General features: G+C 54.8%; 6 protein-coding genes and 2 long non-coding RNA genes across 14 annotated transcripts in view; 4 read left to right on the forward strand and 4 right to left on the reverse strand.

Annotated features, from left to right (window-relative positions):
- The window catches only part of LOC111160549 (golgi associated olfactory signaling regulator), a 2,280-nt gene extending 2,058 nt beyond the window's left edge, over positions 1-222 (reverse strand). The window contains exon 1 of the mRNA XM_022523729.1: positions 1-222. This exon is cut by the window's left edge and continues 958 nt beyond it. Coding sequence (XP_022379437.1) covers positions 1-222 — 222 coding nt within the window.
- A 2,527-nt stretch (positions 223-2,749) lies between these two features.
- LOC111160598 (parathyroid hormone 2) lies at positions 2,750-3,565 on the forward strand. Its single transcript, XM_022523794.1, has 2 exons — positions 2,750-2,874; positions 3,391-3,565. Exons 1-2 carry the CDS (start codon positions 2,750-2,752, stop codon positions 3,563-3,565), a joined length of 300 nt encoding a protein of 99 aa, XP_022379502.1.
- Positions 3,566-7,751: 4,186 nt separating this feature from the next.
- LOC111160675 (coiled-coil domain containing 155) lies at positions 7,752-28,418 on the reverse strand. Of its 2 annotated transcripts, XM_022523944.1 has the most exons (19): positions 28,342-28,393; positions 24,774-24,878; positions 24,097-24,283; positions 23,563-23,627; positions 22,293-22,359; positions 21,872-22,033; positions 21,312-21,429; positions 20,924-20,974; positions 15,936-16,013; positions 15,623-15,679; positions 15,286-15,345; positions 14,583-14,647; positions 14,333-14,420; positions 13,892-14,014; positions 11,073-11,131; positions 9,205-9,250; positions 8,274-8,338; positions 8,071-8,187; positions 7,752-7,944 (listed from the first exon to the last, which is right to left on the reverse strand). In XM_022523944.1, exons 1-19 carry the CDS (start codon positions 28,382-28,384, stop codon positions 7,803-7,805), a joined length of 1,698 nt encoding a protein of 565 aa, XP_022379652.1. In that variant the 5' UTR covers positions 28,385-28,393; the 3' UTR covers positions 7,752-7,802. The 2 variants fall into 2 exon arrangements, with proteins under 2 accessions (XP_022379652.1, XP_022379650.1); XM_022523942.1 differs by having other exon boundaries at positions 7,752-8,190; positions 13,892-14,035; positions 28,342-28,418.
- On the forward strand, positions 9,082-11,678 carry LOC111160676. Of its 2 annotated transcripts, XR_002641500.1 has the most exons (5): positions 9,082-9,481; positions 9,571-9,961; positions 10,477-10,670; positions 11,105-11,149; positions 11,649-11,678. It is a non-coding gene; the product is annotated as an uncharacterized LOC111160676 (long non-coding RNA). The 2 variants fall into 2 exon arrangements; XR_002641499.1 differs by having other exon boundaries at positions 9,082-9,961.
- LOC111160677 lies at positions 16,423-17,543 on the forward strand. The gene is made up of 3 exons (XR_002641501.1): positions 16,423-16,928; positions 17,030-17,073; positions 17,228-17,543. It is a non-coding gene; the product is annotated as an uncharacterized LOC111160677 (long non-coding RNA).
- Positions 28,419-34,979: 6,561 nt separating the features above from the next.
- LOC111160604 (dickkopf like acrosomal protein 1) lies at positions 34,980-39,020 on the reverse strand. Of its 2 annotated transcripts, none has more exons than XM_022523802.1 (5): positions 38,871-39,020; positions 38,456-38,630; positions 37,785-37,925; positions 37,570-37,662; positions 34,980-35,377 (listed from the first exon to the last, which is right to left on the reverse strand). In XM_022523802.1, exons 1-5 carry the CDS (start codon positions 38,879-38,881, stop codon positions 35,066-35,068), a joined length of 732 nt encoding a protein of 243 aa, XP_022379510.1. In that variant the 5' UTR covers positions 38,882-39,020; the 3' UTR covers positions 34,980-35,065. The 2 variants fall into 2 exon arrangements, with proteins under 2 accessions (XP_022379510.1, XP_022379511.1); XM_022523803.1 differs by having other exon boundaries at positions 38,889-38,900.
- A 1,264-nt stretch (positions 39,021-40,284) lies between these two features.
- LOC111160601 (TEA domain transcription factor 2) lies at positions 40,285-55,019 on the forward strand. The gene is given in 14 exon segments (XM_022523797.1): positions 40,285-40,304; positions 42,010-42,247; positions 42,573-42,637; positions 43,130-43,192; positions 44,323-44,334; positions 44,558-44,665; positions 44,767-44,825; positions 47,766-47,808; positions 47,810-47,831; positions 48,888-49,036; positions 52,055-52,228; positions 52,783-52,944; positions 53,610-53,762; positions 54,444-55,019. Coding segments are annotated over 13 exon segments (1,356 nt in total). The 5' UTR covers positions 40,285-40,304; positions 42,010-42,015; the 3' UTR covers positions 54,558-55,019.
- On the reverse strand, positions 54,969-60,705 carry LOC111160602 (CD37 molecule). Of its 4 annotated transcripts, none has more exons than XM_022523800.1 (9): positions 60,616-60,632; positions 59,876-60,030; positions 59,675-59,747; positions 58,670-58,794; positions 58,491-58,565; positions 57,865-57,969; positions 57,020-57,256; positions 56,558-56,641; positions 54,969-55,561 (listed from the first exon to the last, which is right to left on the reverse strand). In XM_022523800.1, the coding sequence occupies exons 2-9, from the start codon at positions 59,942-59,944 to the stop codon at positions 55,484-55,486; spliced, it is 846 nt and encodes a 281-aa protein (XP_022379508.1). In that variant the 5' UTR covers positions 59,945-60,030; positions 60,616-60,632; the 3' UTR covers positions 54,969-55,483. The 4 variants fall into 4 exon arrangements, with proteins under 4 accessions (XP_022379508.1, XP_022379509.1, XP_022379507.1 ...); XM_022523801.1 differs by lacking the exon at positions 60,616-60,632 and adding an exon at positions 60,210-60,275 and having other exon boundaries at positions 59,876-59,950; XM_022523799.1 differs by having other exon boundaries at positions 54,969-56,641; positions 59,876-59,950; positions 60,616-60,705.
- Positions 60,706-61,669: the final 964 nt, after the last annotated feature.

Below are 61,669 nucleotides of genomic sequence, written 5' to 3' on the forward strand. Positions count from 1 at the left end.
TGCATGAGGTGATTTGGAGGGCTCGGGGTAAGCAGTCGCAGGGGAGTCTGGGTTAGGCAGGTCTCTAGTCGCATTCTCAGAAGCAGGAGGGGAGGTCTGAGAGGGGTGGCCCATCTCAGGGAAGTCGGAGCCTGTAAGTGGCGAGGCCGAAGGGTCGGCCTTGGAACCCAGCCGGGAGAGGAGGAAGACGAGGAAGAAGAGGATCGGGCTGAGGGATTTCATAGTTCTGGGAGACGCCTATAGCTGCGGAGGAGCGAGAAGAAAGGGGGTAAGGTTGGAAGCCTGCCGGGATCTCCGGCCCACTCCCAGAGGCCACGCCCACCCCGGAGACCACGCCCCGTCCCCCAGGTGGGCCGAGATCCCTCCCAGCTCGGCGCCCAGGAAAGGAGAGGAACCCAGCAGCAACTCCCTGAAGGCTCTGGGGCCGTAGCTGCCGTAGCTAAGGGAGACGGAGGCGCGGGGCTTCTTGGGAGTCGTAGTTAATTTCCTTATCTGTTTCCCTGAGGGGGTCCCAGGAAAATTGGGAAGGACCTCAGACCTCACCAAGGCCTCAGACTTCCTCTACTTCTATTTCAGAGGGTGTAGACCTCCAAGGGGACCTCCCTTCCTCTCCCATGGCTCCGCGGACACCTTCACCACACAGTTGTTTACACTAGAGGAGGCTCAGAAGGAATGGCTGCAGGCTGGGGGCCCGATAGGCCTGGATCTGAGGGAAGAGGGAGACACCTGGGACCTGGGAGAGAAAGCTGCTGGGGGTTCACCCCAGTTTCCAGAGGGTGGATGGGCATTGTGGGTCTAAATTCCTAGTTCCTTAGAGAGGAGAGCTCTGAAGTTTCAGATGCCTAGAATTTTGAGGGAGCAAGATTAGGGGTTCTGGATTACAGGGTAGAAAGGAGATAGGTGTCTTGAACTCCAGGGGACTGGAAACTCCGAGTCTTTGGCCCTCAGCAGACAGGGGTGTAGGGTTCTGGATGGGGCAGGACTCTGGTCACTCTGTTTGTTGAGGATGGCGCTGAGATCCCAGACTCTCAGGACTGGTCTGGGGCAGACACCTAGGTCTGTGCTCAGGTGGAGGGGGGGGGTGCCAGATAACTGAGTAGGACACGGTTACTTGGGGCCTGGGGTCTCTTACCTGCTTAGTGAGGTCCAAGATAATAGCAGATGAGCAGAGCTGGACGCAGAGATCGGTGAATGCTGCAGAATGGCTCCAGGAGGGGCAGCAGGAGGTAGGGTCCCAGGGGTGCAGGTGACGCACCTGACCCTGTCTCTGGGGATCCTGGGAGCCTGGCTACAGCCTTGTGCTCTTAAAGGGACAGAGATAAAGAATATCATCTCTGGAACGGGGAAGGGAGTTGGGATTGGATCATCTATCTGGTGGAGGGATATGGCCCAACCAAGCTATCTTTTTGAAACCAGATGTCCAGGGGTGCCTGGGTGGCTCAGTCGGTTAAGCATCTGCCTTTGGCTCGGATCATGATCCCAGGGCCCTGGGATCGAGCTCTGAGTCTTGCTTGTGCTGTCAAATAAATAAAACCTTAAAAATAAAATCAAAAAGAAAAAAAATTAAAGAAACCAGGGATCCAGGACATCTGCCATCTCCTACATGCAAACCCAAGTCTAGAACACTGGGTCTTACTTGAAGACCCAGGAGTCTGGGCCTCCAGCTGTCTCCCCGCAGATCCAGGAATCCAGGCTCCCAGGCCTCTCCTCTCTGGGGAAATAAGGGTCCAGGGTCCCATGTCTTGCCATCACGGACCGAGATTGCTACTGCCCTTTAGGACTTCTGAATCTTGGCTCACCTCCCCCCAGTGTGCAGAGAGCACCCTCTTAAGAGCCAGTGTGAGGGGACTGGGCCTTCACAATGCCCCCAAACTCCTCCCCAGGAAGGCTTAGCCTCATGCACAGGGTAGCCTGGGGGCCCTGGCCTGTCTTTCCCCTCTTTGCAGATTTGCCTGTCACTTCACCGGCCTTCACCCCACCCCCAGCCCCCATTACCTTTCGCCTTCTGCTGCCTTTCTCCCCCTCCATCTCAGACTCTATTTTTTTGGTTCTCTGCTGCCTGGATTTCTCTCTGGGCATCCCTGTGCTAGCTGGCTGTCTTTCTATCTCATGGCTTTCTCGGAGCCCCTTCCCTCCATCTCCAGCTGGCTCTTTGTCCGCCCCCCCACCCCCGTTCTTCTTTCCTTCCTCCTCTGTTGCTCCCTTTCTTCCCCTCTGTCACTCTGTCTTTGTCCTTCCCTCTTATGGTTACTTCATCTATGTGTCTCTGCTTCTCCCCATCAGTCCCTCAGTTGCTTTCCCTGTCTCTCTCTGTGTCTCTGGATTCTGCTCTGATGGTCCCTCTGCCGGTCTCTATTTTTATCCCTCTGACACACCTCCTGTGTCCACTTCTCTGTCTGTCTGTCTCTCCCCCTCCTGCTTCCCCTCAGGTCCCAGCTCCTGGTCCCAATTAGTTGGTGGCTGCCAAGGCAGAGGCAGGGCCCCCACTCCTGGCTCCTCATTACTGCTGGCGGCTCCTAATGAGCCTGGGGGGGGGCAGCTGACCCGGCGCCCCCAGCCCCCTGGTCTGCGTCACTGCCCGCTGCGGGGGCTGTGGAGGCGATATAAGGGGGCTGCTGCCTGGTTGTTCGAGCCCACTGCGCGGTAGCGGGCCCTGCAAACGGGCGCAGGAGGTGGGTGGGTGGTGGGATCCGGGGTTCTGGGCCAGGACGTGGGCCTCACTGAGCTCTTCCCTGTCTCTCCACAGGTGATGGAGACCCGCCAGGTGTCCAGGAGCCCCCGGGTGCGGCTGCTGCTGTTGCTGCTCCTGCTGCTTGTGCCCTGGGGCGACCACACAGCCTCAGGAGTCGCCCTGCCCCCAGCCGGGGTCCTCAGGTACGCGGGGCGCCCGGGACACCCAGAGACGGGCGGGGATTCAGACAGGTGGGACCAGACCCAAGGAGAAAGGGGCACAGAGCAGAGGAGAATGGAGAGGAGGAGGACCGAGAGGCGGACGGAGACCAGGGGTGGAGAGAGGTGGTGTGGACAGGGAATCAGCGCGAGGAAGAGGTACAAGAAGATTCTGAGAAAAGCGTTGAGAGATTTGAGAGGAGCCGAAGCCGCAGCGATTCGTTCCTTGAGCGAAGTTTACTGGGTTCTTAGTGTGCATCAGGCCTGGCTCTGAGCGCTGGGGGTGGACACAGGCATCGACTCCGTCTCTCCTCAGGGAGCTTCGAGCCCGGTGAATAGACAGAGACCCGTACAGAGGGAGGCAGGGGGACAGAGGACAGACGCCGAGCCATTTCACAGACAGTGCAGGGACAGGGCTTCGAATTAGACCGCGGGAGGTACAGGTGGCGGCGGGCGGGGGTCCGGGACCCGCGGTAACCGGCTCTTTTGGTCTCCTCGCAGCCTCCGTTCCCCCGGCCGGGCCTGGGCGGGAACCGCCACCCAGCTGTCGCGGCGGAGCCTGGCCCTAGCGGACGACGCGGCCTTCCGGGAGCGCGCGCGGCTGCTGGCCGCCCTCGAGCGCCGCCACTGGCTGAACTCGTACATGCACAAGCTGCTGGTGCTGGATGCGCCCTGAGCGCCGCGCCCGCCCGGATCGAATAAAGATCCCGCAGTGCGCTCTGGTCTGCGTCTCCTTCCTGCGCCCGGGGTGTGCGTGCGGGATACGCGGGCGGGGCTTGCGTCGCTACTCCGGTGTATCTCATCTCCTCAGTCCCCTCTCTCTTTTCTTCCCACCTCCTCCCCCACCAATCATCTTTCCCTTCCTCCACTCCTATTCTCTGTCTGCCCCCTGCTCTGGCCTCCCTCCATGCCCCAGCTCTGTCCCCTCCTCTCGCTCTGGGCTTCTGTCCCTCCCCACCCGCGTCTCTGCTCCCACCCCACTTGCGGGTCTCCGTCCTCCCCTCTGGGTTTCTTTCCCCTTCTCTTGTTCCCTGCAAACTACCAGGTCTCTGGTTTCCCTGAGTCCCAGTCCCCTTCTCTAGGTCTCTGTCCCTCTCTGGGTGTCTGTTCGCCATCTCTCTGAGTCTCTGCACTTCTGTCTCTTTTCACCCTCCCGGCTTCCTAATCCTCTGCCTCCTCTCTCTACTCTTCTTTCTGCCTCTTAAACTCTTCCTTCCATTCCTAATCGCTTTCCTTTTTCACTGCCTGATTCCCTCGGATCTTTTCTTTCTTCCGTCGTTTCCCTCTCTCCCTCTTCCAGCTCTTTCTCCGAAAGTCGCCTTTTCCGCTCTCTCCTCACTTCCCAACTTCGCCATGGGCGCAGTGGAAAGATGGGGCGGGGGTTGCCTCTGGGGCGAGATGAACCTACAATTCAAGACCAGGTTCCCCCAGACCTCGATGTGTGGTATTGGGAAGGGCTGCTTAACCTCTGAGCCTTTTTTCCCCTCATCTGAGGATTAACCGAGACACACCATGAGACAACTTCAACCCAGTGCCCGCGAAGCAAAACGCGTTTATTAGAAAAGGGTTTCTGCCCCTCTAGCAGCAGCCTCCAGAAGTTTGTTCAGGGTTTTGACTGCGCCCGTCCCAGGAGACCGCTGGGGCGGGAGGAGAGGACAGAGGGGACCAGGCGTCAGGCTCCCGGAGGCACAGGGCTGAGGCGCTGGTGAAGCGAAGCAGCAGCCAATCAGAATCCGTCTCCTTTTCTCTCTGTCTCGCTCACTGGCTGCTCCCGCCAGCCCTTCAGTCCCAAAGCTCAATGGTGACCATGGCAACCCGCTCCGAGGGGTACGCAGAGGGCTCCAAAGAGCGCGCCCTGGGCGCGGCTCGTGCGGATCGCGCGCTGATTCGTCTAGAGAAGAGGGCGGGGCTGGGCGCGTGGGCTCGCGGGAAGGGGGCGGGGCTGGCGCTGGGTGAGTGGCAAGCCGTCGTGTGGGTTGTCTGGGAGGCGGACCGCGCCCTAATTGGCCCTTAGGCTGTAGGGGTGGGCCTGCTTCTCTCACTCAGAAATACTGAATCATGAAGGAATAACTGTATTCCTCAACACCATCTGGAGTTGACCAAATTTCATAAGTAAGACTCTGAAAGTCAAGAGTAATTTCCCCAAGTTGCCGGCGCCAGTAAAGGACAAAAGGGTAACTGGAACGCAGATCTGTATGACTTCTAGTCTAGACCTTGCCATTACTCTCCTGGAGAAATGGGAGTAAAGTTAGGAGCAGTTACCATATGCCAGGCCCCCGTCTAAATCTTGCACTCCTCTTGGCTCTCTGAGCCAGGCTCACAACAACCTCGTGAGGAGCTTCATTGGCTTTTGGCCGGAGGGCCTGCTAGCTGGGTCTTTGCCTGAACTCCTCCCATATTTCCTCCCTAGATGTCTTCTGTATGTTCGAGGCTTTTCATAAAATGGCGCCTGGAAGCCCTTCCTCCTCCACTCCACTCACCTCTCCCCAGGAAATTTCAGCAATTCCCAACAGGCAGAACCCCATCTCCAGACTGTGGGCTCAAGCCTCAGAGCTCTGGCCACTTATTGGAACACTGACATTCACCCCATCTCATATGAGCTTGGTGTTCCCCCAAACCTACTCCTTCTCATGGGTTCCCATTTTGGAACCAGTCACTGGGTCAGATCGACGTGCTGTCCTTGCCCCTTCCTTCAGCACCCTCCTTCACAGCCATCAGTCTCTGGCTCTGTCCTTCCTGCCCTGCCTCTCTCTGCCCTTCCTCTTCTTCCCAGCCACATGCCCAGCTCAGCTCAAGCCTCATCCTCTCCCATCTGGACCAAGCCCCAGCCTTTTCCCCACCTCCTGCCTCCTTTCATATTCATCCCCCATGCAGGCTCAGAAGCTCTCTTCCCAATCCTCCTTGCCCTGATCCTCCTCTTTTCTTTTAATCCCAGCAGCATGGTGGTTTCTATGGCTCTCTGCCCACAGAGGTGCTTTCCCACCACCTGGTCTTCACACACACACACACACACACACACACACACACACTTCTCTCTGCCCATGACACCCTCCTTTGGTCCCTGCTCAATGTAACAAACTTTACTCATATTTCAAGACTGCACACAGATGTTACCTAATAGGGACAAAATCCCTATCCTTCCAGGACAGGTTAAGTGCATTTTCTGGGTTCCTATGGAACCTACAGCTACCTCTATCACTATCTGCCTTTATTTTTTTTTTTAAAGATTTTATTTATTTATTTGTCAGAGAGAGAGAGGGAGAGAGAGCAAGCACAGGCAGACAGAATGGCAGGCAGAGGCAGAGGGAGAAGCAGGCTCCCTGATGAGCAAGGAGCCCGATGTGGGACTCGATCCCAGGACGCTGGGATCATGACCTGAGCCGAAGGCAGCTGCTCAACCAACTGAGCCACCCAGGCGTCCCTGCCTTTATTTTTTTTTAAAGATTTTATTTTATTTATTTGACAGAGAGAAAGAGATCACATGTAGGCAGAGAAGCAGGCAGAGAGAGAGGGGGAAGCAGGCTCCCTGCTAAGCAGAGAGCCCCATGCAGGGCTCCATCTCAGGACCCTGAGATCATGAGATCATGACCTGAGCCGAAGGCAGAGACTCAACCCACTGAGCTACCCAGGCTCCCCCACCATCTGCCTTTAAATAGGGGTGACTCTGACCCTCCCTTGCTCAAAACTCTCCCAAGGAACCCTCTGTGGTGCTGAAATTGTTCATATCTTGACCCGGGTTTTGGTTTTGTGGTTGTTTGCATATGTGAAAACTCATGCACCTGATACTTAAGATTTGTCCATTTATCTGTATGGTTCCATTTCTAGTGTATGCACTGAAGCGAGCATATCCATTTATCTGTATGCAAGTTGTGTCTCAATTAAAGCATAAATAACAACAACAACAAAAGCAATAAAATCTCTGAAATCTCCCATCATCCTCAGGAGAAAACCAGGGCTCTTCAGCCTGGCATTGGAGGGCCTGTTTTTCTACAGCTTTATTTTCCTTTCTTTAACAAATAACTTAATGAATTTTTGAAAGATTTTATTTGAGAGAGAGCGAGCATACAAGCATGAGTGGGTGAGGGGCAGAGGGACAAGGAGACTCCCTCCTGAGTGGGGAGACCTTGCAGGGCTCCATCCCAGGACCCCGAGATCATGACCTGAGCCCAAGTCAGATGCTTAATGGACTGAGCCACCCAGACGTCCCCACGGCTTTATCTTCTAAGGTCTAATCACAGCACATGAATGAACAGTAAGTGATGAGTAAGCTAGTGGCACACTGGTCCATTTCCTGCCGATTGTTTGCCCTGCAGGGGACATCTGTGATGTGTGCCCGGCCCATGTGTCTCTTTCCCTCTTTCTGCCAGGAGAGGGGAGAGGAGCTCAGTCTCCCAGCCTCTCTTGCAGCTAGGAGGGGTCGTAACAAACACTTCTGGCCAATGAGACATGAACACAGGTCTGCTGCTGGCTCTGGGAAGGCCACGTCTTTTCTTTATAAAGAAAGGAAGGGACAAGTCCCCTTCTTCCGACAGATGTGATGTATGAAGCCACACCTGCCGGCTCCCGAGCAAGAGGGAAGGGCTGAGAGGATCACAGAGAATCATCGTTCCCTCATCCCCCAGGCTGTGGAGACTGAGCTGTGGGCTCATAGCTGCCCTCCTCCAGACTTGTTTTAGGAGGAAGATAAACCCCTAGTATTTAACCCATTGTTGGGTGTGTTTTGCTATTGCTCAGAAATGTAGTCACCAGTGTTACAAAACCAAAAAACTTCACATAAAAACTCAACACAGGGGTGCGGATCCTGGAGCACTGTATCTAGGGTCCCCGAACCGGAGCCCTCCCAGCTAACGGCACAACAATGGTAACAGTAGGATTCCCCGGGAATTCTCTGACTAGACCTTGCTCTGAGCGGCTCACACTGGGGGGGGCTGGAGGTAGCAGAGCTGGAGATGGGGCCAGGTGGGTGGCGGGGACTGGCCCAGCAGCAGGACGGACAGCAGCAGCAGCAGCAGCAGGCCCAGGACGGGGGCCGGGATCAGCGGCGGCCGAGTGATCCTGGTGGGAGGCAGCCCAGTGTTCAGAGAAGGCCCCAGGGCGGGGGGCTGCTGGGGCTGTCTCAACAGGGGGCAGTACCCCAGCGTGTGCCGGCCACCCTCATTCTGGAGATGCCTCGGGGCGCACCTGAGTGGCTCAGGCTGCAGGGAGGGCAGGCAGAGCTGGCCCCAGCCTGGTCTCCTGACTGGGACCAGCTCTCTGGGCACAGGCACCAATGCTTGCTGCGGCTCGGGCTCGGTGGGGCTGCTGGACAGAAAGGAGGGCGAGGCAATCACGCTGACCTTTTCCTCTGCCTCCAGGCCCCTTCCAGTCCCGGTGGGTCCTGTTACCTCTCAGGAGGGCTTTCCAGAACATCTCCAGGATGCGGGTCCCCCAGAGGGCTGGGGAGATTGGCCTGGAGGGACAAAGGAAACAAACTTGAGACTGGGTCCTGGATTGGGAGAGGCCCTTGGTTCAAGCCACTGGACAGAATTGACCACATGGAAGGGGGTGGAGTGCAGTGTGACACCCCACAGGGTTGGGTTCCCAGCTCTGATGCCAACAGCTCGGGAGAGATCATCCATCAAGTCAGCTGTGAGGAAACTGAGGTGGGGTCCCATCTCCGTGGAGGGAAGGGGGAGGTAGGCTTTGGGGTCAGGCTGCTCAGAGACCCCCTTTTGGAGGGTTTGGACCCCAAAGGGGCCCAGATGCCTGGCACACGTTCGGGCTCCCATATTCCTCCTACCCTGAGGACCCCGGGCTCCCTGCCTCTCCTCCCCGAGCTTCCCTCCCTATCCCTGCCTGAGAATGGCGACGGGCACCTGCACCATGCCTTGTGGCTTCGAGGAGCACAGCAGCTGGTGTGAGTGGTGCCAGGCGGGGGAGCTGTGACAGGCGCTGTGCCCCAGGGAGTTCTGGGGCTGGCTGGGGCGGGCCCAGCCCCTTCCTGTGCGTGGGCGCATGTGCGTGTGCATTTTCGCATTCCGGGGGTGTAGCCACGTCTGTGAGGCCTGAGGTTTAGCCTCCACAGCCCTTTGTGTGTGCTTGGGGGTTCCCCCGGGAACATTCTGGCCGCCCACTGGCCCGCAGGCCTCCCCCCACGGCGCTGTCCGCTCTCATTAGCTATAGCAAGGGCCTTGTTATCTCTCGGCCGAATGATTTTTCTGTCTGCTGGGGAGAAGAGGGGGTGTGGGTGAGGGCTGGGAAGAGCTGCCACTGTGTCACCCTCCTCAAGGCCCTGGAGTGGGTGGGGACTGGGAGGGGGTGCTGGGGACTGCCTACCATGATCTGGGGCGCTGCTTCTTCCTCTTCCTCTCTTCTGGGCAACCTGGGGGGCAACAGGGTCACTGCAAGCGTCTTGCTTCCACATGGCTCCCGTTCTCCCACTGTGGGGCTGGACGAGCCTTTAGAGCAGGGGTCTGAGTGGGGAGTGGGCATCACGGGTGGGCCTGGGGGTGTCCTGGATCCCCATGAGCAAGCTGCTGGGTGTAGGTCTGTTGTGCATATTTGGCAGGGGAATTGTCAACAAACTCTCAGGAGTGTGTGACCCCCAAAAAGGGTAAGAGGCTCTTTTGATTTTTTTCTTCCACTATCTGATGCTACAGCGGGGAGCTGAGGCTTCTGCTCTCTTACTCTCCCAAACACCAGAGACTCGGAGCGGAGACTCAGGGCAGCCACTTCGTGCCTGTGGGGTTGTGCCGCTTTCAGTGAGTGTCAGTCTTACTGGGTCTTCCTTTAGGACAGAGATTCCAGAAGCCAACTGTGTGAGCAAGTTCCCCCACAAATCATTTCTCTTCGGTGGGCAGGCCCTCAGCTTCTGCCCCTCTGAGGGTTGCAGCTGCCCGAGCCCGTGAAATACCCCTCTGGGACTCAGACCTCAAGCTGTGCGACGCAGACGCCTCTTGGAGACCTGGACGGCCATACCACAGGCTACCACCTTCACTGGGGAATAGGGGTCCAGCCCTCCAGCTGCCGCCACCTTGACACCCTCAGGACACAGCTGTGTCTTCAACTAGGACACAAACAGGCATCTCGGCTGGTAAGCCCCCAGCCTCTGCCCTGTCAGACACGCAGCTGTCTCATCTCCTGGGATGGCCGCTTGGGCCCCCGGGGGCTCCTCCCCCAGCACCTCTCAAGGTCCAAGCCCTCACCCTGGTCAGCTTTAGGGGCCATGGGTTTCACCTCCTCCGTTGCTTCCAGCTTCCAGCTTCCCAGTCTGTGGGTCATACTGCCCTGCTCCTGGGAAATTCCAATGTCCAGCCCCCACCCCCGCTGCTGCTCAGCCCCTTCTCCCTTCCCTTCCCTGGTGACGCAGGGTGGGGGGGGGGGCATATCTCCAGAGTCCCCCTCCTGCCCAATCTCAGCTTTCTCAGACAGGTCCAATTAGAGGCCAGTGGCAGGCGGCTCATTAGTTGTTGCAGCCCAGAGCCTGAAGCGGGGTGCAGCGGGAGGCATCACAGGAAACCACAGGTTTCCATAGGAGATAAACCACAGGCCCCAAGGCCAGGCCTGAGGAGGATAGGCCCAGACATCTCGTGCTTTATCTCTCCCCAGAGGCCTGCCGCTGAGCTTCCTAACAATCACAGGTCTGGGGCTCTGGACAGTAATGCTTACAGCACCCCATCACGGGATTTGAACCCAGGCTGTCTGATTCCGGAGTCGCCGACTGTCTCTTAACTACCTGGGTGTTCTCCCTGGGCCAGTCTGGGTTTCCTTCATCCCAGGATTCCTTGGAGGCCTTGGGAGAGGTATGTTCAGTGACAGTGACCCAGTGACTGAGCTGTCCCATCAGCCAGACAACTGTCTTCTTGTCTAAGAGTCTCCTATATGAGTACTGCTCCTATGGGACCCCATTCAAGCATCATGTCCCCAGGAAGCCTTCCCCCAGTTGGCTCGAAGTGCCAGATGTCCTCTCAGAACAGGATGGGTCAGAGTCTGTCTCCCTCTAGACCAGGAGATGCTGAAGGCAGGGCTGGGGTGGCTCATCCTGGTTCACAGGCCAAGGGTCACTTCGGGGGGAGGGAATGAATGAATGAAGGAGGGAATGAGGTGCAACTCCCCCCAGGGCTTTTCCAGTCATTGCACAATGTCCAAGAATGTGGTGTCACCCCAAGCTAGGGGGATGGCTCTGGAAGGAACAAGCTTCTTACCACATTGATCGCTCCTTCCTTCCTCCCTGAAGGTGTGCTAGCTCTCCCTGCAAGTGTCTCTGTGGGAAAAGGCAAGGGTAAGTCTCCTAGGCTGTGACCCCTGCAAGAATTACCCACCTGCTGCTAAAACCTGCCCTCCTCTTGGGCTCCCTCCCTGGGTCGGGGGGCCGAGCTCTACATCCCCCTCAGGCGTAGAAGCCAGACTCCTTTCTCCTCAGCACCCAGGACTCCAGGTCCCCCAAACCTCTCACACTCCCACGAGCTTCTCTTACTCATGTGGACCAAAAGGAAGCCCGGCATTTCCTTCCTGCATCCCCTTCTCCTCCCAGGTTCCTGGTCTGGGGGCAGCCCCCCGCCTGCCCGCCCAGTTGTTCTCTCTCAGGACCCAGATCCTAGTTTCTCCTCCTTCCCTGCGGCCTCAGTCGCCAACCTGACACTGTTTCCTAAATACATCCCTGAGCTCCAGGCTTGTGCACCCACTGACCCCAGGTAGCTCCCTGGCCGTCCCTCAGGATCCCATCTCACTAGGCTGCAAGGTAAGTTTTTTTTTTTTTTAAGATTTTATTTATTTGTCAGAGCGAGAATGAGCACGAGCAGGAGGAGGGGAAGAGGGAGAAGCAGACTCCCTGCTGAGCAGGTAGCCTGATGTGGGACTCGATCCCAGGACACTGGGATCGTGACCTGAGCTGAAGGCAGACGCCCAACCCACTAAGCCGCCCAGGTGTCCCTGCAAGGTAAGTTTGATGTCTCTCTGACTTCTCCCTTTCCAGCACCCCAGACCCCCAGCCCCATCTCTCCTACCCCACTTCTCTCTGCCCATCCCTCCTCCTCTATCCCAAGGCCCTGGCCTGCCTCAGGCTTTATCTTCTGGACCCTTGCCCCAGCCTCCTTCCTGGCCTCCCTGCCTCTAGTCAGTCCCCATGCTCTCCATATAGGCTCCCCACTCCCCCGCCCCCACCAGGGATCTTTCTAGAGGGATTTTTCTATATTGAGAGCTGACCACACCCACTCCCTACCCTCAGTCATCCTGGGACTCGTTGGAGAAAAGTACAATCTCTCTGCTTGATTTACAGGTAATTCCTGTTGTGATCGGGCCCCATGGCTCCCCAGCCTCCCGCCACTCCCTCTGCTGCCCAATCGTGTTCTATGCTTTCATGCCCCACATCCTCCTGTGTTTGCTTTCCCCTGCCAGGAAGGCTTCTCTCTCCTGACACCGCTCAACTTCTCTCTCTTCTCCGAAATAAACTCAAGTGTTGGTTTCCCAGTGACACCTCTCCAGTCTCCTACCCGACACAGGTCTTCCCTTTGCTGGGCTCCCTCAGGGCCTGGCCCCCACCTCTGCACACCCATCACTCTGCATGGGGATGGCCCATTCGCACGATCTTCCCACCAGGCCCCGAGCAGCTTTGCACCTTAATTCTAGGACCCAGAGCTGGTAGCACCCTGAGGCCTGGATCAGTGCTCCTTTAGATGGGGTGTCAAGAGCCCCCAGAGGAATTCACACCTCCTCAGAAGGATGTGACTCTGCCACCCACAGGCTACGTGACTGGGAACGTGTGACCTCTCTGAGCCTCAGTTTCCCATGGGTAACAGGATGAGGGGTGAGGATGCCTACCTTGCAGAGATACTGGGGAAGGTAAATGAAAAATCGGGGTGCATGGGTGGCTCAGTTGGTTAAGCTGTTAAGCATCTGACTCTTGGTTTCTCCTCAGGTCATGATCTCAGGGTGGTGAGATGAAGTCCCCTGTTGGCTCTGTGCTCAGTGTGGAGCCTGCTTGAGACTGTTTCTCCCTCTCCCTCTCCCCCAACTTGCGCTCACACGAGCTCTCTCGCTCTCTCAAATAAATAAACAAATCTTTAAAAAAGAAAACAAACAGCACAGGCATTGGAGGGAAATGCAAAAGCTTCTCTCAACCCAGGGAGAAAGTGAGCAAAGAAAGGAGTTTCTCCTTTCAGAATGGTGAACAGTATAATTCTGAAGCAGTCTTATTTTCTTTTTCTTTTTTTTTCTTTTTTAAGATTTTATTTATTTATTTCACAGAGAGAGATCACAAGTAGGCAGAGAGAGAGATAGAGGAGGAAGCAGGTTCTCTGCTGAGCAGAGAGCCCGGTGCGGGACTCGATCCCAGGACCCTGAGATCATGACCTGAGCCGAAGGCAGAGGCTTAACCCACTGAGCCACCCAGGCGCCCCTGAAGCAGTCTTATTTTCAAGACAACGCAGTTACAGACCTGTTAGCAATATTTCCTTAAAAAAAAAAAAGAAAAGCAGACAGACAGAGAGACTTCTGGCACTAATAGATTAAAATCTCACTTTTCTGTTGTGGACACTGAAGATGAGTTGTCTCGGTTGTTTAGAAGGATGTGGAAATACTGCTCAGGTAATTACAGAAGTCATAAAACAACCGCCATGGCTGAGTTCAAGATTTCCACATGGGCTTGCTAAGCTGTTCTTACGGTGCCTTCTATCCCCAAAGTAAAAGCTTAATGTATCTTTACGGTATCCGGAGGAACGACTCACTTCGTGACTTCCCCCGGCAGGACCATTGTAAACGCAGGGCTTCCTGACAGTGCTTTCTCAACGACAAAACTACCACTGTGCAGTTTGCATTTGCTTTGTTTGCTCTTGTCTACTCCCCTGGAGGGCCAGTCCCCAGAGGGCAGGGATGGTGTTCTGCCTGGCTCGGGCCTGTGTCCAGAAGGCCCTTGGTCAACATCTGCCCATGGAATGGGCAGCAAGCTCGTGGCACATGGGAGTCCCAGGCCCCTCTTCCAGCAACTGGACTCTAGTGGTTTCGGAGCCCCCCCACCCATGCTCACCAGTGTCCCAGCCGGGGCTTCAGGCAGAAACTCCACTTCCTCATCCGTCTCAATGATGACCTCCTCCCACTGCCACACTCCACACAGAGGGCTGGAGAGAGCAGCGGCTGCCACTTCTTGTTTCTGGGAGAGGAGAAGCTGTTTCTGAGGTCAGGAGGGCCAGGTGAAGGCAGAAGATGGGTCAGAGATGGGGATGGACACATGCTGAGGCATGGGGTAGGAGAAGCTGGGTCGGGGGCTGTGTGGCGGGGGTGAGGCTGGGCTGGGGAGCAGGTGGAGGCAAGACCTGGGAAGGGTTTGGCAGCAGGACCAAGGATTGGGGTAGGAATGAGGTAAAGGACTGAGATGGTCCTGGGGGGAGATGGGGTGGGTGAGAATCAGGGCTGCGTCAGAGCTGTGGCCGGCGGGGGGGTTGGGATGTTCCCGAGGAGCCAGGCCTACCTGCCGAATGGACTCGATCTCCACGCCCAGTGACGGGGGCAGCAGCCTGGTCCAGCCCACTCTTCTCGCCTGGGCCCCTTCCAGTAGCCTGGCCACATGGTCAAGAAGGGGCGGCTCTCTCTGCGCCTGCCCCTACAGGTCAGTCCACCCACTCTGAGGTGGCTGCTCTGCCCACCCTGTGGCTGGAGGTTGGGGGCCCCCTGCCTGCGGGCTCCCCTCCTGCCTCCTTTACCCCTGATGTTCCACTCACTCATCCGGCCCCTCATGGGTCTGACTCAGCTGCTCCTCCAGATGTGAGATTTCCAGCCTCAGTTCCTGCAAAGGAGGGAGTGGGGGACCCCTGTCTTTCTGTTCTTCTCTATCTCCCGGCCTTGGGCTCCTTTTACAGTCAATTCCACTCCCCTGACTTCTTTGGGCTCCTCCAGACATATATTGCCAAGGGACAAGAGGAAGAAAGCAGTGACAGAAACTTAGGAAGCCAAAGAGAGACAGAGAGCAGCAGGAACAGAGAAGGTAAGCCAGCAGCCCGGGAAACTAAGAACAAGAGACATGGACGGACACAGACTCACAGAGAGGCAAAGACATGCGAGGGGCAGGAGAAGCCTAATGATCAAGGACCAACGGAGGGTAGAATCACCCCTGGAGACAGACAGACTAAATCAAAGAAAGGCAGACACACAGAGAGATGGGCAGGGGAAATGCACTGACAAGACTCCCACAGAGAATGAAAATGGACCGGAGGTGGAGATACACAGGGTTCGCGCGCGTGCGCGCACGCGAGAGAGAGAGAGAGAGAGAGAGAGAGAGAGAGAGAAAGGAACAGAAGACAAGTGAAAAGGCCAGAGACACACACACCCCACAAGGCGGACAGGCGCAGAGAGAGGCAGTGAACGCAGAGATGGCAGAAGAGCAGGGCCAGGCAGCGGGCCGAGGGCGGGAAGGCTGCAGGCTACCTGGGTGGTCGTTCTGTACTCCTCCAATGTCTTGGCCAGACTCTCCGCATGGCGAGTGCGCTGGGGAAGCCCAAAGCCCAGTAAGACGAGGCCCAGCTCCGCCAAGATGCAGAGGCAGGGGTAGGGGAGACGGGCAGGGTGAGCTTGGGGGAGGAGCTATGGCCTGAGGGAGAGCATCAGGTTTCTAGCTCCTGCAGGGACAGGCTTGCCAGGCCAGGGGAACCCTCTGACCTCTCTGTGCTGCTTATCCAGGGCTAAGACCCAGGCAGGACTCCCAGACCTTGGGGCAGGAGCACATGGAAGGCAAATGTCCCCTCGCCACCCCCAGGCCCCTCACCTCCGAGAGGACAGCATCTCGTTGGCAAATGAGGCGTTCACACTCATAGAGCTGCCGCTGCCGAGGAAGGAGTCCATCCATCTGTCCGGCCTCCCAGGACAGGCCTCAGCGGGCGCTGCCCTCCCTAGCCCACCCAGCTCTCCCGAGCCCCACTCCTCAACCTCCCGTGATGTCTCTGGACATCAGCCACCCAGAGAGGGATTTCAGCCGAGCTGCCAGGAGCCCTGGGAGCCTGACGGCTTGATGAAGTCCCAGCTCTCACTCGGCTGGAGGGGCTGAAGTTGGTAGAAGTGACACTAGGAAGGGGTGGCACCTTCAAAGCCTCCTTCTCCGTGGCCAGCTCCTCACTCCTCCTTTTGACTCCATCCCGCTCCGCCAGCAGCTTCCCGTTCTGGAAGAAGGAAGGACCACTTCGGCCAACAGCAATGTTAGTGCCCTGATCACCTGACGGACAACTCGTGCTGAGCACGTTATGTATTTGGGCCCACTGAATCCCTCCACCCCGCCTACGAGATCTCAGCCGTGATTTCTCTGTCTGTCACGGGTGCTCATCTGAGGAGACAGGATCCACTCCACGGGGTTCATAACAGTATCTGCGAGCACGTCTGAGCACCTTGCCCGTGTTACCTCAGGTCTCCTCTCCCATCGTGCAGATAAAGGCAAGTGGGGCACAGAAAAGTTGAGCCCTGAGCCCCCAGGCCGTACAGGAGGTAATTCATTGCAAACACACGCTACTCTATGTTAATAAGCACAGAGCATTTAGAACAGTGCCTGGCACATACCAAATGTTCAGGAAATACAAAATATGTATTTTAAAGATACTTTCAAAACTTCACATTCTAAATATTTTCACACACATGTGAGTAAAAATACCAGTATAATGGACTCCCACTGCCCACCAGCTAGCTTCAATAATTATTTATATTTTCCTAGCTTCTTCCCTATTCTCCAAGTTTTTTTTTTTGTTGTTGTTGAACAGATGACTCTAAACCAAATGCCAGGTAGCCTGTGATTTCTGCCTAGAACGACTCTGGCATTTTAATTTCCTACTTAAGGAATTGTTTACTTTACCAAACTCACAACACCATGATCATGCTTAACAAAAGTAATAATTCCTTACTACAGTCTTATATCAAATTTGTGGATTTTTCTTTTCTTTTCTTTTTTTCCATTTTGGTTGTCTCACAAAGGTCTTTTCACATTTAGTTTGTTTGTAGGAGGATCCAAACAAGGTTGACTTTGGCTTTTGTTTGAAATGTCTCATTTCTTTTCCTCTGACAATGGTCGCCCACCCGTCCTAACCCAGGTACTTTTTGGGGCACGTCTTTTGGGGAATAAATCAAGTTATTTGTCCTGTAGAATTTGTGCATTCAGATTTGGCTTCCTGAGTTCTCATTCCCTCCACAGGACGTTCATCATATTTGTCCAACCTCTTCATTTCCTTGAAACTGGTGGGTAGATCCAGCACCCTGTCCAGGCTCCTGTTCAATTTTGGGGGGAGGAAGATTTCCTGGGTGCTGCTATGCATGTCACGTTGTGCCATTTGGGAAGAATGTCATGTCTGGTTGTTAATGTTTTCATTTGCTTCACCTTCTGATTTTACAGAGGAAATTGAAAAGTGGAGAGGCTAAGAAACTTGGCCAAGGTCACTTGGTGAGTGGACTCACCAAATTGGACTCTCTCTGGGGTGAGACGCAGCCCCGGGTGAGAATGGGGAACAGCTTCATCTCTGGCCTCAGGGAGCTCATCGCTAGAGGTGGGGACCGGTGCTGAAGCAGATGATAACTCAGGAGGCAGACTCTGATGAGGCCTAGGGCCTGGGCCCTGTGCAGCCTGGATGAGGGGCCTTCGGAAGTGGCAGGGCTGGGCCACCCCGAGTCCTCCAGGGGGAGAATTATCCGAGAAAACAAGGGGGCCAGGAAAGGGGCAGCCCATGCCAGCTGTGAAATGGGATCTGACAATAAAGTGGTCCCAAATCCAGTCGAGAGTTTCCAGGCACCAAAAACTTAGCAACTTGTGCTGACTTCGATGTGTAGCAGCCATGGGCAAAAGCATTTCAGGGCCGGGAGGCAGTTGGAGTTCCCTTGCCACGCCCCTCCTCCCCATGCCCCTGGGGACACCAGGGACAGTTCTGCCCTCTCTCCAGCTGGATGGGCTCCAAGTCCTCCATCAGCCCTCCCTCCTTCTTTTTCTCCGAGGGCCTGGGCTGCCAGGTGAAGGGCAGAGGAAGGACAGGCCAGGAATGCTGTGTCAACATCTGTCCACCTGGTGGGGATTTGGAGGCTGGATTCTGGGCTGTCCAGCAGGGAACCTGGTTACTCAGCCTCTCCTGCCTTCTTCTGCAGTAACCCGAGCCCTGCTCTGAAGATCCTCTGTAGGAAAGCCGAGTATCCTGAGTGTCCCCTACACCAGCATTATTCTCCTGTAACTTGAGAACTCCATCTATAGATGCTCTGTAGGCTGCTGTGGGCAGGGGAAAGGTAGGGAGGGAGGCAACCAAGAATAGCTCCGGTTTATCAAGCACCTAGGATGTCCCAGGAGCTGCTCAAGGCACTTGACCTGGCAGCCGGCCTTCTGCGCTGGGAGGAGGCAGAGATTGCTGGCTGCAATTCACCCTTCGGAGTCCTTCCGCTTTCGTTGGGGGTCCACTCTCCAGCAAGTGGCTCCTAGCCCCACTCCGGAGGGGTGAATAAGAGGAAGATTCGGGAGATCTCGGCAGATTCAGGAGAACTGACTGGTTAGCTAACCCAGCAGCCATTCTCGCCCCCTCTCACTGCTCATCTCCCACTCCAGAGGCAGAGGAAGGTCAAATATTCTCCCAGCATCCCTTGCAGCTGGGGATGTCATGTGATCCAATTCCTGCCAGCGTGATGGAAGAGAGGTATGCTGGGATAGTGGGTATAGTGGGGGTGCTTTTCCTTCTGACGAAAGGAGAGCCATAGGAGGGGCATTAGCTGGGCCCGCTTGCCCCTCTTTGTCCTGCTTTGAATAAGACCACAAGGGTGGAGCAGTTGCAGCCATCTGAGATCACGAGGCCATCGGCCAATGAAGAAGGCTGAGTCACCAAACCAACACGGAGAACTTCAAAGTCTCTTGTTAAGGAAGTGAGTGTCCTTTGGATTGAAGCCACCATTTCCTCAGCTCCTTCCTTGGAGCTGAAAGTGTTTTGGGCCATCCAGGATTGGAGTGCCCATACCAGGGAGTGGTTTGGCTATAATCACATAATGTCACTTTATATAAGAGGGAGGTTCTGCCATGGGACTTTAGGGAAAATCTCTTCTTGCTCTTTCTTTCTTTTTTTAAAAAATTTATTTATTAATTTGTCAGAGAGAGAGCACAAGCAGGGAGAGTGACAGGCAGAGGCAGAGAGAGAGGCAGGAGCCCTGCTGAGCAAGGAACCCAAAGTGAGACTCGATCCCAGGACCCTGGGTGGGATCATGACCTGCGCCAAAGGCAACAGCTTAACTGACTGAGCCACCCAGGTGTCCCATCTCCTTGTTCTTAAAGAGAGATGTTCTGGAAGAAAACAGTCACATCCTGCCTGAACCCCATGCCTCACACCGTGGCAGCCATCCCATGGTGAGATTCCCGTCGTCCCAGTGGACGGAATTTTCATGGAAGAGCCAGAGAACAATAGTGGAAAAATTTTGGATTTAAATGTAAAACCCAGGGGTGCCTGGGTGCCTCAGTTTGTTGGGCATCTGCCTTTGGCTTGGATCATGGTCCTGGGGTTCTGGGATGGAGTCCCACATTGGCCTCCTTGCTCTGCAGAGAGCCTGCTTCTCCCTCTCCCTCTGCCTGCTGATCCCCCTGCTTGTGCTCTCTTTCACTATCAAATAAATAAAATCTTTTTTTAAAAAAATAGTAAAAGCCATAACACAGATGTAGGACAAAGAGACTTGGGGGGATCGGGCAGAATCAGTATCATTGTCTGGACTGGGCAGAAATCCTTAGGGCAGGGGAGGGGTGGAGGAGGGTCAAAGAAGAGAGTAGAGGGAAAACAGGCCCTGCGCCAGCCCCAAACCCCGGGTTAGCTGCGAAGGGTGGAGAGGAAGGTTGCAGTTGAACCACACTCCCGCTGGGATGTCTGGGAATCTGAGAGGGAGCATTTCTCAGCTCAGTCTCAGAACCAGCAAGGCCTGTGAGTAACAGAATGGAGATGGCTGTATGTGGACTGGAGGCAGAGAGGCCCAACAAGGCCCCTTGTGGCCACAAAGTCTCAGGAAATCAGCTAAGCCTCCTTTATGGCCCTGGAAGGGTGTGGGAGGGGCTGAGGGAGTACCCCAGAGGCTCTCGTGTCTTGGGGGCTCCAGAGGGCCATGGGCAGCAGATGCAGTGAGAACTGGATGTCCAGAGACCAGGGCAATGCCAGCCTCCCAGGGGACGCCAGCGTGTGGTGGTGACTAAGGCTGAGGACCAGATGGGATGATGAGCGTCAATCTTGTGACCAGCAGAGAGAACAGACGTTGAGGGAGGACGGCAGCCTCCTGGAGCACTGAGATGCCGTGTGGGTCTTCAGCCACTTAGATGCCACCTTGCAGAGGGGTGGTGACGAGTTTCATCGATTGATGAGTTTCAGTTTCCATCTAAAAAGGACTAGGTGGGCCCAGATGTACTAAGATCATGTCCTCTGTGTCAGACAGAACGGGGCTCAAATCGGACATGTGGTTGAACTGGGCCATTGTGGACACTGCGCTAGGCCCCCGGCTGAGCACTGTCATTTGTTTCTAAGACGATCCTGCCGAACAGATAGTCTCCTCCCATTCTCAGAGAATAAAACAAAGGCTCGGGAAGGGGGAGTCACATGCCTGAAGGTGGCAGAGATGGGATGTGAACTCAGGACTGACTTCAAAGCCTGTGTTCTTTCCACCATAAAAAATGCTAACATATGAGCAACAGGGGTAAACTTTCAGCGAGCACTGCCCATGGGTCCTGCCTCGTGCCTAAGACTACAAGCATCTCCGTGTTTAAATCCCACACCACCCAACGAGGGAGGTTGTTATTTTAGCCACTGCTACAAGTGAAGTACAGAGAGGAGATGGGACTGACCCATGCTTACGTAGGCAACCCCAGCACGGGCCCAGGCAGTCCGCCCCATGCCCAACAGTTTTACCAACCAGGGCACACAGCGCTGTGACTTTCAGAGACACTCGTACATTGCTGGGATTCTGGAATCTCCCTCTACAGACTGTCAGGGTGTTTGGGTGCAGGCTGCTGGAGGTGTTTGGGGGCAGCAGGGGTAGGGCGGGAGATCCCTGGGACTGGGGGAGGGGTAGGGGTGGGCACTGGGCCTCAGCTCACCTCCTCCTGCAGAGTCTCCATCTCGGCCACCAAATGCTGCTGTTCCTTTTCCTGAAAGACCCCAGAGAGAGGACAAAGGCTTCTTTTTGGGCCTCCTTGCCTTCTCCCTTCTCCCACACCTGGGAACCCATCCTGCCTGGGTCTGGGTCATGGAGGAGCAAGGCTGGGAGAACAGGTCTGGGAGCCCTGATGGCTCCTGTTGTCCCCTCTGTCATGAGAGGGGTGGCAAATAGATCTGCACCCTGAGTCAGATCAAGCAGGACCTGGAGTCAGGGAGGAAGCAGGGGTAACCTCTGCCCCTTCCCATTCCACTGTCAGGCTCTGTTGCTCCGACTCCAAGAAAGGGGGAAGGAAGAAGGCACCTTTGTACCCCTTGCCCAGAACCCACCGTCTGCCGGGCCTGGGCCAGGAGGCTGCGATTCTGCTCCTCCAGGCCCTTGGCCAGAGTCTTCAGGTCCTCCAGCTCCTCGTCCACGGCCTTGGCCCACTGCAGGGCCTGCTGGGTGCTGAGGGGGGCCGCACGCGAGGGAAACAGAGACCAGAGAGACAGAGCCACTCAGAGAGTCAGAAGCAACAGAGAAATCCTGACAGGGACCTGGGGGGTCGGGGGTGGGGTGGGGCACGGAAACCCAGAGGGAAAAGCGGGGAAAGAACCTAGTACAGGACACAGAGACCCAGTTTCTACATAAAAAACTAAGGGGGTGGGACAGAAACCTGGCAAGAGCAGGAGATTAAAATAAAGGGAATGTGACAGATACGAGAAAGACCACAGGGCAGGCATAGGGGGCAGATATAGAGACACAGAGAAGAGTAGAGAGGGGAGTCTGAACCCAAGAGGCTGAGTGACAAGAGCCAGGGAAACACAAAAGAGAAAGAGGAAGAGCAGATGGGACAGCGCAGGGTGGAAGACAGGGCAGGAGGTGCAGGGAGAGCACGTGGAGATCCCACCTGCGAAGCTGCTTGCGCAGGGCTGCGATCTCCTCCCCGAGGCGCGTGGACCCCTCCTCGGCGGTCTCCAGGCTGCGCTGGAGCTTGGCGTTCTCCCTGGCCAGCCTGCGGTTGCTGAGCTCCAGGTCCTCCAGGCTGCTCAGCAGGTCGGCGGTGGCGGGCCTGGGGTCAGGGAGGGGCTGGTCACCGGCCACAGCTCCCACCCACTTCCCTTCCCAGGTGGGGGCGGCGGTGGTGGGGAAACGAGGCTCTTCTAGAGAATGAGGAACAGAGAAAGACTGCCCTGCTCTCCCAGGCCTAGCAGCACAGCCGCCCCGACAACCCATCCCTCACCCACCCCGCTAAGGACCCCGCCGAGGCCTATGGCAGGGAGGTTGGAGGGCATGGGCCGTGGGGAAGGTGTTGGGGGGTGCATAGGTACAGCTCAGCTCTGGGGTCTTCGCCTCCAAAGCTCTCCAGGTTGGCTGGCTCCTCAGCTTCTGGGCATCCTGGAGGGAGACGGACAGAGGGTGGTGGGCTCCTCGGTGACCTTAGGTGTCGGGGAGCCCCAGGACTTGGGCTTGGCCTCTATTAGCCTCACCCTCGCATTTGCCCTGGGTCATCTCATCTGCTCCTGGGGCTACGATTATATCCACCGTCTGAAAGGCCTCTTGCTCACTGATACCCTGAGCTCAGGCTGGAACTCTCTCGAAGCCCTGAATTCATCACAGCACTGGGCAGCAGCACCTTAGCTACCCCCAAACCTGTTCCTCTTCCCGATTTCCTTCCCACCCACTCACCTGGTCACTGGGCTGTCCTGGCTCCCTTGTTCCTCCTCATCTCCACAGTCCCCCTGATTCCAGACCCTCATCTTCCTCCCTGAATCTGCTCCACGCTCCTCGCTGTCTCGGCCAGTCCTAGCTCAGGCTTCTCCCTCTCCTCCTGGACCCTCACCACAACCTCATCCCCAACCTCCTCGCCTCCAGCCTCCTCGTCCTGTCCCTTCCCCCACCCAGAGGGGTGTTTCCCTTCCCTTGACCTTGCTGAAAGAGGTCCAAGGGAACATCAAGAAAGCTGTGATTATTATTATTTTGCTTTTGTTTTGTTTTTGTAAGGTACAACAGGAACACTTTTTTATGGAGCACCTCGTATGTGTGAGGTCCTAGGGATAAAATGGGGGAAAGGATCAACTAACCAAACAGCAGGACAGGGAACTGAATCAGATGGTCAGATTTCTCCAGGAGAGGAATGCGGGTCTGTGAGCGAGCCCAGACAGCCAGGGACCATAGCCCGGGGCATCCTCTGGCTTCCCCAGGTATGGGAGGTTTAGGGTTCGGAAGAGCGTGGTGGGCAGGCACCTAGCGCATTCCAGGCTGAGCCAGGAGGCCCGAGGGAGCAGAGACTAGAGAGTAGGCAGAAGCCCAGTGACGCTGACAAGGAGAAGTAGGCAGGGCCTCGCAGGCCTCTATGATAGGGCTGTAGTTAGGAAGAGGACTTGGAACCAGTCCCTGAAGAAAAAAAAAAACCCAAAGCTCAGGGAAGGTGGGGAGGCAGCCATGGAGGTGCCTAGAAAGCCAAACTCACAGCTCCAGGAGAGAGCAAATGTTCCAGGGGTCCCACCCAATGTCCCTGGCTCCCATCCCCAGGTGGGAAGTCCCTCCCACTGTCTGACCCTGGGCCTGCCTGCTTCGTTCTATATATAGTAGTCTCACCAGATGGCGGTTGCTGGGAGGTCAGGGCCCCCTTGAAGGCTGTCTCCTCTTCCAGCTCTAATCCCCTGTATCAAAGGGATGAGGCTTAGAGCCCCCTGCAGCCACCCCCAATCCCGAAAAGCCACGCAGGGGGATTGCTGGTGGCGGGAGGAGGGGCCAGGTCAGGTGAGAGCAGGAGCACTGACAGCACCACGGTGGGGAGGAAGGTAAGGCCAGATGGCAAGAGCCCTGAGCCAGATGGAAAAGCAGGAGGGGCAAGGACTGGGTTTGGAGAAGGGATGAGGATGGGCCTCTGTCAGCCCCCCAATTCCCCCACATCTTCCCTTTCCCTTTTACTTCTGCCTCCTCATCCTAGGAACTTTGTCTTCAGACCCTCCACCCCATCCCCCCAACCCCATCTCTTCACTTTTCTCTCATCCTCCTTCAAACCACAGTGGGTCCCAGTGCCCAAAGGATGCTGGCTGCAGTGGGCAGGTGTGAGGTTAGATCTTAGGAAGGACTTTCCGGGGGAGGGTTAGAGGTGCAGAGACCCACCCATCCAACTGACAGGCAGCGATCCAGTCCCTCATGACGGCCAGGAAGGTGTCCAAGTCCACAGTGGCCTGAGGGCCCTCCCCATTGGGGTCCAGGTTGCAGGCCAGTGTTTGGAGGCGTGCATCCTGCGGGTCCTGTCCTGTCACAGCCTCCAGGTATGCTAGTACGTGGGTCACAGCCACAAGGCCTGGGGACAGAGCATGCCCTGAGGGAGTCTGGGGCAGGTGGGGCAGGGGCATGTGATGGCTTGAAAACAGGACACCAGTGGCTGGGCTGGTGGCACCCCTGTACCACAGCTTAACCCAGACAGTTTGGGCAAGTCCTTCCCCTCCTCTGAGTCAACCTTTTCACCTCGAAATGGAGCCCGGCCATCGTCACTCACAGGGTGGAGCACGAGGACCTGTTGTACCCCATCAGGGCCACAGTGGCTGCTCTCCCTCCCTCTCCCCAGGCCCTACACTCTTCCATTAATGTCCTCACCCTGAAAGGCCTCCATCCCCTTATCCACTTCCTTCCCGAAGCTTCCCACAATCACCCCCACCTCAACCTGCAGGCCCCCCAAGAAGAGCCCCTTCTCTACGGCTCCCCAGTTCCCAGCAGCCCTCTCTGTTCCTTATTATTCCTCACGTCTCCCAGGCTCACTGCTGCCTGGCCCCCATCCTGCCCCCCACCCCAACCTGTCCTCTGGGTGTCACAAGCTTCGAACGTAGAGTTGAGTATTTGCTCCTCCAAGCTCAGCAGCGTCCCGAGGCTCCCCTCCTCCAACTGGTCCCAGAGGTACACTGGGGAGACAAGAGGGTCAGCCCCACCCGTGAGAAGAGGGCCAAGAAAGAGTGACCCTAGGTCCCGTGCTCCTGCAGAGGGGAGGGAATTTATTCTGAGCTACTTGGGAGTTGGGGCTGTTGGGGAACAGCAGGAAGCTTTGGGTGGGCGGGGACAGCAACTTGAGGGTCTCTGAGTGGCTTCCTCGCTCTGCACCTAGAGGATGTGGACCCCATCTTTCATGCCAGGAAGTCTCCCCTGCTGTCTAATCCTTTGTGTCCAAGCCACTCAGGAGCCCAGAGGACAAAGGCTCTGAGATCATCCTTTCCTCTTCTCTTCCCCTGCCACCCAGGCTCTGCTCAGCGGGGGCTAGGAGCAGAGGAGGGCAAAGAAGAGAGGATTCTGGGAGGAGTTGAGGGTGAAGAGGGGCTCAGGAGCCAGGAACAATCCAATAAGGCGCGGACAGCCTGGATCGATTCTGCCAGCCACATCTCCGGTCTCCCCGCCTGCGTGAGGCGGGGGAGGGGAGGCGGGTCTCTCCTACCTGAATCCCCAGGCCAGGCTGGCATCATTGGCGCCCACAGCCAGGGGCCTGAGATGAGAGGGGGTGGGTGATCTAGGGAGGGCGGGTGGTGGGGGAGCAGTTAGGAGCTCAGAGCCCAGCCACACGACTGTGGGCATGTCAATTCTCCTTTCGGAGCCTCAGTTTCCCCACCGGTAAAATGGGCAGGTAGTGATCCTTTCCTACCTTACCAGGGCTGGGAGGGCTAGGTTTGTATATGGGAACAGCCCTCCGGACATGAACACACAATGTGCATGTCCCCACAGCTGTTGGTTTACTGCTGTATCCACAGTGTCTGCATATAGTAAGCACTCAATAAATGCTCCAAGATACAGGAGATCCCAGGAGTCGCTGGGACTGGAAGTGACCTTCCAGACTTCCTGCCCTGCCCTTGAACAACTGGGTATAACAGCAGGCCCCGCACAGGCTGCAGGGTGTGACATACCCAAGGGGAGGCCTGAGCAAGGAGCATAGACTCTCTGAGCCACAGTTTCTTCCTCTGGAAAAAGGGGGTGTTGCCTCCCTCCTAGGGGAGAACTGAGATAAAATCTAGAAAAGCCCTGGGCCGAAGGCCTGGCAGGTGGTGGAGGCTCAGTCACAGAGCTGAATATTTATCTAGCATTTAGTAGATATCCTTCCTCTTCTGGGGCTTTTCTATGGACCATGGTAGCTGCTATTATTAGCCGCACACTACAGATGAGGAGACTCAAGGCACAGAGAAGTTAGGAACTTGCCCCAGGTCATCTGTTCAACATATGAATGCTCTTTCTTTCTTTCTTTCTTTTTTTTTTTAAATATGGGCTCCATGCCCAATGTGGGACTTGAACTCACGACCCTGAGATCAAGAGTCACACAGTCTACCGACTGAACCATGCAGGAGCCCATGGGCCCTCTATCTAATTCCTTCTACTCTCTGGGGTTCTTTGTAGAGAGCTAGAATCAGCCCCCTCAGGTTTGAACATTTGAACCCATGCTCTTAGGGAAGGGTGGAGGGGACCCACAGTTAGGGGACACCAGGGCCCCTCCTGGGGCTTTATCTCTTCTTGCTGTGCTCCCCATGTTACCCAGGAGGACCGGGAGCCCAGTGAGCTCACTCCCCAGGGCTGCTCAGCCAGGGAGAGTGGAGCCAGAGTCAGCCCCGGACTGTCTGGTGCAGGGCCATTACATGGGTCTACGGTCCCCTCCTGGGGCCCCTCAGGAACATGTCACTGCTTCTCCTATTCTCTTTCCTTCATTTCCATCCTCAGTGTCTGTCCCTCTCTCTGTATGTCTCTGCCCTTCTCTAGTTTTCTCTCTGACTCCTCCTCTCCATCTTCCTCCCCATACCTCTCTTTCCGGATCCCTGCCTCTCTATTTTCTTCCTCCTCATTTCTCCCTCTCTGGGTTCTTTTCCCATATCTTTGTGGCCCTCCCTTCCCCAAGCCTCTGTCTCCTTCCTCCACTCCCTCCGCTTCTCTCCCTCCCACCCCCAGCCCTCCTCTGTCTCCATCTCTCTCCGGTATGTCCTTCCTTTTCCTTCAGGAGCCTCCCAGAGCCGGCTCAGCCCTCACCCACGGGAGCGGTGGCCGCACGCCCTCTGCTGGTGCCCACGAAGTTGCCATGTTAGTCACTCTCTCCACCTGCCCTTGGGTCCTGACAACCAGGTGTCTGCTCTCCTGCCTTCCCCTCTGGAAAGCCTCCTGAGGCCAGAGTCCAGGCCTGTGGCCTTGAGAAAAGATGCAGGCTCTGCTGCTGGACACTGGGAGCCTCGAAAAAGCGGCCCTGCCTCTGCCCTAGGGTGGGAGCCTCCTCCCCCATCACAATGAGCTCTCCCACCTAGCAGGTGAATTTCAGAGAAGGCCACCCAGTGTCTTGTCTCCCTGCCTCTTCCTCCCAAAGCTGGTTTTCACGTGGCTTTGGTTTGCATCCATCCAAACAATCAGGGACTATAACTGAGCACCTACAAGTTGGACGTTGTTTTAGGGCGGCCACTTGCCTGCCACATGCAGTTCTTGAGTATTTGAATTGTGGTGCGTGTGAATTGAGATGCTCTGTTACTGTAAACTACACACCAGGTCTTAAAGCCCTGGTATGAAAATCAAAGACTATCTCCAATACATTCTTATATTAATTACATGCTGAAAGGATACCATTTTGGATATAGTAAGTTAAATAAAAATCTATTGTTCCCATTTTGCCTGTTTCATTTTTCTTCTAAATGTGGCTACTTGGGGCGCCTGGGTGGCTCAGAGGGTTGGGCGGCCAGGTCTTGATTTCAGCTCCCGTCATGATCTCAGGGTCCTGGGATCAAGCCCCGTGTGGTGCTCTGCGCTCAGTGGGGAGTCTGTTTGCGGGTCTCTCTCCCTCTGCCCCAACCCCTCCACTCTCTTTCTCTCTCAAATAAATATGTAATTTTTTTTAAATAAAAAAAAACCCTAAATGTGGTTACTAACAAAATTTAAAATTACAGTTACGGCTGGCATGTTGGACAGCGCTGCTCTAGGGACCGGGAATACCAGGGTGAATAAAACAGACCCCACCTCATGGAACTCAAGTTCTAGTGGGAGAGACGGAGATGAAACAGACAAACAGATGTCCGTGCTATGAAGAGAGGCAGGAGAGGGGAGAGAATGTGAAAGTAAGCTTTTCGAAGGAAGCAGAGATCTGAATGAAGTGAGGGCCGAGCTGGCAGGTTGTTAGGGAAGGGTGCTCCTCCGAGCAGAGGTTTCTGCTCTAGCTGCCCCAGAGCCAGTGAGATACACAGTGTCCAAACAGCAGGTCCTTCAATGACAGCTCGCTCCCCCACTCCCACCCTGTGCCAAGGTGGAGGCTCAGATACCCAAGCCACCTCTCCCAGGTCCCCGAGGCACAAGCTGGCACCTGCTCCCCCACTGCTCCCTCCTCATCCTCCTACGGGGCAAACAGAGGGCCAAGCCACCTACCTTTTGCAGCGGGGCCACCCGCGCGACTCTCTGGCACATCCATGGGGCACCGTGGTCGTTCCGCAGCTGCTGGAGAGGCTAACAGCCTGCCTCCATCACCGGGAGGGGATGACAAAGGCTTGGCCGACTCTGAGAGCTCCTGGAAGGACAAATGGGAATGGCCTCCTCAGACCAGCCACCCTGCCCCACCTGTGCCCCAGGCCGCTCTGGGTTCTCAGAACCTGTTTGCCCACCCCTGCTGCGACCAGAGCAGCTCCCGCTCAGACCTGTTTTATGGACTGGAGGTGTGGGCTGGGAAAGTGGGGGGCCGAGGACCGGGCAGCAGAGATCAAAGAGGGGGGCTAGTGGATGGGGGTCATTGCCTCCTTGCTTCCCCCTTCCCCCTTTCTGCCAACAGCCCGTCAAGTCCCCAACCTTGTCCTTCCTGCCCTATGACTCTACCCGTCCCCTCCTCTCCTTCCCTATAGTTCTGGGCCAGGCCCCATCCTCTCCCCCTGGACCCTCATCCCATCCTCCTCCCTCACCTCCCAGTCTTGAGGATCTCCCCTCCAGTCCATCCGTGCTGGGTCCCAGAGCTGACCTGCCCCTCCCCTGCTTAGTGTTCTCCCATGGCTCCCCAGCACCCCAGGGACTGAGCCTAGACCCTGGATCCGGCATCGAAGGCCCTGGATGGCCTGGCCCTGCCTGCCTCCGCGCCCCAAATCACTCTTGCAGTTCCAGAAGCCCTGAGCTACATGCTCTCTCCCAAACTGGCCTGGCTGTTCCCACCTCTAGGTCTCTGCCTGGGATCCTCCTTTTAGCCCTTTCAGTCTTGGCTCACACATCCTCTCCTCTGGGAAAATGCTTCTGAATGAGCTGCTGTCCCTGGGCTCCCACACCACCCTAGGTGACAAGACATTGTGCCGTTATCAGCCTGTATTTGGAACTGTTGGCCTCTTGTGTGAGTTTGACCCCATCTTTCTCCTACTCCAACCCCTGCCATGGATCCCTGGTGCCCTCGGGACTAAGTCCCAGCCCCTCTGGCTCGTGTGGGACAAAGTGCTCCCTGCAATTCCTTGACTCATTTTGTCACTATGCTCCCCATTGGCTGACCTCCAGGTCCCTGACACTCATCACAGCCATGGGAACTCTGTATCTTTCCATGGTCTTCCCAGGCCCAAATCACATCACACATACCACCCTCACCTGTGGCCACTTCCCTGGCTCACAGCCTCCCCAGGGAGCCTTCCCTGAGCCCATGGACCAGTTAGGGACTCCCTCCTCTGTGCCCTGACAATGACCTGTCCTGCTTCCCTTATAACCAGGTTGACTGGTTGTCCAGTATGACTCATTGTCCCAAGTCCAGAGCACTTTTAAGGGTGAGAATGGTGTTATTAATAATTACACTGGACAACAGTGCCCACTGGAGCTGAACTGGGCACCCTGCGGCACATGGTCAACACAGGGTATCCTGGGGCCTGTCTGTCCTCACCCCACCTGCTCATCACCCCTTCCTTCACCAAGTCCTCCCCTGACCCTGATCTCCCTGGCACCTGCTGGGTCCACACTTCTTGGCAGCTTTTAGAATGTCCTAGAAAAAGCGGCCTTTAAAGGGAGACGGGTCCAGGGTTTGGACAACGGGTGATGGCTGTGGGGCACCAGTGAGGGAGGGTTTGGCACTGGGAGCCCCCAAGAGGGACTGGAGGGTAAACTCCTGGTGAGGGAGTGAGGGAGGGTCTTTGACAGGCAGGTTCGAGCAGGAGGGGGCTAGAGGCAGGTGTTAAGGGGGTCTGGATCTTAAAGGGGTCTCTGACCAGGTTTCTGGGGGTGTTTCTGGATTTCTGGGGTGTCTGGCTGGATTTCAGAGGTCTCTTGAGAGGATCCGGGAGGGGAATGTGACAGGAGTTTTGGTGGGTTTGACGAGACTTCTGGGGCTCTCTGAGAGGACTTCGGGGGAGGGAAGGGAGCGTAACAGGATTTGGGGGGGTAGTCTGGTAGGCTCTGAGGGAGAAGTCTGACACAATTTCGAAAAGGTTCTGACAAGATTTCAGGGGTCATCTACGGACTTCTTGCTGAGTCCTTTTCAGTATTTCTGAGGGTATCTGGTCAGGATTTCAGGAAAATTTTAACAAGATTTGGAAGACCTTGATATTGAGGACGTTCCCCCACGATGGGCGGCTCTGACAGGGTTTCTCTGGGGAACCTCGCCACAGCCAGGGCGTACCTGGGCCCGCGTCCCAATCCCGGGACACCGCGGGGGACCACGACTGACCAACGGCAGTTGCAGGGAAAGAAGACGTGAGTGCGCCGTCCCCGCCAGGAAAACGCGAAAGGGCGCGGGGCGGGACCGAGAGCGCGCGCGGCCTCTAAACCCCGCCCCACCTGGGCTCCTCCCCGCGACGCAGGCGCGCCCCGGGGGAAGGCTCGCTCTAGTCTCGTCGGTTACCTGCCACCACGAGGCCGCGCATGCGTAGGGCAACCAGGTCGCGCACCTCGCCTAGTGGAGCGGGCGCATGCGTATTGGCCGAGCGCGCCAAGGTTGGAGGAGCGTGGGTTGGTGGGGGAAGCGAGGGGCGTCCGAGTCCGGTGTGCTGGGGTCTTCACTCCCGCCTCAAGCTTAGGTGCATGGGCCCCAGCAAGGGAGATTTGGATTGAGGGACCCCTTGTCCATCCCCCCACTTCTTTTTAGCTACTAAGTCATGCCCTTTCTGCCGTTTGTTCCGTGCCGGGTCACCGTCACAATGATGTCCTACCCTCTCTTGCTCTATTACTCCTACGCCCTCTGTGGCTCTGGTCCCGGAAGGATTCTTTCTCAAACCGTTTCAATCATTCCTTATGAGAGAGAGTGGGGGTAAAATATTCCCAGTTTTCCAGGCTAGAGAAGGGAATTAATCCGAAATCGACTCCCAAGAATAGGGATTTGGGGGGCGCCTGGGTGGCTCAGTGGGTTAAAGCCTATGCCTTCTGCTCAGGTCATGATATCAGGGTCCTGGTATCGGAGCCCCTCATCGGGCTCCCTCCTCAGCAGGGAGCCTACTTACCCCTCTCTCTCTCTGCCTGCCTCTCTGCCTACTTGTGATCTCTGTCAAATAAATAAATAAAATCTAAAAAAAAAAAAAAAAAAGAATAAGGATTTGGGGCACAAGATGTCCCATCTATTCCACCTTTCTGCTAGCAGAGCCTCAGAAAAGGAGTCCTGCATCCTCCCGTTCACGCCACCATCATTCATTCAGTTTTCACTTCCTCAGAGAGACCTTCCCCTGCCACACTGCATTAGGCCCCCATCTCACTAACCACTTACTGTTTCTTAGTGGTCCTGATGGGGTGTCTCACAACGTGACATATTGTATATCTCTGTACTAACACCCCCACTGGAATGTGAGCTATATGCAGCAAGAAGCTGCTTTGGGGCTAGAACATGTCTGGCTCAGTGTGAGTGCTCAAAAAAAAAAAAAAAAGTTGAATGAATGAGTGAACCAATGGATGGAATCCAAACTGCTTAGCTCCTGGGCAGTACAGACTTTATGACAAGGCTATGGGCCTGGCCTGGAGGCAGACGTTCTTGGGTTTGAATTTTGGCTCCATCTCTTCCTTGGCACAATGGCTTACCTTCTCTGAGCCTCAGGTTTCTTCCCAGAAATGGAGCTAGTAATTGCTTCTTAGGTTACCTTGAGGACTTAAGGTGGTAATCGTTGCTAATTGTTATTATTATGGCTATTAGATGGTGACTTTTCATAAGGCCTGGGAAAGAACCTGTTTGACAGGTGATGTGATCAGTGGTTAAAAGTGTGAGATATAGAATCAGACAAAACCAGTGCCATCGCTGTGTGACTTTGGCAAGTGACCTCACCTCTCTGAACCTCAGCTTCTCTAAAATGGGAACAAATAGTACCCACCTAAAGGGGTCTTGAGAGTTCAATAAGAATGTTTGCCAAGTGTTTTCTAAGCACAGGCTGTCTAGTGGTGGGCTCCTTGACTTTATTAGTATAGATTCATTCTTTCTGTTTATTTCTTCAGTATTTCTTATCCCTTCCTCCTTCCCTCCCTTTTTGAGGTGTGGATAACTTTGTAAGACCTAATAATTTAAAAAAAAATTATAGTTGTAACATACATAAAGTGCTAAATCTTAAGTTACAGCTTAATTAAATCTGTATAGAGTAGGGCGCTTGGGTGGCTCAGTTGGTTAAGCATCTGACTTCAGCTCAGGTCATGATCTCAGGGTCCTGGGATGAGCCCTGTGATAGGCTCCATGCTCAGCAGGGAGTCTGCTTCTCCTTCTCCCTCTGCCCTTCCCACTGCATGTGTGCTTTCTCCCTCTCTTAAATAAATAAATAAATAAATAAATATTTTTAAAAAATTTGTATAGTGTAATACATTAATGGAACTACCCACATAAAACAAGAGAGCACTGTCCACAACCCAGAAGCCTTAGTCACATTTCCCCCTAAGCATTACCTTCCAAAGGTAACCACTTTGGATTATGGTTTCTTTTGCTGAACATTATGTTTATGAGATTCATCGAATAGCAGCGAGTTATTCTTTTCACTGCTGTATAATTTTCCAGTGATGAATATGCCACAATTTTGCCATTTCGCTTGATGGGCGTTGGGTTGTTCCTGCCTCCTGGTGATTATGAGTATTGTTGCTCTGAATTATTTATTTAGATCTTCTTTAATCGGTTTCATTAATGTTTCATAGTTTTCTGTTGAGAGACCTGGCAAATCTTTTGTTAGGTTTATTTCTAGGTATTTTATTTTTTTTATGCCAACATGAATCATATTTTTAAAAATTTCATTTGGACTTTTTTGTTCTAAATGTTTAGGGGTATAATTGATTTTTTTTTTTTGAAGATTTTATTTAACAGAGAGAGAGAGACAGCGAGAGAGGGAACACAAGCAGGGGGGATGGGAGAGGGAGAAGCAGGCTTCTGGTTGAGCAGGGAGCCTGACGCAGGCCTCAGTCCCAGGACCCTGGAATCATGACCTGAGCTGAAGGCAGATGCGTAACCAACTGAGCCACCCAGGCACCCATCCTAATTCTTTAAAAAAAAAAAAAAGATTTTATCAGAGAGAGAGAGAGAGCATGAGTGGGGCGAGGGGTAGAGAGAGAGGAAGAAGCAGACTTCCCGCTGAGCAGGGAGCTTGACACAGGGCTTGATCTCAGAACCCTGGGATCATGACCTGAGCCATATGTAGATGCTTAACCAACTGAGCCACCCAGGCGTCCCCAAACCTAAATTTTCAAAAGAAAGTTCACTTTTATTTATGCCCATGCATTTCTAAGTTCTCGAGTGTGTTGGGTGTGTTTGTGGGGTGATCTGACCCTGAGCCTGGGCTTCAATGGAGAAAACTCATGTCTATATCCCTCAGAGGACTCAGCACCAAGAGGATCCTGATGTGTCTTTTTTTTTTTTTTAAGATTTTGTCAGAGTGACAGAGAGAGTACAGGCAGGCAGAGTGGCAGGCAGAGGCAGAGGGAGAAGCAGGCTCCCCGAGGAGCAAGGAACCCGAAGTGGGACTCGATCCCAGGATGCTGGGATCGTGACCAAAGGCAGCTGCTTGACCGATTGAGCCACCCAGGCATCCCCTGATGTGTCTACTTCATGAGAGGTCTTGTCTCAGAGGGAACAGGAGACATGGTGGGCATGGGGGCAAAGTGGACAGGGCACCCAAGACAGGGTCTGTGAACTTCCAGGTTTGGCTGAGGCATCAGGCCTGGCTGACAAAGTTGGTGTGTCAGGAGTTGGGCATGGAGGGACAGACAGAGGGACAAGGGGAGAGACAAACAGCAAGTCGAAGATGGAGTCAGCATGTAAGTCAAGAGTCAGGGAATGTTGGGGCGCCTGGGTGGCTCAGTGGGTTGAACTTCTGCCTTTGGCTCAGGTCATGATTCCAGGGTCCTAGGATTGAGGCCCGAGTTGGGCTCTCTGCTCTGGGGGTGCCTACTTACCCACCCCCCCTCTGCCTGCCTCTCTGCCTACTTGTGATCTCTGTCTGTCAAATAAATCAATAAAATCTTTCAAGAAAAAAAAGTAAGGGAATGAAAAGATAAAAATAAGAGTGTGCAGAGATGCCCTGGGGGCTCAGTTGGTTAAGCGCCCACCTTTGATTCAGGGCATGATCCCAGGGTGCTGGGATCAAGTCCCACATCAGGATCCTTACTCGGGTGGGAGCCTGCTTCTCCCCCTGCTTATGCTTTTTCACTGACAAAAAAAAAAAAAAAAAAAAAAGCAGATTCTCCCTGCATCTTCCAGATAAGAACCCAGCAGGCCAAACCCTTGATTTTGACCTTGTGAGACTCTGTGGGGAGAACCAGCTGAGCATTCTGGATTTCTGACCTGTAGATCTGCCAGGAATACATTCTCTGCTGGTTTGTGATCACTCGTTGGGACAGGGATAGGAAACAAATACAGACATTGGGAACAGGAGGACAGATAGGACTGGAGGTGATGAGGTCGGCAACTGAGGGGATGGATGGGGCTGGAGGTGACAAAAGTTGGGTCGATGAGCAGGCAGACATCTGAGTGAGAAAACTGAACCTGGAGACCTTGGCAAGAGCCAGTGGCACAATCAGATGTTATTCTTAAGCTGGGATTGGGGGGGACTTGCCATGACCCAGTCGGCTGATGCCTGGGGACAGATCCTGAAAGGAGAAAGTGCTGCTAGATGTAAGAACTTTATTTCTATATGGTGCCTGGGATGGGGTCTGGTGGGGGGTACATGCGGGTGTTCCCCAGTTCCCACCCCTATAGCTGCTGGGAGGGCCTGAGGATGTACAGGAAGTGGGTCTTCCGGGCAGGCAGCCTTGAGTGGGAGGAGCCCTGGGTCCCCTCTTCGAGGCTGTCCTCGTGGGTCCCCTCTCGGAGCCCATCCCGGATGGCCTGCAAGCGGTGTCGCTTCTCGCTGAGCCAGTGGGCGCCCTCCTGAACATCCTGGTGGGACCTCCGCCTTGGCAGCTTCATGATCCAGAAGGCCACTCGGGGATGGGGTTCTGGGTGGAAGCTGTCGATGGCTTTTGGGAGTGGCACCAAGGCCTCCTTCTCCTCTATCTTGGGTACCTGGGGAGGAGGGACAGAGAGGTCTCAAACTCCAAATGACAATCCCAGGATGCTACCTCCTCACTGGCATACTCTGCTCAATTTGCCGCCTACAGGGCAGTTTTGGAGTTTAAAGCTCATTTTGTGGTTTACAAAGCACGGGGTTTACAAGTGCGTTAGAATAAAAAATACCGAGATTTATAGAATACTCTGGGATTGAAAGCACATTTCCGAGGTCTCAAAGCGTTTTAGGATTAAACATATTCTAAGGTTTAGAAAGCAATTGGAAATGTACAAATCACTTTGGGATTAAAAGCTCCTGGCTTTCCTAATGCATGACTACAATTGCAACGTGGGATCCTCGATCGAATCCCGGATCAAAAACCAAATCAGCTCTTAGGGACAGCTTTTGGTCCTTCTTTTGGGACATTTGAGTACGGACTGAATGTCTGTTCGGTCCTTGCTACTCAAAGTGTTGGCTGTGGGCCAGCAGCATCAGCAACATTTGAGAGCTTGTTAGAATACACAAATTAGCAAATTAGACATCCAGACCTACTGAATCAGAGGCAGCATTTTTCTGAGAAGTCCTGTAGAAGATTGTTACGGGCTGAATTGTGTCTCCACGCCCCCACCCTCATTCGTATGGTGAACTCCTAATTCCCAGTACCTCAGAACGTGATCTTACTTGGAAACAGGGTCACTGCAGACTTCGTTAGGACAAGGTCATTAGGATGAGCCAAATCTAATGCAACCAGTATCCTTATGTCAAGGGCAAAATTTGGACACAGAGGTGCACACTGAGACAAGGCCATGAAAGATGAAGGCAGGGATGGGGGTGTGGGGAATGCTTCTGCATTTCAAGGAATGTCAAACATTTTCTGCAGACCACCAGAGGCTAGTGGAGAGGCATGGAATGGATTCTTCATCACAGCCTCAGAAAGAACAAACCCTCGTGACACCTTGACCTTGAATACCTTGAATGCCTCCAGAACTGGGAAGCAGCATTTCTGTTGTTTCAGCCGCCCAATCTGTTCTACTTTGTTAAGGCAGCCCTAGCAAACTAATAGAGGTAATGGTGTGATATTCAATGTTAAATTTCTTGGGTGTAAAAATGGTACCATGGGGGACACCTGGATGGCTCAGTGGGTTAAAGCCTCTGCCTTCAGCTCAGGTCATGATCCCAGGGTCCTGAGATCGCTGCATCGGACTCTCTGCTCAGCAGGGAGCCTGCTTCCCTTCCTCTCTCTCTGCCTGCTTCTCTGCCTACTTGTGATCTCTGTCTGTCACAGCAGCTAATGCTGCTGGCCCACAGCCAATCTTAAAAAAAAATGTTACCATGGTCGTGCGGGAGAATGCATTATTCTTTGGAGATACCCACCGAAGGATTTAAGGGTGGAGTGTCCTGATGTCCGTAATTTACTGTCACAGAGTTCAAAAGTGAAAAAGTAAAGATAAAGTAAATGTGGTAAAATGTTCACAAGTGGTGTATCTAGGCCAGTGTATCTAGATGGTTTGGTTGTCACAACTGGTGGGGGAGGGGGCGCGACTTCCATCTGGTGGCTAGAGGTAGTGTTGCTTATAAACATCCTGCTGGGCATAGGACAGCTCCTACAACCAAAGATTATCCAGCCCCAAATGCCAATGGTGCCAAGGTTAAGAAACCTTGCTCTGTGGAAAAGGGAATACAGGTTTACAGCATTATGTCTTTTTTCAACTCTTCTGTTGATTCAAAAATTTAAAAATAAAAACCTGGAGGGGGGTGTAGAAGACCCTTATGGGTTTGCCAAGTGCTTGGGGGTTCTTAAAACATTTTAGGATAAGAAAATAAGCACTTTGTGGCTAGAATCTCCCTTAAGAAGTTTATAAAGGTGAGCAACGCAAAGCATTTGGGGTTCATCAAACACTCTGGAATGAAAGATCACATTTTGAAGTTTACGAGAGAGAGATCTGCCTAGCCCTTTGGGACAGATTAAAAAATACTTGGAGGTTTGCAGAGTACTTTGAGATAAAAACACACTGGGGTTTACGAAGTGAGTGGGAAATATACTGAGGTTGTAAACCTCATTTCTGAGAGCTCGTTGGTCCCTTTGACAGATGATAAAACTGAGGCTCAGGGAGAGAAGGTGCTGACCAGTTGGAATGGGAGTGTCATCTTCTCCTAAACTGCAGAAAATGTTTGGGCTTGGACATTTTTGTCAGGGGCATGTCCTAACCTTCCAGTCACCCTCCAAACTCCCCTCTCCTGGCTCAATGGATGCCACCACCTGCTCGGAGATCAGCACCTCTCCTGTCTTGTTGTCTGTCACCTGTGAGGACAGGAGGAGAGAGTGAGAGCAAAACTGCTTCCTTCCTCTGCCCTCCTCCCCACTGATACTGCAGCGTGAGGGATTGTGGGGAGACTCCAGGAGGGACTTCCTGGCACAGGCACCTTGTCAATCTGGAGGTGGCTAGAGAGCGTGTTGTTCCCCAGCCGGTGCTCCTGGTTCTCTTCTTGGTGGTAGTTCCTGGGGAGGCCCCGGAAGTCCATGGGGGCAGAGAAGAAGCTGTCCATGCCCCGCAACAAGTCATCCTTGGGCCAGAGGAGGGACCATTGATCTGCTGGGCCTCAAGACTCCCCAGTAAAGCTGCAGCCCTACCAGGATGTCCTTGAGACCTTGCCCCACATACCACCCAGCTCCTTCTCTCTCTGTCCTCTGACCCTTAGGGCCTAACTAGGTCACCTTCTGCCCCATCCCCTACCTGTCCTGGCTCTGTCTCATTACCTTCCTATTTTTGCTCCCTCCTCCCCTCATCCCACTGTCTCTGTGGCCCCATCCCCTTCTCCTTCCAAGTCTCTCTCTCCATCAGTCTTTGTCTCTGTCCCATCTCCCTCTCTGCTTAATTTCCTCCCTCTTTTCCTATCCCTCGGTCTGCCTGTCACTCTCTGTTGATCTCTCTTGGTCCCTTTGACTCCTTCTCTTGCCGCCTGTCCTTCTGCCTGGACTCAACCCATCTTCCATTCTGTCTCTCCGGACCACTTCCATCCCTCAGTCCCCATCTGCGCCCGTACCTCTCCTCTTTACCTCTTCTTACCCCCAACCCTTGCCATTCATTGCTCACTTTCAGGAACAGCCGGGTGAAGCCTTGGATTAGGCTCTGGAGGCCTAGAAAACCTGAGGAGCTCTCCTGGGCATCAGCATCGCGGATCGGGGCTGCAGTGGAGGGGGGCACCAGGGCAGAGGGGACCAGCAGCAGCAGGATCAGAGGTTGCCACATTGCGGGGCGGGCCGGGAGGCTGTGGCACCGGTAGGGGGTCAGAGTCCCCGCCCCTAAATGGTCACGCCCCAAGACAAGCATCGCTTTCCCATCATCCTTGGCCCCCGCAATTCCTCACACCCCGCCCACAGCCCCTCTTCCGTCCTTCTGCCCCCCACCTCCTCCATCGCGTCAGGCCCCGCCCCTCCACCCAGGCTCTGCTCCTCAGGGCGCTGCCTCACAAACAGATCTCATTCCTCTTCTTCGCCCACATTCATACCCAAATCTCATTCCTCACCTTCTCCCACGCCCCGCCCCTTCTCCTGGGTCCCGCCTTATGTTAGACCACAGTCCGGTCACCGGACTCAGACTCCGGCCGTCGGTCCACGGACTGTTAAACTCCAAACAGCTCTGGTCTCGAGCCCAGGCGGGATACCTGGAGCGTTGGGTGAGCTCCGCGAGCCTTAGCCTCGCCCCTATTACCTGACCACGCCCCATCTGCTGACCTCACCCAAGATCCGGGCCCTCTATTGGGTGGTCGCGCCCTACGACCACGCCCCCAACCGTTAACCACACCCATCGCCAGACCACGCCCCTGCCGGTTGACCTCGGCCCTGAAGACTTAGTGTGGCCTGTATTCTAGGATCTTGGCCCTCGAGCCCCACTCCAGTTCAGATGGCCATGCCCTTTGATTTAGAACCGTGCCCCCACACGTGGGCCAGTCCTCTGTGCCCCAGGTCTCGCAGCCAGACCCCTCTGTTCCATTCTTAGGCTCCCAGTACCCGAGTCCGAACCCTGTGGTTCATCTACCCTCGATTTGTATTTTCCTCTGAGTTTCTCGTCTTTGGGATTTGAAACGATTTCTGCATTCAACAGAGTGCCATGTCGGGACGCTAAATGGGAGCCCTCTTCCGTTCCACTAAAAAGCCCACCCTCGGAAACTTAAATCTAGCCCTGTGTTCCACCTTCCAAGGAGCCCGGAATCTAGGCTCCCTTCGCCTTAGGGTCCCAGAGTCCGGACCCCAGGCCCCTCTATTTCCCTGAGTTTGAACATCCAACACCCCCTCTTTAAGGGACCCAGGAGTCGGGGCCCTAGCTCTTCTCCGCTCGGGCTTCGACAGTCTCTCCTGGTCTTGGGACAGCTGCCACCCCAGTCCACTGGCGCGTCTGTTTGTTTGCAAGAGTCTGCTCTCCCGTGGCTCTCCAATAAACTCCTGGTCCTCTCGCCCGCCTCTCAACTCTGGCAAAGTCACAGGAAACCCACCCTCACATACCTTAATCCTCAAAACTATATTTGAGGCTGAACAGAAAAGATCTTTTGTGTTCTTATCACTCTCACATCCCCAACATACAAACACACTAGAGAGCAGTCAAAAGTCCAGGCTCCCATACCCTTGCTCCTTCAGACCCACGTTTCTTGGCCCCCATCAGCCTCCTCCCTGGAATCCGGGAGTCCGGATCCCCCATCCCTCTCCGCTCCAGGGACGCAAGCATTCGAATTCCGAAGTTCTTACCATGCCCAAGCTAGACTCCACCTTTGCCAAAGCAAAAATCCTCCTCCAAACTGTCACCCTCGGATCCCCCTTCCCTGTGTCCGGCGCCCGGGCCCGCCCCCCCCTCCGGTCCCTCCCACTTTTCCCAAACAAAGCTCCCGGGCAACTTTCTCCCTCGCAGAGCCCCGCCCGCCCGCGGCTCCCCAGCCCCAGGCCGGGAGGTAGGAAGGCGCCGGCGGGAGTCGGGGATCCAGCTTTGGGGTGTGTGAGTTGGGGTGGGAAGCTACGAGTTATGAGATGAGGTGTTTGCGGGAGGGTCTGTGAATTGCTTGGCCCCTCTTTTTGCCCGCGGGTCGGAGTTTGCGCTTGGGACCGAGTCTTAGTGAGGTGTTGGAACTTTCGCCGGAGTTGGGGTGTCTGTTGCTGGGTCTGAGTTTGGGATTGTGCGCTCGGGAGTGGGTGAAGGCTGGGGACTTTGGCGGCTGTGTCCGGTGGGTGCGAGTGTATGCGGCGGTGTGGGTATGAAGTGAGAAAGGACCCCGTGCGTGTTTCTGACCGAGTTGGGTTTCTGTGTGTCATTTGTGGACGCCTGATCCTCCTAATGGAGAAAGGAGGCCTCCGGGGTGGCATAGGGCCGAGCTACAGTGCTTTCTGGACCTTCAGTCTTGCCTCTTCGGAAGTTTGGGGCCTGGGGCGGGAAATTAGTGGGGATCTTTCTTACCCGGCTCCTCCGTCCCTTTGTCTGGCCACATGGGGGAGAGCTGGGCTGGGATTTAGGCCTACGGGGGGGGGGGGGGGCCTGAACGCCTCAGCGCCACCGGACTCGGCCTGGGGTCTTTGTCTGTCTCGGCCTGGGCTCCAGGGTCCGAGAGAGAAGGGGGATGGGAGCCTGGACTCTGGGGTCCTGGGAAAGCTGTGGAAGACGTGGAGCCGCCTGGGAGGCGGGATCTGACTGTATTGGAAAAAGTTTTCCCCTGTTCCTGGCCTCCGGAAAGTCACTGGGAACTTGAGTTGGATCCGAGCCCACGGCGCAGGGGGAGGGGAGGGAAGGGGCGGGGCCGAGGGCCAGAGGGGAGGCGCCCTTGCCGGCCAGCCCCTCCCCAGATGGGGGTTGTGGGAAACTGGGGGAGGGGACGCCTGGGCCCTTTGTTCTGGCTCTCCTGATGGCAGGGCGCCCTTGCCCCCCAGTTTGTGGTTCTGTGGGTCTTTCCTGGTCTGGGCTTGAGTTTCTGCCCTGAGTCTCTGTCCCTCCTCTCTCTGGCTCTTTGTCCCCTTCTCTCTGGCCCTCTGGCCCCTTCTTTCTCTGGGTCTCTCTGCCTTCCCTCTCTGGGTGTCTGTCCCCCGACACTGGATCTCTGTCTCCCCCTCTCTGGAAGTCTGTCTCGTGAACTCTGGGTCTCTGTCCCTCTCTCTCTGGACGCCCCCTCCCCCTCAGTCTTACTACGGCTGGGGCCCCTCCTCCTTCTTTTCTCGCAGCTGCTGTTCACATCCTAGCACCTGTTCTTGGGGTGGGACTGAGAAGATCTCATCCACAACTCCCTTCCCTGCAACTAGGCCCCGACTCCTGTCTTCTTTCAAACCAGTAATCCATACCCGAAGCTTCGGCCCTCATGTGCCATGCGCCCCAGGCATTACTCCGGGGTCTTCAGGACTTCACCACACCCCAGGCTCCCCTGGAAACACAGAGGACGCTCTCACCCTCAGCTGTCCCAGAAATCGAGCCCCCTTCTGCAGGACTTAGGAGTTCCGACCCTCAGCCTCCTGCTTCCCTCAGACCCAGAAATCCAGGCCCCCTCACCCTCTCCTCCCTCAGACCCAGCAATCTGAACTCCCAGCCCTCACTGCCCTGCAGTCTCTCTGTGGGTGGGGGTGGGGGGCGAGGGCGGGGTGGGGGGAGGCACCTTGCTGAGCTCTGTGTTCCTCCAGGCCCAGATGGGGGAACCCCGGGCTGGGGCCCCCCTGGACGATGGCAGTGGCTGGACAGGAAGTGAGGAAGGAAGTGAGGAGGGCACCGGCGGCAGCGAGGGGGCTGGGGGTGATGGGGGCCCGGACGCGGAAGGAGTATGGAGTCCGGACATCGAGCAGAGCTTCCAGGAGGCCCTGGCCATCTACCCACCATGTGGCCGGCGGAAAATCATCCTGTCTGATGAAGGCAAGATGTATGGTGAGTCCGCCCCTCTCTTTTGCCCTGGCCCCGGCTGATTAAGACTCAGGTAGCAGCTGGTATCGCTGTTGGCACAGATGAGGAAACTGAGGCACAGAAGGGTAAAGTGGTTTGCCTGAGGTCACAGAAGTGGTGGAGCTGGGATTTGAACCTGGCAGCCCGGCTCCAAAGACTGCGGCAGGAACTCTCCCACAGAGCTGGGATGATCTGCAGGCCAGCTTGCTTGCAGACCTCTGGCAACTGCTGCTTCTCGCTCCTTCCCTGGTGTTGTGTGTGTTGAGAAGTCCCGTGAAAGTCTAACTCTGTCCCGTCTTTGACTCTTCAGGTCGGAATGAGCTGATTGCCCGTTACATCAAGCTGAGAACAGGGAAGACCCGAACTCGCAAACAGGTGTCCGGACTGACTTGTGGGCCTCTCTCTGGGGTGGGCTTGTCTTCTCGGGGGGATGGGGGTGGGTGGGCATCCTATGATGGGCAGGTTCAGGTTCAAGGAGGATCTGGTTCATGTGTTTTTGTCTGTCTTGTTGGCGCCTCTGTGAGTGTGCTCTGCTGTGCCTGTTTTGGTCTGGATCTCTTAGCAGCTGTGTTAGCAACAGGGACTAAGGTAGAGAGACTGAAAGATCCAAAGAGAGAAGATGACGAAGGGAAAGGAGGCCTGGATTTGCTGGGTCTGGGGGAGATCAGTTGTGTAAGTGGCTAGAAGAGACTAGCCTCTGTGGACACGCCTGTGTTAGCATGTGCCTGAGATAGCTGGCTTGTTCTGTGTGTTCGTCATCGTTCATGTTCTGGGAGCTCTGGGGGCCATCTGGAGGGTGGGAAGGCAGAGGGGATTCAAGGGGCCAATGGCTGTGTCCTGCGTCTGCTTCTCTGTCACTCTCCCCAGGTCTCTAGTCACATCCAAGTTCTGGCTCGAAGGAAATCAAGGGAAATCCAGTCCAAGCTCAAGGTACGGAATGAGGCAGACACCCAGAGAGAGAGGGCAGAGACCCTGAGAGTGGGGGACAGAGAGAGGGATACAGAGGCCTAGAGAGAAGGGGACAGAGATCCAGAGGAGAGGTCAGTAGAAATACAGAGAAAGGGGGACAGAGAGGCCCAGAGTGGGTAGCAGAGAACCAGAGATGGGTACAGAGTCACATGGAGATGTAGACAGAATGAAGAAATAGAGATTCCAGGTTGGGGGGGCGGGGGTTAGTGGCCCAGCAAGTTGGGTGGATAGAGGTCCTGGGAGAGGAAGAGATTTGTAGAGAGAAGGGGATAGAGATTTAGCTCAGGACAGGCAAGAAGGATAGGGTGTCGGGCCTCTCCTCTGGCTACTGCTGTCTTCCTTCTCCCTCTCCTTTCCTCTCCTCCTCCTGGTGTCCTCCCTTTCCCCTCTTGTACTATGAGGACCTCCTCTTCATCTCTTTCTGGTTCATCTTCCTGTTTTTTAGTCCCCACGTGGCCTGTCATTTCTCTGTCCAGAAATCTTCATTTTTTTGGGCAATTTTCACATCCTTTTTCTTCATCTGCTGGATTTCCGGTTTCCTCTTGGCCCAAGACCCTCATTTTCTTCCCCACTGGGGTGTGGGGTCTTCTCTGCCTCTTCCTTCTCTTCTTTTGGATTTGGGGACCATGACTTCCTGCCCCCCCCCCCTTTTTTTAATACTCAGAAGCCTTCCTCTGCTTTCTCTCCAGATCCAAAAAACCTTCACTTCTGGTCTTTTCTGGACCTCATGGTCCCATCTCTTTCCTGTCTGGGCTAGGAAGTGTCCACTGCATATCCCTCTGGGTCTGAAGTTCTCACTTCCTGTTGCCTGCATATCCGGAAACCTTCACTTCCAGCTCTTTTTTGGACCTAGAAACCCTTATACTGTATACTGTCCTTTATTCTGGGTATAGGAACTCCTTTTCCCCTCTAGGTCTGGGCCCCTCTACTTCCTGTTCCATATTCATCCTTGCTCCTCCTTCCTCCCATTTTTCAGCCCAGGGTGGTGGAACTGTAGGGTTTGGGAGGGCAGCAAGGTGAGAATCCAGGCCTCACTTCCTAAGTCATGTTTTCTTTCCTCCTTTGGCACCCTCCCCCACCCCCACGGGCAGGCCTTGAATGTGGTAAGTCCCCCTGCCCATCCTCCCACCCGCTGCTTTACCCCAGACTTGCCTGAGGGGGCCAGGAGGGGCAGGGGGCTATAGAAGAAGGATTTGTGCCCTCCCCCAATCCTTTGCCTTGACTCCCCATCTCTGCATCTCCCCATGCTTGCCCTCCCTGGCATTGACCCACCCTGCTGTGTCGACTGGGATTCCCCATTAACATGGACCTCAACTTCTCCTCCAGGACCAGGTTTCCAAGGACAAGGCTTTCCAGACCATGGCCACCATGTCCTCAGCCCAGCTCATCTCAGCACCTTCCCTGCAGGCCAAACTGGGCCCTGCTGGTCCTCAGGTGGCTGAGAGATTGTGGGGCTCAGAACTGGAGGGGGGCGGGCTGTGGTTTCAATGAGGCACTGACTGACCCCCACATCCCCTTCTTTGTCTCTTTTCCAGGCTTCAGAGCTTTTCCAGTTTTGGTCAGGGGGCTCTGGCCCCCCCTGGAACGTTCCAGAGTGAGTACTCTCTGTTTTGGCTCATCACCCCCATTTCCCCCATTCCCTCTAGAGAGACGTTCTTATCCTGCTTCTGTAGCCAGCTATCTGGATTTGAATCCTGGAGAGGAGGCTGGGGTGAGGGTCTGGAGAGGAGGACGAGGCTTGACTTGGGATACTGGGGAGGGGGCAGGGCATAGAGAGTCCAGAGAAGGGGTTTCACGGGCTGAGAAGGAGTGGAGAGGCAAGGATAGTGCCCAGGGTCTGGTGGTGACTGGGATTGATGACAGTCTGTCGATGGGTGACCTGGGGGAGGAGCAGGTTTGGAGAAGAAAGGAGCTTAGTGTGGGACTGGATGAATGTGCGGGGACGGGAGCATGTCTGTGGGGAAAATGGCATCCCAGTGAGATTTGGTGGTCCCAGAGGCTCACGGGAAGGCGTGTTTTCATCCTGTAGGGATGTTCTTAGGCCTGAGGGGATAGCAGGTGTCTTCTCTCAGAGTCAAAAGGAAGGAAATGGGTCCCCGAGGTACATGGGAATGTCCATTTCAGTCCTGAGAGAGCCCTGAGGGTGACAGAATGTGTTTGTTGCCTGGAAGAAGAGAAACAGGCCCCAGAGACTCATGGGAAGGGCAGTTTTCAGCCCAGAGAGGAGCCAGTGGATCCAGGCTGGGTGGGTGGGGGGGCATGTGGCCGCAAGACCTTGAGGAGTGGTGTTGGGGGTGACAAGTGAAGTGACATGCTGTGGGATCCAGGCTCCAGGGAGGGAAGAAATTTCCCCTGTGAGGTGCTGGGACTCAGGAAAGGGTCAGAACAAGTCCCCTGGGTAGAAGGAATTGGAGGCTTGCAGGGAGGGGGCTAAACTGGAAGGAGGGAGTGCTGCTGCAGCGAGCACTGCTCTGGGCACTGGGGTCCCACCTGTAGGGAAGCTGATAGTCAAGTGGGGGAGATGAAGGTTAATTAAATCATCACCCGCCTAAACACAAAATGAAAGAAAATGTGATGTGCTCTGAAGAACTGCAACAGGTTCTGGGCTAAGGGAGAGAGTCCTGGGGGTTTCTGTGTGGAAGTAGTGTTGAAGGCAGATTAGGACTTGGAAAGGTGAAGAATGGGGGTTGGTAATATTTTAGGCAGTGAACACAGCATGTGCCAAGGCCCTGAGGTAGGAAAATTTGGTGAGTTCCAGGAAATGAGAAAAAGTATTCAGCCACTGGCCAGTCAGTTGAATGTTTATTGAGAACCTGTTAAGTGCCTGGTCCTCTGCTTACACTGGAACACAGGATTAAACAAGTTAGACAGAATCCCTGCCTTCATGGATCTTCCATATTTGGAGCGGGGTCCGGGGGGGGGGTGCGGAGACCAACAATAAACATGTAAACAAATAAACATTCATAAGAAAAGATTCAATGTGGGAAATAAAACAAGGCGTATGTGCCCTCTTTAGTCAGGGGTCAAGAAGGGCCTCTCTGAGGAGGTGGTGTTTGGCCAGCAGCCTTGATGATATGAGATTAAGTCAGTGGGTAGGGTCCTGGAATTTAGATTTCAGAATGGGGATGCCGAGTACGAGGGCAAGGCCCCTGGGAGTGGGGGGTCTGAAGGTCCCTGGAATTTGTCTTTCTGATTCAGGTCTTTTGACTCATTTTTTTAAAAAATATTTTTAGTTTTTTTTTTTAAAGATTTCATTTTGTTTTATCTTATTTTTATTTATTTGAGAGAGAGAGAGACTCTCAGGCAGACGCCCTGCTGAGCAGGGAGCCCGACATGGGGCTCCATCCTATGACCCATGAAATGATGACTGGAGCTAAAATCAAGAGTCAGACGCTTAACTGATGGAGCCACCCTGGCATCCCTTAAGATTTTATTTTTTAAGTTTTTTTTTTTTTAAGATTTTATTTATTTATTTGACAGAGAGAGAGAGAGAGAGAGCACAAGCAGGGGGAGCAGTAGGCAGAGGGAGGACGAGAAGCAGGCTCCCTGCTGAGCAAGGAGCCCGATGTGGGGCTCGATCCCAGAATCCTGGGATCATGACCCGAGCTGAAGGCAGGCACTTAACCCACTGAGCCACCCAGATGCCCCAAGATTTTATTTTTAAGTAATCTCTATACCGTATGTCGGGTTCAAACCCACAACACTGAGGTCCAGAGTCTCAGGTGCCCCTGGCCTTTTGATTCTTGACCTCTTCCTGACCTCTGACCCCAAGTGTTGTCTCCATGGCCTCTTATCTTTCAGTCTCAATCATCTCCTCAGCTACCCATGGCTAATTGGCCTCTAGAGCTGGGCTGTCAGATACCACGGTCCCTAGCCTCATGAAGTTAACTGAATTTTAAGTCGATTAAAATTAACTTAAAAATTCAGTCCCTCGGGCACTATAGCCACATTCGTGCTTGGTAGTCACATGTCATGTGTTCGGTGGCAACAGGTGGCTAATGGCTACTGTGCTGGACAGTGCAGATACGGAACATGTCCATTACTGCAGGAAGTTGGATTGGACAGAGTCTAGATTGGACATGTAGACTCTGTTACGCTGCTTCCTCACCCTGGACATCGGATCAATGTCCCATCTCGTGACCCTTGGTCATTTTCTCCTTACCCTCCTCTTTCTCCACATTGGCTCTCCCTTGTGTTCTTTCCCCACCTCCTGAGATCCTGTTTCTCTTCTCTTTCTGCCATTTTGTGAGAGGCACCGAAATGTTGTCAACAAGACCACAGGCTCTGTAATAGGGACTGACTTGGATTTGAGCTCAGGCTCCTCTGTGCCCCAGCTCTGTGACGGTGTGTGCCTCAGTTTCCTCCTATGCAAAATGGGAAGAGGAGTAATTGTACCTAACCTCCTAGGGTGTGAGGATTCCGTGAACTTTTGCACATTACATGCTAGCAAAGGGTCTAGCGTGGTCCCTGGTAAACCTTAACTGGTACAGTTATCTTTCTACCTTGCTGACCCCCAGCTTCCTTTCTCCCTCAGTGTGAAGCCATTCTCACAGACACCGTTCTCCTTGTCACTGACCCCCCCCATCTACTGACCTCCCAGGTAAGAGTCTGCTCTGTACCTGCCTTGTCTCCCCTCTCTCCTCAACCCCAACTGCTTTTTCTTCACCTTCCACTGATCAGGGCACTCATTTCTACAGAGGTCCAGATCTGAGGCAAATCTTGCAGGGGGTATGGAAAGATGAGTGATAGAATTTGTAGTGGTTAAGATCATGGCCTCTGGATTCAGACACACTGGATTTGTGTTCTGCCACATGCTAGCCTGGAAGACACGGGGAAGGTGTATTTGTCAAGATTCTTTCAGATGCAAGTGGCAGAAACTCAAATCAAGCTCAATGACCAAAAAAAAAAGGAATTTATTGGTTTAGGTAACTGCTATTTCAGGAGTGGCTGGACGGACGGCTTCAGGCATGGCTGGATCCAGGGGCTCAAATGGTAGTGTCAGATTTGCTTGGTTCTGCTTTCACCTGTGGTGTTTGGTGGCTTCATTCCCTGGCAGGCTCTGCCCATCCTGGCAGCAAAGATGGCTTCCAGCAGTTCATGCTGATGTGGTCCTAAGAACTCACATTGGTGAAAGAGAACTTGCAGGTTCCACAGATTTCATCAATTTGCAGTGCTTTTGGCTGCAAGTAACAGAATGCCCAAAGTAATAGTGCCTTAATTAATAAAGGCCTTAATGATTTCATATAACAAAGAGTCTGGACGCGGGGTGCTCTTACACTGTCTCAGCAGCTCAGCAATATTGGGACTGGCATTTCTATAGGTCCCTTGGTCTCTTTCTTAACGTCCCAAGATGGCTGTTGTGATTCCAGGAATCATGTCTCAAGCAGGACTTGACCAGGGCCAAAAGCTTTCTCCTCCCAAAGTTCTGTCTTTTTCATTCAGGAAGAAACTCCTTCTCAGAAGCCCCTCAGCAGATTTCCCCTAACGTCTCATTGGCCAGGACTGTGTCACATGGCCATCTCTAGTTGCAAGGGAGGCTGGGAAAGTGAGTATTTAGCTTTTTTAGCTTCTAAGCGGAGGCAGGCAAGAGAGAAGAGCGCTCTATGTATTCAATACACATTAAGGATTTTTGTTGTCCTTTTTTTTCTCTTTCTAGGGTACGAGCCCCCCCAAGCCCTGTCACCCCCTGCCCTGCCCCCACCTGCCCCATCACCCCCAGCGTGGCAGGCTCGGGCCCTGGGCACTGCCCGGTTGCAGCTGGTGGAGTTCTCAGCCTTTGTGGAACCCCCTGATGCAGTTGATTCTGTGAGTGCAATTTTAGAATCATCACTGGCCGGGAAGGGCGGGGGCTGGGGGTTGGAATACAGAGGGTGATAGGAAGGGAAAGGGTAAAGCAGTGGTTCTCAAACTTTAGCATGTCTCAGAATAACATGGAGGGCTTGTTGAAACATAGATTGCTGGGCCCAACCTTCAAATTCTGATTCAGTACGTCGGCATGGGGCTTGAGAATTTGCATTTCTAATGTGCTCTCAGGCGATATTGATGCTGCTGGCCTGGGGACCACACTTTGAGAACTGCTAGCATGGAGGAACTGGATGGTCATGGGGTCACGGTTGGGAAGGTCAGAGAAACTTGCCAGGTCATTGTTGGTTCATTCAGCAAACGTTTTTGAGAGCCTGCTGTGTGCCAGGCATTGTGGCGGAGACTGGAAACCTGGAAGAGCAGATCTTGTTTCTAGACTTGAGCGTTTCCTGGGCTAGGATGGAGCTAGATACCATATTAGTCATGGTGGGTTGACTGTTCGCAGAAATAACCTTAACCTTCAGGGAATGAACGTCACACCAGTTTCTCACTCATGTAACATTTCCGTGTAGGTGTTCAAGTAGGAGCCTTCCACGCAGTGATTCAGAGAATTCAGGCTCCTTCCGTTTTGTGGTTCTGACGTTTCCTAGGGCTTCAGAATCTGCTGCTGGATTCTCTGCATCTGGCCAGCAGATGGTGGAAGGGAGAGACCCAAAAATCCTGCAGAGTTTTTATGGGTCTGGGTTGTAAGTGGCAACTATCAGGTTCTGCTCACATCCCATTGGCCAGAATTTAGTCATGTGGCCACACCTCACTGCAAAGGAGTCTGGGAAGTGTAGTTTAACTCTGTGAAAAGGAATGGGGAGTTTGTGAACACCTGGCAGTCTCTGCCACAGCCACATAAACACCAATTGCTGTGTATGATGGTCCTAAAAAACCCAAGTTGAAACCCTCTCATTTCACTTGGAGCAAAGATAAAGTCCTTTCAGTTGCCCACAAGGCTCTGCATGATCTGATCCCCATTCCTGCTCTGTCCTCACCTCCTGCCCTTATACCCTTGCCCACTCTGCTCTGGTCACACTGGCCTCCGTGCTCTTTCTCAAACACACCAGGCCCACTCCTGCTTCAGGGCCTTTGCATCTGCTGTTCTTGCCACCATGAATATGTTTTCCCAGATACCGCCACTGTCTCTCTCCATTCATTCAGGCCTTTGCTTATCTTCTCAGATTGGCTTTCCCAGATCGTTTTATGGAAAATACCCACTGCCATCATGCTTTACTGCTTTACTATTTTTTTTTTAAAGATTTTATTTATTTATTTGACAGAGAGAGATCACAAGTAGGCAGAGAGAGAGAGAAAGGAGGAAGCAGGCTCCCTGCTGGGCAGAGAGTCTGATGCGGGGCTCGATGCCAGGACCCTGGGATCATGACCTGAGCCAAAGGCAGAGGCTTTAACCCACTGAGCCACCCAGGCGCCCCTGCTTTACTATTCTTTATTGGGAATTTTTTTTCATAGCATTCATCACTCTGAAATTTATATTATCCGTGGGTTGATTTTTATTAAAATTATCTATCTTTGCTAGTAGACTCCAGGAGAACTCCATGATGTCAGGGACTTTGTCTTCTAGCCCTATGGCGCAAAATAGTGTTTGCACACAGTAGGTCTCCCAATAGATGTCCATTGAACAATGAGTATGTGCTGGGATAGGGGAAGCTCAAGTTTTTGTGGGTGTAGAGAGGAGACTTTTTTTGTTTTTAAATTTCTGTTTATTTATTTGTCAGAGCACAAGCAGGAGTGTGGGCAGAGGGAGAAGCCGGCAAGGAGTCAGTTGTGGGACTCATCCCAGGACCTTGGGATCATGACCTGAGCCCAAGGCAGACACTTAACCTTAAACTGAGCCACCCAGGCATTCCCCAGAGGAGTCATTCTGCCTGGGAAGTTAGTGAAGGCTTCCCTGAAATGACAACATTTGAGTTGGGCTTTGAGGGTTATGTAGGAGTTTGCCATGTGCTGAACTTTACGTTGCAGGTACAGAGATGAAAGCAGCATGAAGTTTTCAGGGAAACAAATAGTCCAATAAGGTGTGGGAGCTGGTGCAGCTGCAGATAGGTGGGCAGGTGCCAGTTCTGGAGGAATTGGCATTGCCAAGCTGAGGGATCCAGGCTTTGTCCTGAGGGTGATGGGGAACTATAGAAATGAGAAGTGTCATCTGATTGTGATCAAGTGAGGCTTCCAGGAAGAGGCAGATTTGCATAGACTTGGGCCTTAGAGGATGGAGGGAAGATTTGTAATGCAAAAGAAGATGGGGAAGGTGTGAGGATTTCAGAATCTGGACAAAAAGTGATAAGAATGGGGACAGGTCGGGGCGCCTGGGTGGCTCAGTGGGTTGAGCTGCTGCCTTCGGCTCGGGTCGTGATCTCGGGGTCCTGGGATCGAGTCCCTCATTGGGCTCTCGGCCTGCTTCCCTCTCTCTCTCTCTCTGCCTGCCTCTCTGTCTACTTGTGATCTCTCTCTGTCAAATAAACAAATAAAATCTTTAAAAAAAAAAAAAAAAGAATGGGGACAGGTCGGGGGTCTTGCTGTGGGCTAAGTGGATTCCATCCATCCATCTACCCATCCATTAATTGAACATTTGGGACCACATATTCTGTGTAGGGCCAGGTTGAAGGAGTGTGGGGTTTGTCCTGGGTGCTCTGGGGAGCCACAGGGAGATTGTGAGCAGGGGAGGTCCACAGTCAGCTGTGGGGATCTGTGAGGGATGACCGGAAGAGTGGAGATTGGAGCCTGGGAGGCCAGGGTGGAGGCTGGGGAGAGAGTGGAGAGGATGGGGCTGTGGGGATGGAACAGGGGACAGGACTTGGGGACTAAGGTGCCTTGGGACAGAAGGGAATGGCTATAGTGCTTGGGAGTCAGGCCCAGTGTCTGGGTGGACAGTGTGAATCTGTTCGTGGGAGCTGGGGGCAATGAGCACCCAGGGTGCAGCCCATCTCCCACTCCTCACCCACGGCCCACCCTTCTCAGTACCAGAGGCACCTGTTCGTGCACATCAGCCAGCACTGCCCCAGCCCTGGAGCACCCCCCCTCGAGAGTGTGGACGTCCGGCAGATCTATGACAAATTCCCTGAGAAAAAGGGTGGCCTGCGGGAGTTGTATGATCGTGGGCCTCCTCACGCCTTCTTCCTGGTCAAGTTCTGGGTGAGTTCTGCTGCCGAAACAAAGTGCCTGCAAGTCACGTGGCCTCCCATGGACAGGGATGCTCAGAACGTAAGCCCCCTTTGGAACAGGGAACAACGAGCAGTTTTACCCCCAGGATGGGATGGATAGGACTTGGGCCTCCAGGCCCCTTTGCTAGGGAGTAGCCACTTGCCTTAGCAACCAGGGTCATGAAGGGGTGGGGAGGGGAGGGTTGCTAGGGAGTAACCTGCCTCCTTAATAACCACGGCCTTGGAAGGGGCTGAACTCCCGAGTTGGGGGCTTCAGGAGAAGAAAGTTGAATTCTAGGTCTCCTTTGTTGGGACTATTACTGGAGAGAGAGGGTCAGGACCGTTTCAGGGAGCCAGGCTTCTCCAGTACCAATTGAAGGGTGGGTGTTTTCCAGAAACAGGCCCATGGAGACAGGGGGCTTTGAATGCAGAGGAGGGGTAGGCAACTGCAAGGCTATGGGGGAAACCAGGCCATGGAGCAGAGTTCCCACTTGAGAAGAGTCCCCGCCATTTATAAGGAATCTGCCTGTGCCTCCCCACCCCCAGGCGGACCTGAACTGGGGCCCGAGTGGTGAGGAGGTAGGGACCAGCGGCAGCAGCGGAGGCTTCTATGGAGTGAGCAGCCAGTACGAGAGCCTGGAGCACATGACTCTCACCTGTTCCTCCAAGGTCTGCTCCTTTGGCAAGCAGGTGGTGGAGAAGGTGGAGGTGAGGCTGGAGGGGTGGAGCTCTGGGCAGGTGAGCGCCCAGACACCTGCCACTTTTGGGGTACAGACTGAAGGGATCAGAGCCACAACAGTTCCTGCACTTGGGTGTCTGTGTGGTGGGGTTTTCATTCATGCATGGGCTTAGAGCTGATATTGTGTCCCCAAGTCACATGTAGGTGTTATTTTCAGGGTTCAGAGATAATGTGTGGTACAGAGATTTATAGTCACTAAGGTTCAAAAGGTTCTTATGGGTATAGAGGAATCTGTAGGGCAAGGAGGTTTGGGGGTCGCACTGAGGGATCACTGAGGGCCTGAGGGGTCTTGATCTCAGAGGTCATGTAGAGTTTGGAGACCTAGTGGAGGGGAGGGTCTTTGGAGGGTGTGAGGGTATCTTAGGGCCTGGGGGTCAGAGCAGTCCAGAGGTCTCAGAAGGGTCAGAGCACAGTTTTGAGAGGCTGGAGGGGTCCCTCGTTTGCAGGCTCAGGGATCCCAAGTCGAGGACCCATGGGTCCAGGTCCCATCTCTGCTGCACCACAGATGGGGCGATGGCGGGGATGACGGTAGTGGGGAGTGGGCGTGGCATTGGAGAGGCACAGAGTGCCTGGGGCAAGCCCTGTGTCTCTGGGTCACTGCCCTGCCCACTCTGCGCCCCCCACCCTGGTTCAGACGGAGCGTGCCCAGCTGGAAGACGGGAGGTTTGTGTACCGCCTGCTCCGTTCACCCATGTGTGAGTACCTGGTGAATTTCTTGCACAAGCTGCGACAGCTGCCTGAGCGCTATATGATGAACAGCGTCCTGGAGAACTTCACCATCCTCCAGGTGAGGCACTGGGGCTGGGCTGAGCAGGGCAACCAATGGGGTGGGGAGTGCCTACAACGGCCCCTTGGCCCGGGGACCCTTGCACGGGGGTGGGGGCGTGACACAGGGGGAGCCTTTGCTTAGGGGACCCCTTTACCCAGGAAACTGATGTGGTGGGGAGTCCAGAGCACTCTCATTTAGGGGGATCCCCCCTCACTGGGGAAACGGACTTAGAGGGCATCCCACGGTGGATCCTTGGTTTAAGGGACAAGCCCCCCTTTCATAGGGAACCTAACCTTAGCCCAGGGGACATGATATGGTGGGATCCCCCTGAACTCTGGTTAACTTTGAAGATTTTGAGAGAGTTGAAGGGAGAAGGGAGAGAGAATCTGAAGTAGTGCCCAATGTGGGGCTCGATCTCACAACCATGAGATCATTACCAGAGCCGAAACCAGGAGTTGGACGCTTAGCTGAGTCGCCCAGGCACCCCTACTTTGGTTAACTTTGCTGTGCCATCCGATGGGAGGCCCCTCACTGCTGACGCTCAAATGGGGAACTGGACATGTCAGGCATCCCCTCGACCTAGGGAATGTGATATGGTGGGGACCTCTTTCCTAGGTATCCTGTGGTACCTCGGGGAGGGCACAGTGATCTCTGCTCTCCCGTTTGTGCACAAACCCTTTCTCTTGGCCTCCTTGGCAGGTGGTGACAAACAGAGACACCCAGGAGCTGCTGCTTTGCACCGCCTATGTCTTTGAGGTTTCCACCAGTGAGCGGGGGGCCCAGCACCACATTTACCGCCTGGTCAGAGACTGAAAGGGGACCCCAAAAGTGACTCACCCCCCAGATTACCCTCCTTCCAGGAAAGACCTCCAGCTTAACTTCATGCTCGTTTGGGGAGGGGGTGAGTTGAAAAGATGGATCCTGATATTGGGACCTCATGGTGGTGTCTGAAAAGGACAGATCGCTCCAGAGCATCAGGGACTGGGGACAGAAGTGAGACAGCCCCGAAGTATAGCACTGGTTTCTCAGTCTCTAACAGGCGCCCTCCCGCAGCTTGGTTCTGGATGTTTTTGGATGGTCTTAGAAAGTATGTTGGTTTGTCCCTCTGTTTTTTCAGCACCCCCCCTCCCCTTTCCCAATCTGCCTCTCTTTACCAAACCCAACCCTGTGACCGGGAGATCAAATATTGAAGGTTAACCCTTTGTGCAGGAGCAGAGCCAGGTGGGCCCAGAAAATATTTTTTTTTTAATATAACAAGAGATATTTATAAGTGGGTATTAGGGTCGTGACTTTTTCTGAGCTGGACAAGCTGTGGGGTGAGGCTTTTAAATTTCATCCTCTCTTCTCAACAAGATGTAGGCTATATACTGTGTTGCCTCCCCTCGCCAGCAAAGTGTGTTGGTTTGTGTTTTGACAGAGGATAAAACTATTTTACCAAAACGCAGGGGATTTATTTGGGGTTTGGGTGAAAATAATCCTGTGGGAGGTGGTAAGCCGAAAGATGAGGCAAGGAAATGAGGCATCTTTGGGGACAGGAAGCTGGTGGCCGGAAGGCCCAGGTCCCGCGGGAGAGGTGACAGCAGCTGGGCAGGCAGACATCTGAGTCCCCCAGGGAAATGAGGAGGTGGAGGACTCAGTGGTTGGGGCGAACTGGGGATTGAACAAATATTTACAGACCACAGGGAAGCCCCTAGGGCACTTGAAGGGGACGGGGCGGGGCTTTGGGAAGAGACTGGGGCCTAGCGGTACCGAGCGAGCCGGTCGTAGACTTGGTCCAGGTTTCTGCACAGGAATATCGAGAGCGTCATGAAGCTGAGCTATAGAGAAAGGAGACCTGGTCAGAGAGGTCCGCAGGGTCCGGCGAGGGGGACTGGGGTAGGGATGGTGGGTGTTCCGAGGGAGAAAAAGGGGGTAGTGCCAGGGGAAGAAAATTAAGTGTGGAGATTTGGGAGGGGCGGAGAAAGGTGAGGTTAGAGGGGGAGCTCAGCCAGGTTGAGAAAGGTGGGTCAGGGATGGGAATTTGGGGGCTTGGGGTAGACTACCAAAGATGCGGAGGGTGGGGAGGATGGAAAGAAACGGAACAGGGTGGGGTAGGGAGTATTCAGCTGCGTCTAGCGCAGGTTCAAAGTCTGGGAAGGAGTGAGATCCGGAGCTAGCCCAGGGTACTTTATTCTGGAGGCTCATCTGTCTCTCTCTCTGCCTTGGCCGCTAATTCCACCTCGACCTCCACCTCCTCGCCCGCGCTCCCGGTCTCAGGTTGTTCCTCATCTTGATCCCAAAGCGGCCAGGGCCCCAGGGCCACGGGCAGCTTGCCCTGTGGGGACTTGTCCCCCCAGTTGGGACAGGCATCCGCCATGCCCCAGCCACCCCACAGACCGCCGCTACGCCCGCTGCTGCTCAATACACCACAGCGCCCGCCGCCGCCATCAGCACAGGGACCTGGCCGGGGGCTCGAACCACAGGCGCCCAGCACCTGCCGCTGGCGTTCCCGGCAGAGCGCCCTGCGCAAGATTAGCAGGCTCAGCCCCGCCACACTCACCTGCAGGGAAAGGGGAGGGATATTGCTGCTACGAGCAGGGGGCAGGAACGCCAAGGAGGGCCAATGAGAGCTTCGCAAGGGCGGGAGGGAACGCCTACTTCCTGCGTGCAGCCAATCGGGGCTTGCAAGGGGTAGGTCTTCCGCGTACATGCGGAGAGGCAGGAGAACCTGGATGGGCTGACGCTCTAGCAGGCTTGCACCTTTCCCAGGGGTTTGGGGTAGGGCCATCTAGGGATTGTAGGGCCAATTGCGAGTGGGGGCTGGACCAAATTACCTCAAGGAGACCGACACCTAGACAAATGCCCACTATGGAGATGAGGTTGTTGTGCAACCACTTTTGGAGGCTCCGCGCGCAGCCCTGGGAATGCGGGATAAGGTTAAAAGTAGGGTCTTTCTGGGATTCGCCCTCAAGCCCATGCCCACTGTTCTCCTTAGCCTAGCCTTCACCCCTCTTTCAGGCACCGCCCCTCATCCCTAGTTAGTAGGGTTCTCTAGTCTCTCCAACTTGCTCGGTCCCACCCTCCTCTCAGTCACGCCTTTTCTTTTAGTCCCCGCCCCTCAACCCGGGTCCCTCCTAGGGCCCCCCACCCCTCCTGATGTGCCCCTTTCTCGCAGTCCCACCCTTCAGACCCTTCCCTAGTCCAGCGGCTCCGCCTCCTGGGAAAGCAAGCCCAGACCGCAGCCCTACCCCCTCACAGGGCCCTCTCCTTTCTAGCGGGCTCCAAGCCCTCCCCACCTCGCTGTAGACATTGCTGTCTGCAGGAACCACGCAAAGGTCAGTACTGTGCCGGGGCCGCGCCAAGGGTCCGGGCCGGCTGAACTGGGGGAAGGAGAGCTTATCGAAGACTGCAGAGTCATTGGTCGCCGATGAATTATAGCAGGAGCAGGGCACGCGATGCACCTCCGACTCGTTGCTGATGAGGCTGGGGATACTGAACCAGTCCCGAGGAGAGTTCCAGCCGCAGCAGCGCAGCTGCGAAGAGGGACGGGAGTCAAAGGGACGGGGACTGGAGGGATTCAAGATGATTTGGGGATTCAGGGGACTGGATGATGTGTATGAGGTATTGGGGAGCAGAGGGCTAGATGGGGGGCGGGGGGGGGGGTGGCGGGCTAGGCTTGGGTGCATTAGGGGAACAGGGGTTGGGAGAGACGAATCACGGGCCACCTGGGGCTGTGGGAGGAGCTGCAGAAGACTGGGTAGGCAGTGCAATTCAGCCTAGGTAGGGGACAGGTGGATGGGAGGGCAGGGCCACGTGAATAACCAGGGAATGGAGTCTCACGTGGGCCGGGTCCCCTGGGGCCAGAGTCACTAAAGATCAGGGAGTTGGGTCACTCTAGGGCCTTGGGACTGAGGGCGAAGTCTTGTCGGGGCAGAAAACGGAGCCTCTCCAGGGTCTGGGAGCTGGAGGGAAATGACCACACGAGTCTGTTCGGCTCTCTTCTGGGGGCGGGGTGATATTGGGGGTGGGGTAGGGTTACCTTCAGGTAACCCCCCACCCCCGCTTCGTTGGGGCAGGGGGCAGAGCTACGTCAGAATCCCAGAGCTAGATGGAGGGATACGCATCTGGGGACCTCACGCACCTGGAACTGCACGTAGTCCCAACTCTCCTCCGCAGCCGACTCCTCCGGACGCGAGCGGTAGTTCTGGATGGTCTCCAGCACGATTTCCTTCACCCTCCGCTCCAGCTAAGAGGCGGAGAGTGAGACTGGATTGTGAGGCTGGATTTCCACCCGGGTTTGCCCCTACCCAGTCCAGCTACTCCCGGGCTTTCTCAGTCCCCAGGGGTCCCCGAGCGGTTTGAAGGCGCTCTCGATTTCTCACTGAATGGCTAGCTAGGTCTCTGTTCCTCAAAATCTGCCTGTTGCTACCGTCTTTCTGTTCCCCCGCTATCTCCCACGGTAGATCTCTCTCTGTCTCTCTGGGAGTCACCTGTTTCTCCCCCAATTTTTTTCTTTTCTGTTTGTTTCCCTTTGGATCTCTTTCTGTCTTGCTATGTCTGTTTTCCTCCATCCGCGTCGTGATCTTGCTTTGAGTCTCCTTGTCTCTATCTTCCTGTGCGTCTTCTCTGTGTCCCTGTCTCTCTGTTTTCCTCTGCCCGTCACTGTTATTCCCTTTGTCCTTGTCAGCCCGTGACTGCTTTTGTTTCTGTCTTTTTCCACCACCCCCATACATTTGGGGGGAGTGTGGGAGGGGAAGCCAAGCTCACCCGCATCCGCTGAGTGGAGATGAGGATTCCCAGGGTGATCTGCGTGGCAAACAGGAGCAGAAGTATCCCAAAATACTGGTGGGCAGAGTGGAGAGGTCAGACTGAGCCCCCCCCCCCCCCCCCCGGATACAGAGGCTGCAAGGGCTCTGTTTGAGGGGGGATGTGGACAGGGGACTCACCAGGCCCAGGAGGCAGCGGAGCTCCTTCAGGGACCCCACACAGCCCAGGAGGGCAAGGCCCATGGTGAGAATTCCTGAGATGGCCAGGGCCTTGGACCAGATCTGCAGGGGCACGAAGGACAAGCCTGGGGGAGGTGAGAGGCGGTGACATTGGGCTCAGGCACACAGCTCCAGGAAGCCCCATTCCCCACCCACACAGCCACTCAACTGGGGAGCAGTATTCTGGGGAACTCTCTGGGTGTCTGTCCCTGCCACATGTTGAGTCTCTATTCCTCTCCTCCTGGGATTCTTTGTCTCCTTCTCTCTGGGACTCTGTCCCTTCTGAGTCTCTGTCTCCCCCTCCCCCCCACCCCAGGTCTTTGTTTCTGCTCTGGATCTCTGTCCCCCTTTCTCTCTGGAGGCCGTTTCTTCCTCTTGCTCTCAGTCTCTTTTTCCTCCTCCTGCTCCTCCTCACCCCCAACAGTTTCAGTCCCATCACTTGATCTGTGACATTGGATCAGTCACTAAAACCTCCCTGAGGGCCGGGGGAAGATATCTATTCCCTAGGGTTATTTTAAGGGACACATGGGAGGCACGCGTTCAATGCTGTCCTCAATACAGGGCAAACACTTATTAAATCTGAACCATTAGGATCGCGACTATTACTCTATTACAACTCTCCTATTATTATTAGTGTTCTCTCTGCTCTTCTACTTCTTTGCTGTGTAACATCCAGTAAGTGACATCCCCTCTCTGAACTTCAAGAGAGGGGAAGGTCTGTGGGAGGGTCTGATAAGCATCTGCTTGAGCTCTACCGCCTAGGAAGTGCCTGAGAAATGGCTATTACCATTTTTATTATCATTCATATGGACAACTCATTTGCCAGAGGAAGACTGAAGGGGCTAAGAGCAGTGGCAGGCTGTGAAGCAGAACCTGGGACAAGGGAGACCCCCGGGACATCACCTGGGGGCAGGCCAGGTCATGCTTGCTCCAGGAGGCCCTCCCCGACGGCCCTGGCCCCCTCACCTACAAAGGACACGAAGCTGGTCTTGTCAATGAGTATCCAGATGCCGAAGCAGAAAATAAGGCTGCCTAGGACCTGGCAAGGGGAGATGGGAATATGGCGGTGGGCAAAGGCGACGGGGACTGGGGGAGGTATATCAGGTCGGGGGGCTGGGGCAGGGGCTGGGGCTGGGGCCTGGGTTGGGTAGCCATGTGGCAACTCACGAAGAAGAAGAGGTTGAAAACGAAGAGGAGGTACTTGATGAGGCTGAGGCAGCTGTCCTGGGCCGACATCTTCACCTAAGAGGGGTCAGCAGCCCGTGGGAGGGACAGAAGAGAAGAGGTGTTGGGCCCGGAGGAGACGAGCAGAAAGACAGAGGCTGTGAGAGACAGAGAGGGAGAAAGGAAGAACACAGAGAAAGAGGAAGTCTCCCCGAGGTGCACCCCCCCTCCACCGCCAGCGGTGGAGCCCCACCCCCTCCCTCTACAGGCGAGGTGGCTTTCTGGTCTGTTTCTGTGCCCCCCATGCCTCCCTCACCTGCCCCACTGGGACACACACCCGTACTGGAGGGGCCTTGGAGTTTGTGGGCACCAAGGACACGCTGGGTACTCCCTCCCAGGTCTCCGTGGTTCAGGCTGGGGGACCCCTGAGCTCCTTGGATCCACCTACTCTGGGCACCAGGACCCCAGGCCAGCCCTGGACAGCAACCGACCTCACAGACACTCTGACCTCACTGCCTGCTAAGCTCTGCCATCTCTGCATCTCTCTCTGCCCCCGCCCCATTCCCAGCCCTCGGCCTCTCATCCTCCCTTTTCTGGGTCTCAGTTCCCTTCTGTCTGGGTCTCTGTCCCTCCCTGCCCGCCTCTCCCCCCCACCCCCCCCCCCCGCATCTATCTCCTCCCTCTCCGGGTTTCTGGCCCCTTCTCTCTGCAGGCCAGTCCTTTCTCTGCTTATGCGCCCCCACCTTGTCACGGGCCCCCTCTCAGAGTCTGCATCCTGTTCTCAGCAACAAGTGTAGAGCGCGGAGCCCCCGCATGCTAGGGCAGGGCTTGGGCACCTGGGGGAAGTGAAAGTGCTGCAGTGCCCCCGGTGGGACGGTCCCTGGGAGTGGGGGGGGGGTGGTGGCTGGCCAGTGCCTAAACACTCAGAGAGGAAGCTGAGCCTCTAGCAGTACTTCCTGCATCTGCACTGGGGCCCCAAGAGGGGGATGCTGGGGAGGAGTCAGGATTGAACCCCGGACCTTGACAGTTAGATCTAGGTCCGAGCCTGCTTGCTTGTCTCGGGACCTGAGCCGCACACCCCGCAGCCTCTAAAAGTGCCCCCTGTTGCCCCATGGCCCCTACTCTTGTCAAGCCAGATTTCCACGTTTGGGGATGTTCCTATCATCCTGACATCCACCCAGGCCTTGGAAAACCAGCGCCTCTTAGAGACTCAGCACCATCTCTTGCTGAGAGATCTCATCTACGTTTTTTTTTTAAAGATTTTATTTTAAAAATATTTATTTATTTATTTATTTGACAGAGATCACAAGTAGGCAGAGAGGCAGGCAGAGAGAGAGAGAGGGGGAAGCAGGCTCCCTGCTCCATCCCAGGACCTCCACTTTTTTTTTTAAGGCTTCAAATGCAGGGGTGCCTGGGTGACTCAGTTGTTAAATGTCTGCCTTTGGCTTGCTTGGTCATGATCTGGGGGTTCCGGGATCAAGTCCCGATTGGGCTCCCTGCTCAGTGGGAAGCCTGCTTTTCCCTCTCCCACTTTTCTTGCCTGGGTTCCCTCTCTGGCTGTCTCTCTCTCTGTCAAATAAATAAAATCTTAAAAGCTCCAGGGGTGCCTGGGTTGCTCAGTGGTTAAGCCTCTGCCTTCAGCTCAGGTCATGATCTCAGGGTCCTGGGATCGAGCCCCGCATAGGGCTCTCTGCTCAGTGGGGAGCCTGCTTCCTCCACTCTCTCTCTGCCTGCCTCTCTGCCTACTTGAGATCTCTGTCTGTCAAATAAATAAATAAAATATTTAAAAAAAAAAGA

Source organism: Enhydra lutris, unplaced genomic scaffold (assembly GCF_002288905.1).
Source record: "Enhydra lutris kenyoni isolate GAN:26980312 unplaced genomic scaffold, ASM228890v2 scaffoldscaffold77, whole genome shotgun sequence".
Classification (NCBI taxonomy): domain Eukaryota; kingdom Metazoa; phylum Chordata; class Mammalia; order Carnivora; family Mustelidae; genus Enhydra; species Enhydra lutris.

Excerpts from the sequence above, each read along its gene's own strand:
- LOC111160675 (XM_022523942.1), bottom strand. The coding sequence starts at position 28,384 with ATGGATGTGCCAGAGAGTCGCGCGGGTGGCCCCGCTGCAAAAG. Across the intron at positions 20,975-21,311 it reads TGGCCCAGGCCCGGCAGACG|GAAAAGGAACAGCAGCATTT; the intron begins GTGGGTTCTGGG and ends GGGGTCTTTCAG. Across the intron at positions 15,346-15,622 it reads GAGATGCTGTCCTCTCGGAG|CGCACTCGCCATGCGGAGAG; the intron begins GTGAGGGGCCTG and ends GGGCTTCCCCAG.
- LOC111160598 (XM_022523794.1), top strand. The coding sequence starts at position 2,750 with ATGGAGACCCGCCAGGTGTCCAGGAGCCCCCGGGTGCGGCTGCTGCTG. Across the intron at positions 2,875-3,390 it reads CCCCCAGCCGGGGTCCTCAG|CCTCCGTTCCCCCGGCCGGG; the intron begins GTACGCGGGGCG and ends GTCTCCTCGCAG.
- LOC111160604 (XM_022523802.1), bottom strand. Across the intron at positions 37,926-38,455 it reads TCACCCGGCTGTTCCTGAAA|GATGACTTGTTGCGGGGCAT; the intron begins GTGAGCAATGAA and ends CTCTGGCCCAAG. Across the intron at positions 35,378-37,569 it reads GTTTGGAGGGTGACTGGAAG|GTACCCAAGATAGAGGAGAA; the intron begins GTTAGGACATGC and ends CCTCCTCCCCAG.
- LOC111160602 (XM_022523799.1), bottom strand. The coding sequence starts at position 59,944 with ATGTCGGCCCAGGACAGCTGCCTCAGCCTCATCAAGTACCTCCTCTTC. Across the intron at positions 57,257-57,864 it reads GGGACTACGTGCAGTTCCAG|CTGCGCTGCTGCGGCTGGAA; the intron begins GTGCGTGAGGTC and ends CCCTCTTCGCAG. Across the intron at positions 56,642-57,019 it reads ACAGCAATGTCTACAGCGAG|GGCTGCGCGCGGAGCCTCCA; the intron begins GTGGGGAGGGCT and ends CCGCATTCCCAG.